The 72,089-nt window shown below is 35.0% G+C and overlaps 1 protein-coding gene across 1 annotated transcript; it reads left to right on the top strand.

Moving 5' to 3' along the window:
- Positions 1-5,199: 5,199 nt before the first annotated feature.
- LOC149546186 (uncharacterized) lies at positions 5,200-31,653 on the top strand. The gene is made up of 2 exons (XM_089791046.1): positions 5,200-6,434; positions 29,626-31,653. Exon 1 carries the CDS (start codon positions 5,859-5,861, stop codon positions 6,426-6,428), a length of 570 nt encoding a protein of 189 aa, XP_089647172.1. The 5' UTR covers positions 5,200-5,858; the 3' UTR covers positions 6,429-6,434; positions 29,626-31,653.
- Positions 31,654-72,089: the final 40,436 nt, after the last annotated feature.

Here is a 72,089-nt window from a genome sequence, read left to right on the forward strand (position 1 = left end):
TACCTGAAGAACCTCAGTAAAATTCTCAGGATATAGAGGCAAGGACTTTAGATACAAAAAATATAGGGACACCAAATGTAGATCTCTTTTTGAAGGAAACGACTCTAGAAAGAAGGGATAAGGGAAAAGGGTCTGCTAGGAAAACCTCCTCTTCGATCAAATACTTGTCTCTAATGAGCACTACACCAGCCTGGTGAAGAGGGAAGTTGTGGTCTAACAAAAGTGACAACTAAACCTGAATGAAGAGGAGAGTATGGATGCACTATTAGAAGCCATCAAGATGCATGAGCCACCTATGGGTGATGCATAATAATTGACCTTCATAATGAAGAATAGAGATCAAGACCTACTTGCTCACATAACCATTCCTCATCCACATATAGAGACTAAAGATTTGAATCCTAAGGACTATCATATTACAGAAGTCCTATTAGGAAAGCCCATAGTAGATACATCTAAAGTAATGATCACTACGGGCATTAGGGAGGTGTTCAGGCATTTTGATGAAAATGAGAATGAATTGATAAAGTTGTGCAAAGAGAATGAGCTACCGAGAGGATATTTTCATGGAATTGTAGGTCCATTGGGTCAAGATCACCTTGAGGTTACTCTTGTGCACTAGAAAGGAGAGATAAGGGGAGTGTCCAAGTTGATTCATTTTTGGGAGCATGTCAGCAATGACATGACAATTTTGAGTAGAAAGGTGTAGAGATAATATAGGCTAATTTGAACCTATTACCTGGGGAAAAGAACTTCAAGCACTCCAAACAATAAAGGGTCAAAGGTATCGTACACTCACAAAAGTGTATACAATAGATGAGATTGATAAACTTGAGGATTGGATTGAAAAGATAGTTGTCGAAAATAAGGTCATGGAAGAACTTCATGACAGAAGTTAAAAGGTAGCAAAGCTCAAGTTAGTGCAAGCAATGGTTGAACAATTTTGAAGAACTTCCAAGGATACTTCGTCTAATGAAGATATTAGGCAAGCATTCAAGACCGAAGAAGTATTGTTGAAACTTGATAGTAGACTTGACAATTTTGTGGAAACTTGAATGGATATCAGTAACTGTTAGCAAATAGTTAGGCATAAATATGAGGCATTAGATTTACTGGAAGCTTCCCAAGTGATAAATATTATAGAGAAATTCAAGAGAAAACATCTAGACATTGCTCTAGTATAAAGGGGAAGAAAACTCAGAAGCTAGAAATTTAGTTTTGATACTTGGGAAAATTTTGGATTTTTGAACTTGCCATTAAGCTGTGCTAGTCCAAAGGTGTGCTGCTCCAAAGGTGCCCTAGAAAATTTGAAGAAGTCAGAGGTGCACTGACAGTTAACTGCCAGTTCCAAATTTAGAGCTTTCCATGCACCGAAAACACATTTTGACAGTAGTTTAACTCCTAACATTCAGAGAAGGCCAAGCTTCCATTTTTAGAGCTTCCAATGACTCCCGGATCCTCTTACAACTTCCTTCTCCTTGTCTACTGCTTCTTTTCTTTGTTTTAAGACATGTAAAGGCTCGTGCACTAATTAATTGATATAAACAAGGGTAGAGTCCTATTTAGTACCATTTAGAGAGTTAGTTTGTACATAATTAGATTTGTTTTATTAGTTTTAAGAATATATTTGCATGAAGAGATATCTCACTCTCAACACAAATTGAGGAGATGAATTCTTATAAATTGAGGAATATAACATGTATCCTAGGCCATTATTTTGATGCAATAATATATGCTATAGGTGCTCTCATTGTGAGTGTAGTTAATCTTGTTGGAGTGTGTTATTTTTGTGGATTTGTGTTCATGATAATAATGGAGCCACTAGTTTTGTTGTGTTGATTTGATTGTGCGATGTTTTAGTTTTGGTGTTTGTTGCATGTTGACAAATTCTGCTAACATACAGAGTTGGAGAAGAGATCACCCTATTGTTCCTACATAGCTTCTCATCTCACATGAGCACATTTTTCATGGTCGTGCAATTTGATATCAGTTTTACTAAATTCCCATCGACAATTGCAACAGTGGATTTGAGGAAGCGCTACTCCTACTTTCATTGGTTTCTTACCCAATCTTTTCAATGATTTAACTCGTCAATGTGTTGTTACCGTGGTTTATGTCCATTAGAAATTTCCCTTTCATGCTATTTGCTTTCATCTTTTGTTATCTTATCTTCGTTATTTGCTTTACTAACACTTGGTTAAATTAGGAATTCATATAGTTGCATTGTTAGATTGCATTCATTTAAAAACAAAATATACCAAAAACATATCTCTTTTTGTGGTTAATTTTGAAACAACAAGCGAATTGATCATCTTATCCAAAATTGGTTTGAACCAACAAAGGCCTCCCTATGAACAAATATATATATCTTCAATTGAGCAGATTCCAATAGATCACAAGATCACTCAGAACCTTGGAGTTGATTCCAGATTAGCTTTTCAAGAGAGGAGTTTGAAAGGATTCTTTCCATTAAGCATCATGCAAAATGATAGCTCAACAATAACATTTCATTAAATGGGTCTAAAATGAATTAAAATGAGTCAGTGGTTTTTTGTCACCCATGCCTTGAGTGCTAGTACAAGCTAGGATGAGAGTAGAGAGGATGCTTGGTTGCGACCTTTCCTTGTTAGTATGCCTTGTATGTATGAAAGGATATTGATGCCACATAGATTCACTAGGGGGATGAAGTCTAGAGAGGCTGCCAGGGTAACCTTAGAGTTGCCTCATGTGATGACACATTCTCACTTACATAGTAGATTTCCTATGTGTCTTTGTTGCCTCTGGGTTAACATGTCATTTGTGTTTGGTACCTTTGAGATAGATTGCTATCAATTTTTCCTTGACCTAGATGTTGGTTTGACTTTTTAGATTGATATCTATATGAGACTTGAGATTATCTTCTTAGCACAGTGTGAGTGGGCCATTTAGGTTTCATGAGGTGAGGTGGTAGTGTTTCTTATACCATTGAGATCTGACAATTGGATGTCATTGTTGGATGTACTTGTGCAATTGTTCCTTTCATTCTGATCTTGTATTTCTATTGGATGGTTATATTAGGTTGTATTATACTTGATTAGCATAGATCTTATAAGATGATTCTAATTTATTCATAATGTATATTCTTTGAGCTTTTCATACCCTGTGACTTGTACAACAGATGATTATGCATTTCGGTTATGCCAAGTGGCACCTTATGTAATTGTATTTTATTTCATTGGATTAGTACTTGTGGTTATTCTATGATGTGGATTTTGTTATGTATCACATTTAGTATTAATGAAACTTATATATGTGATTCGACGTCATGGAACCCTTAAGAGATGTAATTTGTTTATGGTTTGTTTGGATGTATGTGAATTATTGCTTCCACTATATTATCTCTTGTTGTTATAATCTTTAAAAGATAAATGCTTGGCAAACTTAGTGAAATTTTGGGTTAATTTCTTTTGGGTTCCTTTGGGGGGCAATACACTGCACCTTAGTTTGCATAAAAAATGGACATTGTGGACCATAATGACAATAAGGGTGCTAATAATTTTGTTGACACCTCCCACCTCCCCCATGATTGCTACCCCACCCTTGCCTAGGTGATTGAGGATACCTCCACCTCCTCTCCCAGTAACCCCACCATCAGAGGTAAGAAAATTCTTGATGATCTCCCTAACCCCCATATGTGCACGAAATGCCCACTATGAAGGAAACTATTAAATGTGAGGACTATGTACTATTGGTTGAAGATGTGAAGGGCCTAAAAAAGGATGCTAAATAGATGAGTGGTCCATGGTCTTGGAGCTGGATGAGAGTTTCACCACCCTTGTTACCTTTTCAATTAAGGTGATGCACTTTGTTTCTACTACTCTTCAACTCCTCCAATAGTAAAAGGAAAAAGGAATGAATGATGAAGGCAACTCCAAGAGACTCTACAAGTTCTTGGTTGATGATTGGTTGTTGGTGTTGAACTGTCCCCAAGAGCTAAAGGGAAATGAGGGTTCACCCTCGAATTATATTATTTTTTGTTTTGTTAAGTTGATTAGTTGCCTGCATGGCTTCTAACAACTTTTATTATTTGATAACTGTAGTCCTTATTAGTATACTTTTTGGTTTTAATGTTCTTCCTTGTTTATTAGTTTAGTTAATCGGTTGACTATGTTTTGTAGGATGGGGTTTTTAATGTCAAAAGAAGGTATATGTTGATTTGTTGGTTTTCCCTCTTGTTGTTGTTTTTGCTGATAGAGGCTCTGCCTCTTATTGTTCTATTGGGTCAACCAACCTCTTTTGGCTTCTTTTAATATAAAAAAACACAAGGGCTTTAAAACAAAAGAGAAGGATTCTGGGTAAGACGACTATATACTTTTGGCTAAAGAAGAAATGGAAATTATGCTCTATTCACAACAACAAAATACTCAAAAGACAAGCTTTAGAGATCCTAAACTTGGAGTTGTAGATTCTTGGAGAATTTGTAGAACACAAAGGTTTTCAATTTGCCAATAAGAAAATGCTTATAATGGGCTTATAGCGGTGGGGTACCATGGAGGGGGCTTCCTTCAAAATAAAGTGGGTGGTGAATGAGAGTTTTTAGGAATGTTTAAAGATGAGTGGTCCCATGTATTGTAGCTTAAAAATTTCACCTTCTAAATTTGTGGAAGTTGGGAAGATTTAAAAAATTAAAAAAATGTAAAAAAAAATTTTTAGGGGGGAAAAATGACCACATCTTGCCATGTTGTAGATCTTTGGCCCCACCTCTTTTACACCCGCTCAAATTAAGAGGGTTAACAAGGAGGGGCTCCTATTTTGGAGGAAAAGATTCTATTTCCTAAAAAATAGATCCCCTCACTCCAATCTTACACAACAAAAATATTCTATACAACTTTAACCATTAAAATTCTAACTATAGTAATAAACTCACACAATTAAATATAAAAAAAGTGCATCTCATGAATGCAATATATCCTACCATAAGAAAAAAATGACATCTCATGACTTACCATAAGATAAACTAATAATAATAATTAATTGTACTTTAAATATAACCTTTATTCTAATTATACCATGTTTTTAAACTTAAAAGTTAAAAACATTAATTCATTTATCATAAAACAATTATCAGTAATTTTTTATATTTTTTTAATTATCAGTAATTTTTTATATCTTTTTACTTCACTATATTTTCCTATCTGGTAACTCATTAACTCATTTTTTTGGGTACATAGGCCTAGTTCAACGTTAACAAGGAGGGATCGTTGGAAGAACAAATTCTTAGCATTACAAATTTTCTTTGCACAAACACGTCCTTTTTGACCGAGAAAACTATGTGTTGTTGCAGCAGCTTCCATGTAGTGCCGCAAGCAATCTGTTGTTGCAGCAGCGTTCGCCCATTTCATTTTTATGACAATGTTTTCTCTACAGAAGCTCGTTCTCAGAGCCTCTTTTCACAGTTTGCCTCCTCCAAACTCAACATGTCCGAGGCCGAGATCGCTTGCGAGTCATTTGCACAACCTTCGAACTCTTTGCAACGAGGAGATCATTCATTTGTTAATGAACCACGGCTGTACTGAATCCCAAGCTGCCACATTAAGGTTTCAACACCACCTTATCTGTTGTACCGAAACAATATTGGAACCTAAGCTCAGACTAATGGAAGATTTCGGTTTTGTGGGTCAAGATCTGGCCAAGATCTTAACAAGAAATTCATACTTTATGAGCAGTAGCCTCAAGTACACCATTCTTCCAACGATGGAGTTTATGAAGAATGTATTTCAGGCCCAGGATGTGCTCGTGAAAGCTCTGTTAAAAGCACCAAGACTTCTGAGTTGTAGCTTGGAGAAAACGCTTAAGCCCTCGCTTGCTTTTTGGGAAGGATGGGGTTTTTCTGGGACGGAGCTCGTAAGCTTCTTACAGTTACGCCCAGATGTTCTCACACGAACGTCTCTAGCCCCGCAAAAGCGAATCTCATCAACAAGATTGGCGCCGGCAAAACGAGCAAACGCTACAAATATAGTGTAGCCATTGTGGCTATGAGTCGCGTGGAAACGTTAGAGGCCAAGGCAGAGAACCTCAGACTCTGCGGACTCAACCATGAAGAAACCTGGCAGCTACTGGGAGCTTCCCCTCTACTATTCTGTTTGTCTATGGAAAATGTTAGGGAAACAATGAATTTTCTGGTTAATAACATGCAGATCCCTGCAAATTATGTACTGAAGAACCCTATGATTGTAGCAGGCAGTTTGGCGAAGACTTTGAGGCCCAGGGTTTTGGTGTTGGAGAAAATCAAAACCACCAGTGACGCCAACTGGGCTCTGTCGACGGTATTGGGGATGACAGAGGCAAAGTTTATTAACAAGATTATAAAAGAGCATCCTGAATCTAAAACACTGTGGACAATTTATGAAAGTGCCGTCTCTAGTGCCTCCAAGCCCTCAAAGAGCTGAACTAAGGTATGCAATCTTAACCTTGAATCATTTTGAGTAAGCCGATTGCGATTGACGCAATCTTCAGTTTGATATAATTGGTGAACATTTAATACAAAGAAGTTTTGTTACTTCTGAAATTATCTGTTACATTTTATTACTATGTTCGAAACCGGAATTGTGTAAGTCATAAAAATGAACAGAGAAATGAATTCAAAATATAAATGAAGATGAAACACAATTACACAGAATTTTTTTATCGTGGTTACGTCCAGACTCAACTTACTATATTATTGAACAATCTCTGAATACACAATACATGACTGTAGAAGTCATTTATAAAAAGTACAAGGAGTACGAAGAGCTAAGAGGGACAGTCATGACTGTTGGGCTTCATATCCCAACGATCTTCCCGTAAAGTCCAACCGGTAGAGCATTCCCTGCCTCCCATTTCAAATTTTAGAAAACCCGGAAAATCCAACCGGTACAGCATTCCCTGCCTCCCATTTGAAGTTTTAGAAAACAAAGAGACCTTGAGATGGTCTCAAGATTGCCATACTTTGCTTCAGCACACTGCAAATTAGTCTTCTCCACATTTTACAAACTTGATAAAATATAGCAAACCTATTACAAGCCCATTCCAATTTTCTAAATGAAAATTATTAAAATCTTTTTGAGTTGGCAGCCTTTCAAACTCCTCATGAAATTCTCTAAATGGGGCAAAAGGGAAAGAAACATATCTTGCCTTGCCCAACTAAAATTATCTGTTCCAACTTCCATGGTGTCCACAACATCGTCCGCTCGAAAATTAATAAATGCAAAACTACATAACCTCTCCGTGCTACTGTCATTTATAATGACATCATTTGTTATATTTTCAAAATACTTGCTAAAATCATCTTCTAATATGACCAGCTCTGACTTTTTGACTTCCTCCAAGCAGTCATCGATGCCATCTCAACAATGGTCTTGCCCATTTCATCCTCACTTGGGCATCTATTCATTTGTCCATTCACCTGTTCCACTGCTGCAAGAGCCTCCATTGGCCACACCATTTTCCCATGCTTCCCAGCGGCAGTGATGTCCAGTGTCAAGGCATTACAAATTCTGAGCAGATTGTTGTCGAGAGTTTCAGATGTCTGGCTCTCATAGGCCTGGTTCAAAACCCCACTCACCACAATCACCATTTGCTCTGCCAAATCATATGACTGTTGGGCTGACGTTTTGGATTGGCTAGAGCATGAAGTATCATGGGCTGGAAATATTTGGAATTAAGTGGGAAAGGAGTTACTCGATGTTCAATTGTTGACCACCGTGTGCTGGTGTGTAGCAAAGCACGTGCCTGGGATGTGGGAAATATTCCCATCATGAGCTTCTTCAGAGGAATTGTCTAATGTGTGGGTTCACAGTATGGGATACAAATGATTCTCACCATGGTCTGCAGACTGTGGGACAATACCCTGCATCTTGTGCACTTCACCATCAACATAGGGGACAATATCAATTGAATTTGAATCGCCAAACTGCCATCTAAACAATGGTGGCTCTGTCATGTTAGTTTCCACGGGGGTAATAATTGTCGCTAGTAAGAAGATGCAGTGTTGCCTAGATCAGTGCATGTCGAGTCGACAAATTGAAATCGTGCGTCTCCAGTTAACATACTAGTAGAGTAGTCCCCAACGTAATTGTTTGATTTTTCCATCACTGAGGTCTGCAAGTCCCGTGGAGTTTCTGTCAGATGAGGATGAATCTCTATGGGAAATGTGTTGTGCAAGCAATCAGAAGAATGTGGGCAATCAAGCGCATTCAACATCTAAATGCTTGGTAAAATTTTGAGGATTGAAGAATGTCTCTTCCACAATGCCATGCTCTGGCCTCTCAATGGCCTGGCCTTTCCAATCCTCTTCTGGACACTTTTCCAACTTTTTATTTTCTCTTTGCCGAACACCTCAGCTCTATGCCAAATAGGCATGGCTCTCTTGAGGTTTGAATCATTATTCCATCGCTTTCGCTCTTTCTCATCTGTCTCTTTATCTTCTTGCACAGAGAAAACTGCAATTAATGCATTTGATTCTGCTTCTACTTCTGCAATCTGCAACAATAAATCATCAGAGTTCTTATTTTCTACCATGCCATAGGCTTCTGGATAATTCACAACCTTGAGCTCTTGGTTCTCTCTGGCCTCCTTGAGCTCTATAATCTCCGCACTCTGTAGATCTTCAGTTGCCTGGCACCTGGAATTTTCTTGTGATTCCTTTTCACCTAGAGGAAACTCTATCTCAGCAAGTCATACATTTTTGCAAGATAAAGGTCCTCTGATTTGCTCTTCCCTGTATTCTCTTTTTCCTGAAACATAATTTCTTTTGAAAACTCCCACTCTTTTTTAAAGGTATCTTTCTCAATATTCATTTGGTGACACAAAAGAACTTATAGCGCATCAAAAACAACTCATCTGTCAATATGAAATTTTCTTCCTTCAACCTCATAAATCTTTCTTCTTGGTACTCCTCTGTTTTATAAACATCAGCTTCATCAACTTCACCCTTGCTTTCTTCAACATCTTCATCTTCAGCCTCAACTTCATCCTCACTTGCTTCAGCGTCCTCCTCCTCAGCGGAATCCAATTTTTCAAGAAATTCTTCAATGAAAAAATCAGTATCACCATCATCTTCCTTCATCTTTGCTTAAGCCAAACTTGGCTTTGATATCAATTGTAAGTAATAAAAATGAACAAAGAAATGAAATAAAATTATAAAAATATAAATGAAGAAGTGTTAGGATTTAACCACGGACATAAATAACAATTACATGCAAATATAAACAATAGCAGAAAACAATAGATCACACAGAAGAGAACACAAGACACCAAGATTTAACGTCGTTCACCCAAAATCTTGGGCTACATCTAGCAAACAACAAGTCCAATATTATTACGATCCAATGATCACAACTTGATCACAATATGTAATCCCTTACAGCTCAATACCGCCGCAAGAAGCAATTTTCGCAGCACACCTTATGAAACAATCCCTAACCTTAAGCCCTTTTATAAAATTATTTTTGCTGCTTTAGGGTTAAAATTAGTTACAACATGTCGGCTATAAATTGACGAATAAATAATAGCCAATTGGCAAATATTAGCCCAATTTTTTTTCAGGCCGATGCCCTGAATCTTAAAGAATTTATAAAGTATGTATAGTACTTCCCTGATAAGTCACCACAAATAACAATCTCCCACTTGGGGATTGATCAGACTCCACACTAGACAACAATCTCCCACTTGGAGACTGATCCTATAGCAATACTGCTACCACATGGGGCTCCCACTGGATCAAATCACCTTGGACTATTGCTCTTTTATCCCTGTTCAGTCTAGAAGACCAGCCAAAGCTGAAGAGGAATTCAACTTCTCCCTTGTCACTACCTTTTTAAACATATCCGCTGGATTGTCATCTGTATGTATCTTGTCCAACTTTAACTGTCCATCATCTAAAACTGACTGAATGAAATGGTATCACAACTGTATGTGTTTTGTCTTTGAATGCAAAATGCAAAGCTGAATTCTTTGCAAGATGAATGACACTTTGGCTATCTGTAAACAAATAATTATCCCTTTGAGGGTGTCCCAATTCTTTCGAGAAGAACTGAAGCCATATCATCTCCTTGGCTACCTCTGTAGCAGCAACATACTCGGCCTTTGTAGTGGATAAAGCATTAACTTTTTGTAACCTAGAAACCCAACTCATGGCTGTCCCACCAATAGTAAATACATAACTTGTAGTACTCCGCCTGGTATCAATATCCCCTGCCAAATCTGAGTCAACATATCCTTCTAAATCAGTAGTAGAGCCCCCAAAGTGTAAGCACTTATTAGATGTTCTTCTCAAATATCTGAGAATCCATTTGACTGCATTCCAATGCTCAATTCTTGGATGACTCATACACTTGTTAATGACTCCTACATGTGCAATATCTGGCCTTCTACATACCATCATACATCAAGCTTCTTATAGCTGAAGCATAGGGTACCTTAGACATCTTATCCTCCTCTTCTTGTGTCTTTGGACACATCTCCTTATTTAACTTCAAATAACCAGGTAAAGTTGTGCTGACAGCTTTAGCATTCTCCATAGAGAAACGTTGCAACACTTTCTCAATATAATCAACTTGAGATAAAATCAATTTCCTATTCTTCTTATCTCGGCAAATCTTTATACCAAAGATTTGTTTCGCTGCCCCCAAATTCTTCATAGTAAATGCATGTGCTAACTGGCATTTCAACCCCTTAATGTGATCCATGTTAGACCCATCTACAAGCATATCAACATATAAACATAAAATAATATAGCTATCATCATCCAACCTCTTAAAATAAACACAATGATCTGAATGACATCTACTATATCCATGTGCATGTATAAAATTGTCAAATTTTAAATACCATTGCCAAGGTGCTTGCTTCAAGCCATATAAACTTTTCTTCAATCTGCACATAGAGTTCTCCTTACCTTTGACCTCAAATCCCTGTGGTTGTGGCATATAGCTCTTTATCCAAATCACCATGAAGAATGGTTGTTTTAACATCAAGCTGCTTCAAATGCAAACCTTCAGTAGCCACAATACTTAAAATAGTTCGAATAGAAGTCATTTTAACAACAGGAGAGAATATCTCATCAAAATCAATGTCTTTTTTTTGTGCAAATCCTTTTACAACTAACCTAACTTTAAATTTTTTTTACCTCCATCTTCTTCTTTCAACTTGTAAACCCATTTATTCTGTAAAGCCCTTTTACCTGCAAACAACTTGCATAAATCCCATGTCTTATTTTTTTGCAAAGAGTCCATTTTGTCTTTCATTGCAAACTCCTACTGAATCTTAGTAGCCACCTGCGCAGCTTCATCATAACATTCAGGTTCACCAGCATCAGTAAGTAAAATAGAATACAAAGAAGGAGAAAATCTTTCTGAAGGTCTAATTAGCCTTGTTGATTGTCTAACATTCATTGGTGTGTATGGTATTTGTTATTGCACATCATGAGGAATTGCTGGAACATCTTTTTTTGGAGTATCATCCAACACTACATAATCATCTTCTTTCTTCTCATGTTGCTGCAACAGATCTTTGTACAACACTTTCTCATTGAATATGACATCCCTACTTTTTATAATTTTACGATTTTCAAAATCCCAAAGCCTATAAGCAAATTCATCAATGCCATATCCAACAAATACACATTTCTTTGATTTAGCTTCTAGCTTGATTTTATTTTGAGAATCTATATGAGCAAATGCTTCAGAATCGAAGGTTTTGAGAAAAAAATACCTCACTTTCTTACCAGTGCATGCTTCTTTCGAAATACCACAACCCAAAGGAGTAGAGGGACCTCTATTAATCAAATATATAACAGTATGAACAACCTCTGCCCCCATGTTTAAGGGTAACTCAACATGCAACCTCACGCTCTTTGCGCGCTCCATTATAGTCCTGTTCATGCGATCAAACACTCCATTTTCCTGTGGAGTCTTTAGAACAGTTTTTTTTCTACGAATACCATCAATGGAGCAATAATCTTCAAATTCATGACTGCAATACTCACTACCATTATCAGATTTGAGACATTTTAATCTTTTACCAGTCTCATTTTCAACCAAGCATTCCCATTTCTTAAAAGTTTGAAATACATTAGATTTCTGTCAAAGGAAATAAACCCATACTTTTCTAGTTGCATTATCAATAAATGTAATATAATAATAAAAGCCACCAAAGAAAGATACCTGAGCCGGACTCCATACATCTGTATGCACAAGTTCTAATCTTTCTCTTTTCTTTTCCTTCCCAATCTTCACAAAACCCACTCTCTTCTGTTTTCAATACACACAAATTTCACAGAAATCCATATTAACACATTTTAGACCTGGTAAAACTTTCTTTGAATGAAGTACTTTCATACCTTTCTCACTCATGTGCCACAATGTTGTATCAAAATCTACAACAGCTATTTGTTCTCCCTGCTCAACAGCAGCAACTGTTTCTGAACATTCATTTTTCTCTGAAACAATTGAAGTAGAAGGAACAATATGACCTGTACAAAGATATAAGGTGCCTACTTTCACACCTCTTGCTACTACAAGGGAACCTTTTGAAACCTTTCAATTTTTATCATTAAAAGTAATTACACAACCCTCATCGCCGAGTTGCTTTGCTGAAATTAAATTCCTACTCAGCCTTGGAACACGTCTTACCTCATGTAGTAGCCAATGATTCCCATTCTGCAACTTAATCTTAACTTTTCTCCTTCCAACAATTTGACAGAGTTCATTATCTCTCAATTAAACAAGCCCAAAATCCCCTTGGGCATAATCAATGAAATAACCTCTATGAGGTGTCACATGAAACGAAACACCAGAATCTAAAACCCATGAATCATCAACACTTTCTAAAGATAGAAACAAAGCATCCTCTTTGGATTTGTTACATACCACATTTGCTTCCTTGTCTCCATGTTGTTTTTCCTTTTCATTTTTCTTCGAGTCCAACAATCTTTCTTCTTATGCCCTGGTTTTCCACAGTACTAGTAATCATTTGGTCTTCTTGATTGAGACCTCTTCCCTTTTGACTTGCCTCTTGATTTTCCATGATTTCTAGAATTACTTCATTTCTCAATCATTCTGCCCCGACTTTGTGCGTTCAAAGCATTTCCAGATGTAGATTCGCCTGAGGTTTTCCTACGAGTTTCCTCACTCAAAATAACATCGATCACATCATCATATTTTAGAGTATTAGATACAGAAATGGAATTACTCACAACCATTACCAAGCCATTCCAATTTTCAAGCAAAGAACACAAAATCAAGAGAGCCCTAATTTCTTCATCAAAATTAATACCCACAGAAGATAATTGACTAGTAATAGTATTAAATTCGTATTAATGATTTGCAACAGATCCACCTTCTGCCATCTTCATATTAAATAAACGCTTCATGACAAATATTTTGTTTGAAGCCTTTCATACAATTTCACTAGCTTTCCATCAACTCTTCTGTCTTCGTTTTTGTAATATTAAATGCCACCAATGGTGTTAGGCATAATCAAATGCTTCCAAGTGCCTTTCTATCTAGAAGATCCTAGTTGTCATTTGTCACAGAGCCCTGATTCTTGTTTTTTTCCTTCCAACGGCTTCCATAAATCCTTCTGATAAAGATAGTCTACTATTTGTATCTTCCATAATTGAAAGTTTTTCCTATTAAATTTGTCAACCCGCAGCTTACCCTCGTTTGCCAACGCTCCCACTCAACCGTAAGACTTTCCTGCAGAGGATAATTGGAAAAAGAAAAGAAAAGAAAAACAAAAAAAAACCTCGCTCTGATACCACTTGTTAGGATTTAACTATGGACATAAATAACAATTACATACAAATATAAACAATATCAGAAAATAATAGATCACATAGAAGGGAAACAAGACACCAAGATTTAATGTGGTTCTCCCAAAATCCTGGGCTATGTCCAACAAACAACAAATCCAATATTATTATGATCTAGTGATTACAACCTGATTACAAACTGTAATCCCTTACAGCTCAATACTATCACAAGAATCAATTTTTGCATCACACCTTATGAAATAATCCTTAACCTTAAGCCCTTTTATACAAGTATTTTTGCCGCTTTAGGGCTAAAATTAATTACAACATATTGGCCATAAATTGGTGAATAAATAATAGCCAATTGGCGAATAGTAGCCCAATTTTTTTTATGAAGTATGTATAGTACTTCCTTGATTGGTCACCACAAACTAACAAGATGAAACACAAGTATATAGAAAATTATCGTGGTTCACCACAACTGTGGCTATGTCCACACTCAAGCAAGGAATTACCATATTATTGAACAATTTCTGAATAGACAATACATGACTGCAGAAGTCATTTATAGAAAGTTAAAAGAATATGAAGAGCCAAGAGGGAGAAGGAACTGTAACCATTGGGCTTCATATCCCAACAAATTGTGCTAGTGCAAGGAGTGAGCAGTCATTCATAACTCCAGAAAACAAGTTTTCTAGCCCATAAATGTTTACATAAGTTGTAATTATTACTTTGATGTAGTAACATTTACAACAGCGAAGTCGGTTCTTCAAGAATACACGATGATGAAACCAGTAGACCAAAACACTAGGGTTTTGCATTTGCAGTGGAAATTCGTCAATGATGACATCAGAAAACATTATTAGTTGGAAGTCAGCTAATTAATGGTTTAAAGCCGAAGTTTGGTACTTAGCCTGATCAAGTAAGTTTCAAGCTTTGGCCCTATAAATTAAAAAATTCTATGTTTATAGAAATTAGAGTTTTATCGTTTTCAATTGTGTTTATGCAACTTCCCACGATTTAATTTCAAAGAACAGGTTGCTGTGTTACATTTGGCAGAAATTGCTCATGATTTAATGATTTCCTGAGGGCTTAAATTTTTTAAGAAACTGCTGCTAAATAAATGAATGCTGAAAATGATGACGACTTTCTTAAGTTTTAGTTTAAGGGTTTTCAATAATGATTTTGACTTTTTGAAACACAGCTGTCCAAGTTTGATTGAACTTCAGAAAATCAAAACTTCTAAAAAAAACCATAGAAACGTAGGAGAGTGCAGGTTTCTGTCAAAATTCAAGATTTGATTGAGTGAATGCGACAAATGCATGATCTCAGGTCTTTGAGAGTTGAAAGTTGATCTCAGATTTTAACTTTTTGCAAGTTTACCACAAATCCATCATCTCTCAAAATCATGTTTTTTTCCTTGTTACCCTAAATTTGGGGTAGGCTGATTCTGATGGGTTTCAGAGGTGAAATTTCTTTCACACTTTTTGGATGGCAGTAAAAATAATATATAAACAACAAAAGATTAATTTTTGAACATTAAGCATAGACGATAGTACAAGAGTTGCAATTTATCATTTGTGTAAATGGTATGAGTAAAAGAAGCTCAAATTCATGCGTAGTTGATGCAGGGACATCCACGTGGAGGTAGCCGCGTAGAGCTTTTTAATAATCATTCACTCCTACATTACAACTTTGACTATATTTAGCATGGTGTTGGTAAACAGATTTGTTCTTTTAAATTATAACTCTTGAGTGCCCAAACTTGGAACAATATCTGGTTACAAACAGTTGAAAAGTCACTTATGGATGAATTGGCTTTTCTCTGAATTGGTAGGTACAGCTCCCTAGAATAGATTTGTAATGAATTATGATTTTCTCCTAAACTAATTCGGGGTATGTTCTTAACCTGAGAACAGAAGAGGTAGAACCAAGCTAGACCTAAATAGAATCTAACTCAGGCAAGTAAAAATTTCTGAATATCTAAACAAGTTTATGAATCCACACATCTTATGAATTCACAAAGCTTAACTGAGTAATAACTAGTGCAGAGCTAAGTTAGAACTAGGTTAATATGAATCTGAACTGCAATTAACAAATGAAGATTGCTGAAGGGATCTCTCTTTGAATGAACAATGACACTACTTATCACATCCATTCGCTGTTTTGAAACAAGGGAATGAAACTTTGTTCTTTCCTTTCTTCAATTCAAACAAAAGAGAAAACATATGACTAAATCTAATAGAACTGGAACATAAAATAATTGATATAAAATACCATTCAATTGTCCCTGCAACATAAAGTATTTCACACCAAAAATTCGCTGACCTTTTGTTAATCTTTCAATCTCATACATATACAATTTTGAGATGACCGTTACAATGGAAGGTCAATCGGTTCATCTTCTCAAGATTGACAAATGGCAAGGCACCAATTTGTTACATTTCAATAATTACAAAGGAAAACAAAAGAAAAGGCAGAATGTGAATCACTTCGACTTCTTCCCCTTTTCTGCTTTTGCTTTGTAGGCCTTGGTGGCAACTATGATTGGGATGAGCTCTTCATGCCTAGGCATGTGGATATTGGTATACCTTAAGAGCCATTTGGAATGCTTTCCGGCTAACTCCTTTACAACATTTAGTTGATTTGGTAGTTCCTTTGTGGCCACGTGTATGCATCCGCTAAGTGCCTGGAGTTCAACAACCTTGTTTTGACTACAGGAAGATATATCAAACAAACTATCTAAAAATTTGGAAAAGTTCTCCTTCATGACGTTGATTCCAATAAGTGCTTTTCCTTGGCTACTAGTCTGGGAATCTGTATGTAATCCCTTCATAAGTTCAAATCCTTTGTCTTGTGTCTTCTTCACTTTATCCTCTGTTTCTTTAAGCCCTTTCTCTGTGGACTGGATCATCTCAGTCTTAAACTGCATGCTTTGAAGCCACTCGAACAAAGGTTTGTCTCCCTTTGGCAAGATTTTTGCCTCAACCACTTCCTTGGCCTTCATCTGGATGATCATTTTCAAGAGGGAGATGCAATCATCACACTTCACCCTTTCTCCAGCCAGAGTATTGCTATTTGATATAATGTTATCTATTTCTATTTCCAACCTTAAGATAACATTACCAATCTTTTCTACAATAGTGGCTCCTTTTGATTTGAGCTTCTCAATCCATTCTTTACCAATCTGACCAAAATGCCTATCTTCTTGGAGTTGGGAGATGAGGGCCTAAACTTCAGCAGCAGTAGGATTTTTGGTCACTGGTACCCCAGAGATGGCTGCCAATGGAGTGACTAGCTGTTTGATGAACTTATTCAATTCTTCTATTTCAGCTTTCATTTTGGTCTTGGACAACTTTAGACTTTCTAACTGCCCCTCAATCACCTCGTTGGTTGACTTCCACAAGCTAACTTTGGTGTCATGCCTAGCTTCTCCAAGATCCACAGAGTGTAGAGTAAAATCATCAGTAGTCATGTCCTCAATCTTCCCTCCTTTGTTGGGCTTGGCGATCTGCATTGTCAGGTGACTTGTTTTTGGATCTTGCCCAAGTATGGACAAGGTTTTTTGCTTCTTTACTCTTGTCAATGCAGAGCCAGAGCGGATTGCGAGAGATACAGTATCTTTAGCAGAAGTGCTCTCATCTTTCCTTTTCCTTTTCCTCTCCAGAGTATCCTCCAACCAGGAGTCAGTACCTATCACCTTGGAGGCCGTCTCGAGTGATTCTATACTAAACATCTTCCTTTTAGCTGGAGTGGTTGTCATAGCAGCCGAAGAGAAAGGATTTTTGGATCTCAGGAGATGAGCTTAGAAGAACTCTGACCTTTATCTACTTCTAGAGTTTTCTTTGCTGCTTCATCTGACTCAGTAGACTCACTACTGTTGCTCTTTCCATCCCCTAAGTCTACTATCTGTATTGAAGTACCATTTGGTTGCAGAAGTGTAGCACTTGCTGGCGGAACGGGACTATGATGAGGAGGGGGAACTGGAGTAGTATGGGGAGAAGGAATTGGAGAAACGTGAGGTGATGGAATTCGTGTGACATGGGGGGATGGAATTGAGGCGGCCGTGCTATCCTTCGGCTCCTCCATCTTTTCTTTAGCATCAGTCTGGGTTCCAATGACTGGGAGGGAACCATCATGACAGGTCTTGGCTATGGGGACATTCTTGTCCGGAGGTTGATCACCTCCACCTGAAGGTTGAGCTGGTCCTTGAGTGGCAGCTATTGTTATGCCTGGTGTAGCACTCAGAGATGAGGAAGGTGTTGCAGTTGCTGGAGAAGCTTGAGTGGTGGTACCTTTGCTTTGGCTCCTCTTGGTTGTCCATTCAACCCATTTCCCCGTTCTCTTGATGATCCTGGCCATCATGATATCAAAATTCTCCTCAACATCTACATAAGGCTCTGAACTGATATGAATCCCCCATAACTTAGTTAAATATGTATTACTATACATATTTTGGCCATCGTCTTCCAAGCCTTCTACATCAAAGTTGATACCATGTGTTTTAATCTGCTCCACTGTGAGCCTAGTGAAAGCACGATCTCTGCTTTCAAGCTCATCTCTACAGTCTGCCCAATAATCTTCGACAATGGTAACATGTTTGATCACGCTCCCAATCTGCAACACATCTCTTGCATACCCATTTGGGTCGAACATAGGTCTTACGACCTCATATGCCTCCAATTGATATTTAGTCTCGAATGCATTGAGCATATTTTTCGCATCAGAGCAAGACTCGCAATTGTAAGCTCCAACCTTCATAGGGAATTCATACCCTTTCTTCTTCAAGCTTGCGCTCAGCACGTTCACTTGGATCGCTTGCCTCACGATCATATCGCTCGGATACCTGGGCAGCTTCAAAAGAGATCCATCGAAAGCTGCAAGACGCAAATATGAGAAGGATGAGAACTGAATAAAATAGCTACCAAACTGACTAATGGCCGCCACTGCCTTCGGGCTGAACCTTCTCTCTGGGCATCCTTGGAGTTCCCTGCAAATTCTCATTGTAAAGGCGTCATTAACCTTGACATATTCTGCATAACTATTCTGCAATTGCAAACATGGATAGAACTCATAGCTTTTCACATCATCAGAAAAGTTCTCTATTCTGGGAAGGCATGGCCACAATTGTAGAGAAGCTTGTAATATCCTCCCCTATTTTTTTCCAAATAAAGAAACTTGCAAGCTACTTTATGATATCAATTAATTTGCTTAATAACTCAACATAGCATTTTTGTCAAACACTTGGCACACATACTACAATATATAGGAAAATCTGAAACTTCTTATTTGCTAATTAAATATTGATTTTTGTCATGTAAATGTGCTCATACAATTGTTTAACATGCTGCGACAAATATCAGTCTCGTATTCAACAACTACAATGCAAAAAGTATAAAAATTTGACAAAAGAAACCTGGAATTAGTTGCTGTAGTATTTTTGCAGATGTAGTTGGCAACCTACCAAACCCCCAAATCAGCAAGAATAAACAATAAACTTGTTGCAAATATTGTTCACGCACTGTAGCAAATTCACTATTCATGCACACTGTAGCAACCACTATCCACACGCACTGTAGCAAAACACTATTCATCCGCACTGTAACAAAACACTATTCAAGCGCACTGTAGCAAAACACTATTCATCCATATTGTAGCAAAACACTAAATGAAACCCAGTATGTTTGGAAACACCGTTAATCCTCTTGACTGTGTCTTTCAACAGCGAAGAGAATGCTAGCAAAGAAGGATTCCGTTCTCCAAACCCGATAATCAGATATCCAGCAACATAACAATAATCTTCATCCAATCATACTAAAAAGAAGCTCTTCCATTTCTTTTATAGTGTTCTCACAAGAGCTCAATCCTTCGTTTTCTCAATGTGGGATAAAACATAACTCCCTTTATGTAACTTATGTCTCCAATGTGTTATAAAATAAAGGGGACTCTTTTAATTTAAATATTTTTCACAAACTATAGTTTATGTATTAATAAAGTTAAATATTTAAATTTAACTTTATAAAATAGCTTTATCAATGCATAATAAATTTTATCAATGATAAACAAGTCTTCTTGTCGATTTTTAAACAATTACCATCGACATACCGCTGCCATTGGATGTTCGACCATGTCCAAGATGACTTACTATAAATAGTAAGTATGCCCAAAGTTGCTTCAAAACCTCTCAGAAAGACTTGCAACTGAAACTATCTAGGCCAAATGGCCTCTAAGTCCCTTTAATGTCCTGGTTAGCCTACGGGACCGTGGGGAAATAGCCTAACGACAACATCATGCTATGAATGCTAAAAAGGGGACATTACAAAGGTAGCATATAAATAAGAAAAGAAGACATATAAAAGGTGTTGTAAAACTTCGCGGTGCTAAGGGCTCTAGACAGATGCTCACTTACCTCATAAGCCCAATCAACATACTGTGTGTCTGAACAGATAATTTGTACCAGAAAGAAATACTGTTCAACAAAATTAAGTGCTTCTACCTCACCTTTCAATCTCTACAAGAGAACCAGAATGTCTACGATCTTAGGCTTGAGATCAATGTCGAATAGAGTTTTAGGAACCTTACTTTTGGCGCCTCGTGGCTTTTGAAACCAAGATCTCATAATTTCTTTTCTCCACACCATTTTCTTCAAAGAGAACTCAGACATTGCTCCTCCTACTGTTAACTCAGAAAACTCTTCCTGTTCTAGAACTTAGAGGCAATTTACTACAGTTTGCCTATCGATAGAGATTAGAACTGTATGATTAGGCAGCAAAATTTGTCTAGTATCTGGGTTGTAGTGATTTATGCATTCAACAATCAACTCATGAGCTTGAATTGCCACCAGAAACCCAGCTGCCTCCACTAGCCCACTTCCTTGGAGCGTCTCAGTTATAGGATGAATTGGCTCCGACCTCAACCTCCTTTTAAAATCTTGCATGCCATAGAAATAGAGTAAGGTATCTGTGAAAGTTTGCAATGTGGATTTGATCCCATTAAGTCCGTCAAACCCAACAAATCTGGTTGCCATTCTATCTGAGGTAGAAGTAAATCGAAACTTTGAACTCGAAGGAAGCGCAGAGGATAGAATTTGCAAGTTTAAGAGATTTGAAAACGTTGTGCAATTCAAAAGCATAACAGTTCAAAAAAAATCAGTAATTTGAAAAACTGTTATGTTTCCCTCTATATAGAAATCCTAATTCACTCGTTAACCTTCAAGATCTGCGCTACATGAATGAATTAAAGGATAAATCCGTTGGATTAGTAAATGCGTGAGTTTCTAATGAACATTTCCATGTCTTTTCATTGTTTCCGTTGGCTTAATGGTAACTTTCCTTTATTTCATACTTACCTTCTTGTTTTTCACCTAGTTCTGAAAAATTAAGAACAGAGTACTCTGTAAGGAAATATCCGCCCAGCCAGATTCTGCTCACTACACTTTTCCAACTGCGATTAGCTTGTTTCCATTATCATCTTAAGGTGTCTTACGCGCAATTTGTGTGCCCAATTTGCTTACAAAGTCAATTTTTTCATGAATGCGAAAAGCCACCTCTATGGGTTGAAAACCCGCCAAGGAGAAGGCGATTTCCGTTTTTCTGCCTATGCTTTTGTTTTCACTTTATCCTTCAAGTTAGTGTGCCTTTTAGTTTTGGAAAAGCTAAAAGGGACTGCGAAAGTCGAAGAGGGGCCCACTTACTTGTTTTTCTCATTTACAAATGCCTTTAGCAGAAAATTGACTTCATGGGTCGAAAGCTCGCCGTGGAGAAGTCATTTTAGAGTTTTCCGCTTAAGGTAATTTTGAGCACCATGATGAATCCCGAATGTTTTCCAAGGTGGAATATTGTGATGAAAATAAGGCTTATCCATAAAACAACTCATTCCCTTCTTGCTTTAGTCTGCAATCCACATTTGTTAACCTCTACGGAAAATCACCTTCATGGGTTGAAAACCCACCGAGGAGAAGGCGATGTTTGATTCTTCGCAAGCTTCATTTTTTTCATTTATAAATCATGATAAGCCATGAACATGTCCATCATTGAAAATAACTTTGTGAATTGCAAGAATCTCCATCGAATTAGGTTCTAGACTACCCACAAACTCACGACATTGAGGAAAAACCCACCCGGCCATGTGATGCAAGAGAAGGAAAAAATGGATAATCCGATGGAGAAAGAGAAACTTCATACCTAAGAAAGAAAGACTAGACCTAGACATACCTAGACCAAACTAAGACACAAAATTTTCCACTTTGCAAAATGGGTACATGATGAAAAGTGGTAGGGTAATACAGCATGGAAGTAAGTGATACTTGTTTTTTTTTTCGCATTCAAAGCATTTTCCCTAGGAGTTATTTTTGGAAATATGCAGGAGAGTAGGGGCAGGTTTTGAGGAAAATTTTGAAGGTTTTTTTTGAGAGAATTTGAAGGGTTTTTTTGTACGAAGGGTTCTTTCTTTATTTCAGGTCTGATATGTCTGTTTTGGGAAAGGGAGTGGTATTTTGTGGCAGGTCTGTAAAATCAAAATCAGACGAAAATGTTGTAAATCCAAGCCAATAGACTATCACCATTTTTTAATGCAAATTTGTTTTGTGTTTTAATAAGGAATTCTGAAGTTTGCCACATTAGTCTGCAACTCTGCTGTCCATTTCCTTTTATTTTGTTGTTATATATTTTAGATTTGTAAATATTTTGAGTGTTAATTGAGATAGGTAAGAATGGGGTTCTGCACTCCTTGCAAGAGTTATACTGGTGTTCGAGATTTGTATCAGAGAAAATATTAGCATTTGTATTTGTTGTGAGGTTTTCACACCATCGCCCCAAAATTTTGGGAACCCCCCTTTTTTTGATTGCCTTGACAAATTTTTGGATTGTCCAACAATTTTGAGTTTTGAAAATTTCACTTCTTGGCACCTACAGGACAAATGTAGGGAGGCTTAGCTTATTTTCACCCGGCTTCGCGTGATTTTCTAGAGTCACCAATTTCATCCTTAGGCCAAACAAATTCAAAGTTAATTCCAACTTAGTAGGATAAAATTGTGAATTTTGTAATTAGACATTTTCTTCTAAAAATTTGGATATAATTGTATAAATTTGGATAATTTTCAAAAGATGAAATTTTTGTTAAATTTGGTCTTTTGGAAAATCTTAATTATTTTTTGGTGAAGAAAATTAATTTTTGTGATGGTGAAGTCAAATTGCAAAATCGATTTTTAGGCTCTAGAGAAATAATTTTATTTGTGTTAAAATGCTAAAATTGGTTACCAAAATCGATTTGAATTAAAATTGCAAAAGTTGGCTTTAAATGGATTAAATTGCCTTGAAAACTTTTTTGCCATTTAATGAAATTAGTAATTTAATATTGAAAAATGGCTTTGGCTAGCCAAAATCTAATTTTAATGACATATTAATTACTAAATTTTTATTAAATGGAAATGTTCAACACCTCTAAGGCATTATTTATTTTCTTTTGCAAATTTGGTCCAATTGGCAATTTAAAAAGTCAATTTTCATTTTAGCAAAATTAATATTTAGCTAAGTATTTAATTGTGGGCCATAATTTTTGCTTTAATTATTGTTTTTCTTGCTCCTAGGGTCCAAGTCGGCTAGCTTGGAGAGAGTAAGAAAGTTGGGTATAAGAGGAGGCCTCTCTCCCATTTCCTCCTCACTTCTCACTTCTCCTTCTCAAGGTGTTGGCGATTAAGGAGTAGATCTGCACTCTTCTTGCTTGGCGAATTTTGTGGTAGGCGAAATTTGTGGGAGCCGAAATTTGTGGGAGGCGAATTTTGTGGAAGGCGAAATTTGTGGGAGTCGGAATTTGTGGGGGCCGAAATTTGTGGGGGCCGAATTTTGTGGGAGATAAAATTCTGATTTTTGCAAGAGGCTGCAATTTTTTCCCCAGGTTGGGTAATTTTATTTGGAGGTGAATTGCATGATAAATTTCTAATTTGCAAGGGATTTGAAGTTCTTAAGGTCAAGTCCTAATTCCGAAAAGTTGCTGTAAGATTATTGGTTAAGGTGAATTTTCATCATCTAGAGTTGCAAGGGGTCCTTAAGCTGACATCTTTCTTTTGTTCTAGTCTTAGGATTGCTTCCCTTGGTTCTACTTGCCTTCTGGTTCACCACTCTACCATCTCGTAATCGGGCGATGAGTATGGAGGATGTTAGTGCAAGTAAGAATCCCAAGTGGATGAACACTAAGAAACACAAAGAGGATATGATGCCCAAAACACTCTTCTTCTCGAAAATGAAAAGAATAACCGACACCAATATCGGTACAGTGGACATGATACAGATGAAGGACAGATTAAAAGAAGGACAATCCCCTTTGGCTATTGGTAAAGCCTAAAGGTAATTTCAAATCATTTAGAGTTGAAAGGGGTCCTTGAGCGGATTTCTCTCTTTTGTTCTAGTCTAAGGATTGCTTCCCTTGGTTCTACTTGCCTTTTGGTCCACCACTCGACCATCCCGTAATAGGGCAACGAGCATGGAGGATGTTAGTGCAAGTAAGAATCCCAAGCGGACAAGACTAAGAAAGACAAAGAGGATATGATGCCCAAAATGCCCTTCTTCTCGAAAATGAAGAGAATAACCAACACCAATATTGGTACAGTGGACATGATACGGATGAAGGACAAACTTAAGGAAGGACAATCCCCCTTGGCAAAGAGGATGTCAACGAGACAGATTTTGGATCGAGGTTGGATGAGTTGGAAAAGGTTGCTAACAAGAAGAAGCATTTGGGCACCCTTTCCTCTCTCAATGCTTTTATCAGATTTGCGAAGAAATATGAGAAGGATCACGAAAGGATAGTACAAGCAGCGAGCAGTGTTGCGAAGTTAGCGGAACTCAGGGTGAAGCACACACCTTGTCCTCCTATGGAAGAAGTTAATGAAAGGCTAGCTAAGTTCATTACCTTAGCTAAAAAAATGAAAGAAAAAGGGAAGATTTATATTAGAAGATCATTTGATGTAAAGCCCAAGTGGCAATTTCCCTTTCTTATAGAATAGGACAAGTGTCTATTTCTGATTGGCCACCATTTTGGTGCCTTCTCATTGGTTGCCACTTTTTGCACTTTTTTCATTGGTCCATTGATGAGGTGGTAGCTTTTCATTGGCCGATGGGGTGGCAACCCTAATTAGGGTTTTGAGGATCCAATTTGGATCGTTGATCTTATTTTGATCTCCACCGTCCGTTGTATTTTTGGCCCCTATAAAAGGGCATTTGCTCTCATTTGTAAAGGTTTGGAGAAATTGTTGCGAATATAATACCAAAATTGCTCTCTTTTTCATTGTTGCGATTTGCATGTTGATTAAGAACATTGGGTATTATTGCATGTTTTCTACTTCCACTTAGTTAGATTTCCTTTCAAGTTGTTGAAGCAAATTTTATTTGAAGTTGTTTAAGTGAGAGTAAAGTAGATGGATAGTTGTATGGTAGCATTGGTAAATGTTTGATAGGGATCAATACTAGATCACTAGCACCCTAGCGACTAGTTGGGAAGCCTTGTGTGGTAAACTAGTTTATTATTCCTTTGAATCATTGCACCTGTGGAAGTAAGGCCGTTGGTTAGCTCTCATTAGGTTCGATCCTTGTCCATTTGCTAACCTTCCATTCATAGGAGTAGGAGTAGAATAGTGAGTAGCTGGGTAGTCGAAGTTTAGAGAGAAGCAAGTTAGATAAGTAAGTTAAGTATTGGAGCACATCCGTTCACCTTCCACAACCATCGCTTTCCCATCAACATCATCACTGGTAGACACATCCTCCATCACCACCATCATCAACATTATTTGCCTCCGCACATTTCACAAACTGAGTCACCATCACCTTCATTCCACCAAAGCCTAAGTCATCCTTGAATGAATGGCGTAAGGCTGCCTACGTGATTACCAACAAATCACATCGATAAAATTGAGCGAGTATCCAACGGTGTAAGGAACATTGGAGTTATACTCATGTCTCATGAGCATTAACTTTTCAAGAGAGGAGTTGCATGTTTGATATCCCATATCAAATATTCAATTGCTAATATGTTATGTAAGTGATACAAAACTTGCATCAACAGTATCAGATTCAACAACTCTTACTATGTCTTTACTCTATCTTCAGCACTTCGAAAATTATTCCATTAACTAGGGCATTTCATATCAACACATCCAGAAATCAGGCACTTGTGAATGACCTACAAATCATGGATGCAAGATGCTACGATTCTCACTGTTAAGGCATCTATTAATATATATTTATCATAGTATATCAATATACTACCACTCTTTCATGTCATGTGGTTGGATTCTGCCAACCCTCCTCCAGTCTGTATGCAAGTATGTAATGTAGTCCTACCTGAGTCTAACAATGGAAACCTTTTTCATTTCCTGTTATGGAAGAGTTCTCTACATTGTTGAAACAAAACCTAATTGCAGTCACTTTTTTTTTCACTTCTTGTTTATGTCTTGCTATCATCAAGGAGTGTAAGATATATTTAATCCATCAATGCAGACCAAAAAAGTAAATAGCTATACTTGAAAAGGACATATTAATGCAAAACAAATAGAAACTTGCAAAATATTTTGAGAACACAAAAAAACCCAGCTTTGTAGTAGCTTACTGGCAGCTGTGAACATGCACTTCCATGCATAGTGTCAACAAAGCTTGGGATATTGGCTTCATATGAAAGCAATTAATCTGAATTTGGTTACTAAAGAAATCCCTATCCTAAAATAACTAGCAGTTGCGCAATGTTTTCATGCCAAGCAACCGATAGGTTGTGTTGTTTCTGAAGTGAGGTTGTGCTTTTTTGTAGTGTGGAATTGTGATCACACAGTCAGAAGCTGGGAAAGGAGATTTTGATTTGTAAATTTTCAAATAAGTTTGTTAGGCTTCAAACTGGCACAAATCTGTCAAATAGACTCTATCAATGCCTCACCACTTGCATCCCCCACCTACCCCCCCACTTCCCACAAGAGCTCGTTAATGCGGTGTTCAAAATGGGCGATCTAAAATCAAATCACTGGTACTGCTTATAAATCTCTCTCAACAGTAAGGTGTAAACAATACAAATTAAATTTTAGAATTCATGCTTGACATTCTCAACCTCTAGAACTGAGTAATAATACTTTTCAGATGGTCCTTTAATTTTCTCTTTGAAGGTTTTTGATCTACAATTCAAGGAAAATCATTAAATTAGTTACTCATATGATGTTGGAGAAAACATTAACTATAATTGGAAGGTGCAAACTGGGTAACACTGACACAGACTCGTTATTTATTTTAGAATTCAAATCTTCAAGTAGCATGATCTCAACTTCAAAGGCAGGAAACAGTGCATGTGCACATGATTTATCTTTGCAAGGATCTTGACCATTCATGGGGTTCCATGGATGAATGTATACTGAACCTACAAGGGATTTCCCAATTTTTATTATTTAGACTGATCTTGCATTCGTCATACAATCCAAAGGGCTACTCTAGACACATTATTATTGAGTATCAAATTCCAGTCTATAAGAAAATGGAGAAAGATAGCCTTCCTAAGAACCAGAAGCGATTCCTTAGTTGAGAACACCTATATGTTAATGTTTTGAACCAGAATAAGATGAATGCAATATACAGAAAATGAGAAAAGTCATATGAACAGATGATGACATTATTTACGCTGGAAAATCCTGCTACTCGAGGAAAAAACTCAGCCACACCCAAAAAGATTCTCTTTATTGACTTTTTTTTAAAAGAACTTATAATACTCTTGATCTTTTCACCCTCTTCAATACATGACAATATGCCTATATCTCCATATATAGAACATACGGATATTGCATGACAAATGATTGATTCAGACTTTCTGACTTCATCAGAATTATGACAGAGGCATACTAAAACATCAGAATAGAAACGACAATGTGCTCTGCAATATCCCAATACATAGAAGACAGGATAGTCACATCTAGTTCAATATTATGTGCTCAAGATAATTATAGAAAACAAAAAGTGTCGAACACTGTATCTATAGAACCATGAATACACAATGGAAGCAATAAAGTCCTTGTGCCATTGAGTTAAGAAGAGCAATCAAAGAATATAGAAAAGCTCCACTCAAAAGGAAAATGAAATGACCATTTGAAAAATGGTCATCATTACTCCGCTTGATGATATGAAACAACTGTCATAGAGAGACACTGCCACAGAATGATAAAGTGGCAAATAAAGGAAGTGCTGAGATGGACTGCATGACGCTAGGTCACCAATAAGATATCAAAAGTAATCCATGTATAGGCAATTACATGACATGACAAAACAGGCCACGAAGGAGTTGTATAAGATAGAACTCAATGAACATGAAGCCGTACGAACATGAGGACAGAAATGAAGAGCATGAACAATTGAAGAGGCATCTAAGTTCTGAAATAGCTCAGAGCAAATCATCACAGATATGAATAATTTATCTCGAAGCTGCTAGCATTTCAACACTATACACTGCTGATGCACTAATTGCTGGAAACTGATCATGGAAGAGATCATAATGTCCACTAAGATCGAGATTTTAATCCTCAATCCAAGTTCAGAGGGTTGTTTATACAAGTCATATTTTCGAACTACATCACGACTTCACTACAACGTTGAAATAACATGCTAAACAAATATATAGATGTATCGGCTTTAAGATGGTGAACATGCTAAATTTCAAGATGGAGTTGCTTTATCATTACAAATATTGGGAAATTAATGCCTCGAAAAATAGTGTTAGGGAACATGAAAGAGTAAGCGATGTAACCCGTGGACATTAATGAAATCTGTTAAATATCATTGCAGGTCAATGAGACTATAAAAACCCTATGTTTTCAATGACCTAATAAATGAGGAAAGACTTGTCCCACAATAACATAGCATAAGACATCTCGAAACAACAAAGCTTAAAACTGTGTGCTTGAATGTTGAACACTTACCAATAACATTACAGGAATCGCTTGTTACCCATTTTAAGAATATTTAGAAGATGGTCTAAGAAATCATGCAAAGAATGTGTGTGAGAGTGAGAATAATCTTAATGAATGATGTGAATCTGGCACCTTCACTTGATTAAACATGCTCGAGTATCAAATTCAGTTTATAATGGCTAGTGTTTTAATCACAACAAGAGCTCCAGTCTCTCTCTTTTCTTAAAAATAAAAGATAGATATGTGCCTAGAGCATAGTGTGTGAACATTTATGCGATGGTTTTAAAGCTCGAAGCAGAGTTATGACCAACTATATAACAAGTTTTAAGCATTAGCTCCTTCAACAGATTGTTGAATTGCATTTACTGTGATGGTTATTGCTGTTATCATCCCTGATGCTTCTGTTAGTGGTGGAAGTAATATTCAGATAGGGGCTTTGAAACCCAGTTTGCAAAGAAGTCTGATGCGTTAAATCTTCTGCAAAGTTGGAGAGTAACTGAATTGTTCCAAATGAAAAATCAAAATGTTTATACTCTTTAACATACTTAAAAAGGTTGACAATATAGAAAGAATTGAAAGTTGTTGTACACATCTGATCATTTTAAGATGGTAGATAATGCTATCAAAGAACCTAACCTTTATAGCATCAAGGAGAATTGTCACCTGAAAGTTCCTTGATTATTCTGGTGCATCCAATAAAGTATTTTTTTTAGCAGTGTATAATTTAATTGAAGACTGACTCGACAAAATAATGTGATAAAATCTGAATGGGGATAAATCTGACATTGGCTGAATTGAGAAAGCACTTGTCAACTTTGATGGTGCCAAAGAGGTTAATGAATTTCAGTATGGAATTCCATGCACTGTTTTTATTAATTTGGGAGTTCTCAAAAAATATTTTGATTTTTGTTTTCTCCTGTGGATGCAGATTGAGAATGAAATGAAGTCAAAGGATCTCGATGCAATTAACTGATGTTTCTTGTATTTTTTTACAAAACTGTACATTAAATAGTTCCAATATAAATCTTAACATGCCTCTTGAAACTTGGCTTGTGATTTCATGTTAAGGGCTTCCTCATTAATTTAGAACTGTTGGAGTTGATGAAAGCCAACTCCGAAGATGCCCAAGATCACCTGCATGCGAGAACCTGTCAAAGAGAAGCCAAGGAGAGGAAGAGCATGGAGCAAGGGAAAAACCCTAAACGGACATGAGAGACAATATGTGCAAACACAAGAAGAAAATGTATTTACAATATACACAATGCTTTATGTTATGTTATGACAATACAAAGAGGGAGCCCGCTTATAAAGAGCTCATGGAAGCTTGTAGAACAAGCTGGAAGGTGGTAGAAAATAAGGATGACAACTCAGCACACATCCACAAAAGGTGGAACATGCCAGAAGGGAACAGACTCCCGTGTTGTCAACAACTAACCACTACATGCATTAAATACAAAATATTAAATAAATGCATTTACCTAAGTAAGCTTAAGTAATAGAATAAATAATTAATAAATTAATTATTTACTCTAACACCCCCCCTTAAGTGCAACTTAGGGAAATGCCTTAAGCTCACAAAACTAAGATGAATGCAAAATGGGTCCCGGCAACGAGGCCATGTTAGGTACCCAAGTACAATGCAATAAAATGCAACCTCTGAAAGCAGGGAAAGAGAGAAAACCACGTGGGAAAAACCCTCCCCCAAAAAGAGGTAAGAACCTAAGTAAGCTTAAGTAATAGAATAAATAATTAATAAATTAATTATTTACTCTAACAAGAACTTCATACAACAAATGTATGCTAATACAATTGTTGTAAATATTATCTGATGATTTTGAAAGCTTCAAAATTGCAGTTAAAGTTAATGACAGAATTAATTGCGCTATCAAATAGTCTTTAGAATATACTTTAGGTAACCAGCATAAACAGAAGCATTAGCTGAAGTACATAATTTAGTTTCCTCCAATATTTGGAGCATTTTCGATACTATTTTTTCTGTTTAAAAAGCTTTTTATAAACATCCACCATTAAGTGCATCTCAGCTAAAGCTATATACAGACATGACTCTAAGATAAGACATAAAGTTTACAACATAGTCTTTCTCAAGAAATAAAACAAACAAATGCATCCATAATCTTATTATCTTATTATACCAATAATCAATACAACGTATGCAAACCAAATTATATGCTACCACTTGTACTTTTGGGAAAATTTACCATTTGAAGCTACTCTAGGAATCCCTCACCCTAGTCTATTCATATGATTACAATTGCACCAAATCATTATGTTTGCAAAAAATCACTATGATGGGTTATTGATGACATTGCCATCTTGTACAATTTTATTGAGAATATTTATAGAAAACTACAAATCATTATCACAGGTTTGTTTGATGATGATCCAAATCATAGCTCAGAATGCTTAAGTATTAGCCAAATCCAATTTTAGTGCTTGCAGTAATATCAGACTAAGCTGGATGATCTTGTGTACTACATAGATTGTTATGATCTTGTGTACTACCTAGATTGTTATTAGACTATGTCAAGGTCTACACAGTGGTCCACCACATATCCCACAACAAATCAAGTGGCTCTGGATGGTAAGTAGTCTTATTCCCATTTGTCCCTACATGATTTGAGAGTTTTTCTTTGCATGTTTTGGTGCAAACCTCCCGTGGGTGTGCAACACATTGCTCTGAGGTCCAGGTTTGTCAATTACATGGTGAAGCAGCTTGAAGACAGTTAATAGAAAGTGAAAAGTTACCTCCGGAGGACAACATTAGACCCAACATAATGGACAGTTTCCTTTGCAGCGATGTATATTTCTGTTTACATTTATTTATAGCAACATAGGAATAAGAGGTGTGGAGGTTAGACAGCGATACATCTCTTTTGAAAGAATGCTACTTACAGAATGTTCAGATTAATAAGTACCTTATTGTACTTTTACTTCTTGCTCATGTTTCATTTCTAAATGTTATTATATAGCCAGTAATTGTCCAGTATTTGCTTCTACACATCACATGTGAATTTTAGCATTGATCGTATTGATAAGTAGCACAGGTCAATGAGTTTGACTCAAAAACTACAAAGTTAAATTCTGATAGCAATATCACAGTTGATTGTATTGTTCACTAGATATTTCTTTGGATCTAGATCGTCCTTACTCCTCCTTAATATGATAGTTCATTCAATAACTGTCCTATGTATGTGGCTTTTTCTAAGCAATCTCTAGTGCGTTCAAGCTTTGAATTGAAAGTTATGTTACTCCTGCATAATTTTTTGAAGTGATTTTCTGTTTTCTCTTTATAATAACGCATTGCTTTTGCCTTATTGAGTTTGCAGTCAATCAAATATGTGAAGTCTAGTAATCCCATATAGTGCTCTAGCAAATAATCTTTTAAACATATTTAACACAAGAAACGAATGATAACTTCCTGTACACAAGAGATCCCTTTTGCTTTAGTAAGATAACCTTTATCTACCTTATAATATAAATATAAGGTGCCATATCCATTGTTAGGAGTCTCATTTGCTAAGGGTTACATCTTTATAATCACTAGGTACTATCTAAAATACTTACTGCAACTAGCTCATTGCTTCTATATTTGTTAAAGAAAAGAGGTTATATCAATGTCCTCCAAACAACCATAGCAGGTAATGGCAAGAAAAAACCCAGCAAGTTCTGATAATTTGCAATCTTTAAAGGACAGTAAAACTCATACTTACTCTAATATTTTGTTGCTAATGGTCTCTCACTCATTCCACATGGCTGAACTTCCAAATCTTAGAATTATATGGTCGATGGCCACAGATCAATCAATCTTTATGAATATGTTTTATGCATGTTTTTTATTTGCGAATATCTAGAGAACCTTAAATCATTGGTTGATGTGCAAGGATGGATAATGTTCTGATGTTGGCCATTGGTACAGCAGGATGTTATTATGTGATATAGAGAATCTTAAGACTGGCAATAAAAATATTTTATCTTATTGAAAAATTTAACTCAATTCTGTCACTTTTAATTGATGTATTCTCTTGGTTTCTTTGAAAGTCCTGGACAATTATATCCACCGTTATGATATTGCATAGACTTGTGATTGGCTTTAGACTTCACAATTGAATCACCAAAACAATGGTGATGGAAATCGATCCATCTCATATAAATAACTATAGAAGAATACAGACTAATTCATAAAAAATAGGATTTCTATGAGCTGTGTGAAAAGGACAATCACAATAAGCTGAATGTATGATGCTAGAGACAAGAATACCAATTGTAGCATTCATGGAAATCGCTAGACCGAGTGTTTAGAAACACCCTTTAGTTTTATTAGATTTACTAGTTAAAAATATTGACTACAAGTGGTTAAAAAAATTAAGTACCATTTAATCAAATATATTTAGCCTTTCACAGTTAAAATGGATTTTTGGTGTGTTAGACCATATATCAAGTGAATGTGAAAGGTTAATATTAAAATCTCAACTTGAATAAAATTTGATGGCTAGGAACATTTAAATTTCTGTATTGTGATAACGAATATAACATTTGGTAAATAAAGGGTTCTATTTTAGTTATTCAAGTCACCTCATAGTGATGAAAGCCAAAGCAGGCTGCAACCCAGCTGAGGTGTTTTACTTTATTTTGTAGTCTCAAATATTTTAACAATAGACACTAAATTTCCCAAGGATTTTCTGTCCAAATTGTATCTGCCACACTGCAAGTTACTTCAATTTTCTTTTTTGAAACTCAGAATCAGCACCTACTATATATTGTTCTCATTAGTGTATATGAATCAGTACCATTAAAAACCTTTTTTTTGGATCACCTAAAGATAGTGTCGTTTTGGTAAATAATTGAATTAAGTAAATGAATGATGAAAGAATCATTTATGGGAGTTACGAAGACAATGTTTCTATAAAGAAACTATCGTAAATTAGAAACTATCTAATATTTATACAAGTTACAATATTAACCATTAAATAAGAAATAATAAAGGTATTATTCTAATACACTTAATTAATGGTCATTCTATCAATTATACCAAGGTGTCTCCAAAAAATTATGAACTTGTTTGAGCTCAGAGATTGGTGAGAATATCTACTATTTGACTTACAATACTATTTGACTTACAATCAAAACATACATCAATTAAATTGACCCATCTTCAACTAGGTATTGATTGCAATGGAAATGGAGGTCGACATGCTTGGTCTCTCACTTGATTGTCATGGTAAACGGGAATAGGATTAGCTCAAGACATTTGCATTTATGAAAGCATTCTTTGAAGTCAAATTGCCTTGCAAGATGCCTAAACTATTCTTCAATACTAAACTTTTACTAAGGAAAGAGCCATTGCCTGCTACTTCTTGCTAGTTCAAGTGATTGCACTAAATCTAAATTTGTACACATACCAAGATTTTGATTATCTATAGTCTATTGAACTTTCCCAATCTGAGTCTGTAAATCCCTAAGTCTAGGATTGTGACTTCTATTGTAAAGAAGTCCAAAATCAAAAGTGCATTTTACATAACATTACACACCCTTCACTGCTACTTGATGATCATCCTTGGGAGCTATTATGAAGCGTAAAATATGGCTCATTGTAACATTGAGATAATGTCTAGTAGTAATACGATTGATGAAATCACTTACTGATTGTTTGAATGTTGTTTATTCACCATAGGTGAATTTGATTTGGCTATTTACTTGAACCCTTTCTATATAGGGGTGGATGTATGTTTACAATCTTGCATTCAAAACTTGTCCAACATACTGCAAACATAGACTAAGATATGAATATACTACCTTCAATATGCCAAACTTAAACATATAAACTATAGTACGAAAGTCCTATCTCTGTCAAGTTAAAAGGATTGACACAAACTACAAGGAAAATAGGATTACCACTAGTGTTTCTTACATACAAATTAGAATCAAATGAACTCTTCTATACCAAGCCTAAGGGCCTTGTTTTAGGCCCTCGAGTGCTCTCTCTAGCCTACAAGAAGCCGTCCTCACGCACTTGCACATACACACTAGATTACAAATATTTAATTAACTGGAAATTCAATTAGGTAAATGCCTTCAGAGAATTATGCAAGTTGAACGAAATTTCACAATTCAAAGCTTGAAATCATTAAAGATTGCTTTGAAAAATCCCACATAGAGGGCAATTATTGAACGAACCATCCTATGAAGAAGTTATAGTGAGTTGGATCCATAGATATATCTAGTGGGTAATAAGATAAATGTTAAAAATTACGTAATATGCTATCTATAACTAGTGTTTATGACATTTGTATTTGTGTCTATATGTATACACAAACATATCTCTACACACACATACATACTTATGTATACATATATACACGTATCTACACACACACAACATGTATACATATGTAGATGTATCTATATCTTTACAGATATAGGTATAGATACATATGTATACATATATATCTATGTGTGTGTGTGTGCGCATGCGCGTGCACGCATACACATCTCTGTCTATCTATCTATCTATCTATATATACATATATATACCCACACACGTGCACATATATGTATGTGTGTGCGCGCATACACACACACACACACATGTATGTATACATATATGAGTAAAAGCACAAACCCGTGTCACCCTTTTATAAAGAAAAATGCTAGCAAAATTATAACTATTGAACTTCAATGACACAATTTTTTTTTTTATTATTTAAAATTTGAAAATGAAGTAAACTAATGAAATATGTAGAAATGGATGAAGTTTAGAATTATTATTTTTAATGATTATTTGGAATAAGAATTCATATATTTTCCTAATTTTTAAGGATGATTTTTTAGTTGCTAAAAAATGCTAAAAATAGGGGGTCTAGTTCTCACCACAAAACGATATGGAAATAAGTCTTTTCCCCTTTGATCTCAGACTATGTTATAGATGACATATATAACTAGATTAATTAATTTTTATTTTGCATTTTGACCTATATTTTCTCTTTTATAACAATTTAAATTTTAACTCACATGAAATCGATAGTTTTCATGTCCCTTCACTTTTTTCAAAACAAATCTATTCTAACCAAAAGAAAAATTATACATTTGGGAAGAGGAATTTCTCCCCTAGAAAGTTATATTCTTTTAAATTTTTTTCATAAGATTTAGTAAATTTTCTTTTGTCAAAACCAGTTCATCTTTGGGAGTATTAAAATACGTACTTGTAATATATATTTATTACAATATACTATATCTAAGTAAAACAATAAAATCTATATGTGAATATTCTTAACTTTGAGCTCTATAAAATGGTGTTTATATGTTATTAAAAAAATTCATAAATTAGAGTAAGAGTTATTAAAATGCCAATTTTCTAAAATAATTTTATTTATTTAATAATTGGATACAACCTAGTATAAAACATGCATTTAATAGACATTTCCAATTGGAAAAGTGTGAGCATATATAACTTAGCTAGAATGAGTTTATCTAGATCATATGTTTGAACAAAATTTTGTTTTTAATCGAAATACTCAAATTTAGTTATTTTGATAAGTCAGCCTGAAAAGTAATTGATTATTGGGGGGGTTTGGGGTGGTGAATCAATAATCATTAAAATAACAACTTTCTAGATGTCCATCGATAAGATTCAATTTTAGCTATAATGTTGTTATCGGTTAGATATAAATTAAATCACAATAAATTGTAAAATCATCCACACAACAATATCACAAGTATTTATCCCATGGAAACTTGATTTGGGTGAAAACATTGTGTGAGATCAATGCTCACAAAATATTACACTCTTCTGGAATATGCTTTGTTTGGAGGTTGCCTGATTAGGGGTTACACAACACTGTTAAGTGTACTTGATATAGGATTTACCTCTACATCTGTTAGGGTCTTTACTCTACTAGGAGTAACCTTGTTAAAGGATTTCAACACTCTAATCGAAGAAGGCTACCTTGTTAAAGGATTTCAACACTCTAATCTAAGAATGCCACCTTGTTAGAGGTTTTACAATAGATCAATTTAGGTCACCTTTCTAAGGGATTTAGGCTGTTACAATGATAAAAAGTAATAGAGATAGAAATGATTTCTAGTTCACGTGACTTGCTATATCAGATCCAATAATGCTCTTTAATACATTGACATACCATTCGCTATTCTCCTTTGCTTGCAACACACTTGTTCCCTTCTATGTCCTGATAGCTTTGTTTCACTTCCAATTGCTTTTCTTCTCTTCTCTCTCCATTCCTTTTCTTTCTCTTTGCCTATTTTACTTCACAAACCCTAAACCTAGATTTGACGATCACAAATACATCTTTCCAAACATATAGAGGCTTCTCAAATAATCTTTTATTTCTTGACCTAATCCTTGACTCGATTTTCCTGCTTTAGTAATAAAAGGTAACTTCACTAATAAGCCTTATGTTATGATAATCTGATAAGATAACTTATCACATAAAACTACTTTCATTAATTATTCCAGTTGATAAGGTTCCTTTCTTATTTTCTCCTTGTTTCCTTGGTGCTCCAAACAATAGACTTGCTAAAGCTATGGTAACAACATGAAATAATGTGTCAAACTTTTGACATCAATGACAAATAATATAATTGATTAACAATAAAAGACACAACTTTCCTTTCTTAATCAACAACTTGTAAATCAATTATGCCAATAATCTCCCCCTTTGGTATTGATGACAAACCAAGAATAAGCAATGTAATCATGTGCCACAAAAATGATCTCCCCCATACAATATGATATCCTTTGTGGATTCTCTTCAACCAAATTTCTCCCCCTTTGACAACAATGTCAAAGACGTCAAACCTTTTTCTAAGCTTACTTCTCACTCTAATTATGATGTTCATGTAATCTCTCTTTCAACTACTACACCCGCGAGCAACCCATGTTGTCATCAGTCCATGCAAATTTTTTTTGTTAGGCTCTTAATGACTTGATGTGAACTGCATCTTCTTACTTGATTTCAGATAGGGGTAGAACCCCTAGCTTGCTCTACAAGTACTCAAAGCTCTCCCTTGGAAATGGATTTGTAAATATATCAGCAACTTGTTCCTTGGTTGGAATATATTCCAATATAACTTCTTTATTCTACACTTGCTGTCTTAGAAAAATGATACTTTATCACTATATGTTTGATTTTTGAGCGCATTACCGGATTCTTGGATATGTCGATAGAATTGGTGTTATCAAAATGTATAACAACTAGTTCTTCAACTATTTCTTGCATTCCTTCAAGAATCTGTTTCATCCATACAACTTGTTCACAATTGATTGTAGCTGCCACACACTAATCTTCTGCAATTGAGTACAATATGTAATTTTGCTTCTTGCTTGTCCATGAAACTAATCATTCTCCCAACAAAAATGCTCCACCACTTGTGGTATTTTTGCCACGAATATTGCCTCCCAGTCTGCATCTATATAGATTGTAAGATCAAAGTATTATTTCTTTTCCTACCATTAACCAAAATCTTGAGTGCCTATGAGATATCAAAATATCCTTTTTACTAAGGTCAAATGTAACTCCTTATGTTGTGATGAGAATCTTGCAACAATTCCTATCACTTGTCCTATATCATGTCTACTATGAACAACATATTGTAGCTTCCCAATCATAGATATGTATCATGTTTCGTTAACTTCCTTGGATTCATCTTCTTTGAATAGCTTAATACTAGTAACCATGACAGATTTAGACTCTTCCATTCCAGAAAAAATCAATATTTATTTTATGTATTTTGACCAAGTGATGTAAATAACATTTTCCATATGTTGTACTTGATGTCCAATGAAAAACTATATTTCTTCGATCATAGACATTTCAAATTCATTCCTCATCTCCTCCAAATATAATGTCATCCCCAAAATTTTTAGAAATTAATACCCTATTTTTACTTTCAGTTTTAAGATACAAGTTACAATTTTCACTTGTTCTGACAATTCTATTATGATCAAATAAAAATGTAGCCTTTTATACCACGCTCTCAGTGCTTATTTCAGTCCATATAAAACTTTGTGTAATGTACATACTAGATCTTTTCCTTGTTCCGTAGCAAAACCTTTTGGTTTCTCAATGTATACTTCCTCCTCCAAGACTCCATTCAAAAATAGTAATTTCACATCCATTTAATAAACTTTAAAGCCTTTATAAGCAGAAGGCAGAGTATTCTTACTCCTTCCAATCTAGAAATTGGTACAAAGGTCTCACCATAATCTAATACTTCTTCCAGTGCATATCCTTTCCAAACCATTCTTGCCTTGTTCCTAATCACTTCCCCACTTTCATTCAATTTCTTCCTAACTATCCACTTAGTTTGAATAACATTTTTGTCCTTAGGTCTAGGAACTAGTGACCATGCTTCGTTCTTCTTAATTTGATCAAGCTCTTCCTTCATAGCTTGTTTCCAATCTTCATCTTTCAAAGAATATTTCACCATTTTTGGTTCCATTTATGATATCAAACATGTAGAATTCCTTGTTCTTAAAAGGCTTTGAGTTAAAACTCCTTCATTTCTATCTCTAATTATGTCTGACAAGTTGTGATTGATCCTTATCCTCTTTGGTGTAATAGGTTCTATATTTTGATTCCGCTCTTCGGTTTGTTCTTGTTGAAGTGATGTCATAGTGTTGTCAGTTCCTAGAATTGCTTGTTTTGTTCCCGTCTTCTCAAGTCAAAATATATCAATTCATTATATTCCTCTAGTTTCCTTTTGTCTAGAGAATTCATCTATCTTCACATTTGTGCTTTCAATAATTTTGTTTGTCTTCAAGTTTAGACACTTGTATGCTTTTTATTTTAATTGGCTATCTCAAAAATATTCTTTCTTCACTTTTGGGTTCTAACTTTTCATTCCTTTCATCTTTCATGATGGTAATTCTGAAATAGCTTACAATAGGTGGTCTTTTATACTAGATTTCATATGGGGTCTCGTTTCCTCCTTTTATGAGTTGTACTCATTTAGGAGTGTAGATTGTTGTGCTAATAAATTCTCTCCAAAATTTGCATGATACATTGTTTTGACTTAGTGGTTTTCTTGTACATTCAACTATGGATCTATTTTTCCTTTTTGTAATATCATTTTGTTGAGGTGTTCTTGGTGCCGTCAACTATCTTTTGATTCCATTTTCTTCACAATATTGATTGGATTCATTAGACGTGAATTCTCCTCCTCTATCTAATTTGAGACATTTTAACATTCTTCCAATTTCTTTTTCCACTCTAGCCTTGTACTTTTTGAACACATCAAATGCTTCTATTTTTTCCTTCAAGAACATAAAAAAAATCATCCTTGAATAATTGTCATCAAACAATATAAATGATTTATCTCCATGATAGTTTTCAAGACCAATAGGACCACATAGATCTATGTGAACTAAATCCTATATATTTTGGGTTGAATGTTCTTTACTTGAAAAGCTTGAACAAGTTATTTTTCCAAATTGACACTCCTTGAAGCATTCCTAGGTTTGTTCACTATTGACATTCCCCTTACACTTTTCTTTTTTCTTACCTTTTCTAGATTATCAAAGTTTACATGATACAATCTCTTGTGCCATAACCAACTCTCTTATATTTCAATAATCAAACAATGGCCCAGTGAGGTATGTAGCTTGAAAAGATTGTCTTTACTCCATTCATAGGTAGCAAGTAACTTTCCACTCTTTTCAAATATTTTGCATTTTCCATTACTAAATTCAAATTGGAATCCTTTGTTGTTCAATTGAGAAACACTCAAAAGAGTGTACTATAAATCATTAGCCTAGTAAACTTCATCATACACAATATCATTAGTTAGATTGGTTGCACCTTTTCCTCTGATTATGCAGGGTGATCCATTTCCAAAATTTATCGATCCTCCTTCACATTGCTTCATGTTTATAAATTTGTCGTTTTCTCTTGTCATGTAATGAGTGCAACTACTATCAATGATCTAGTCATTATTTTTTTTCCACACACGAGATTAATGTTTTTTATTCTCCGATAACTTAGATTAATATTTTTTGTTCTCCAATAACTTCCTTGTCAATGGTCAGTTCTTCTTTTACTGCAATAAAAACTATTTCTTCATTGTCTCCATCTACATCATCTTCATTAACTTCATCCTCATCTATAGAACATGCTTTATTTCCCTTTTTTCCAGTGTTTGTTCTTTCTATATTGGTTTAGCTTTTCTATGCTTTGCTCTTTCTTCATTTTGTTAGGACATCTTTGTGAAAAATGACCAATTTGTCTACAATTCCAACATACAATAAGACTCTTTCCTTTGTATATGCCTTTGCCTTTGGGAAATATTTTCGCAATAAGGGTTTCCAACTTTTCTAGCTCCTTTTCTTCTACTACTATGCCTTCTTCTCCATCATCAACATATCTCCTTTGACATGACCCTTCGGTTGCTGAATCTTAATGTGTAACTTCACTAGTTGGTTGACAATTATCATAGTTGCTAAGTTCAAATATTGTTAGCCATTTGATAATTGAATCAATGGTAATCTTACTTTTATCAATAGTTCTCAGTTCTTGTATATTAGAAACTATAATTTCATACCAGTTAGGTAAAATTTTCAACATCTTACTTACAACTTCCCTTTCTTCAATAGTTCCTCCAGCTCCTACGATTGCAACAATGAATTCTTTGATTTTTGTTCCATATTGTGTGATAGCCTTGTTCTTGCTCATTCTCATGGCATCAAGCTTTTTTTTCACCCCTTCTACCCTTGCTTCCAAAACATGCACATCTCCACCATGTACTTGTAACAATTTATCCCACGTCTATTTGGCTATTGTTAGATTTTGAATGTCAACATAACCACATCTATTTGGCTATTGTTAAATTCTGAATGTCAACATACTTTGAGTTTTTCAAAGCACTATGAAATTTCTTAGGTGTATATGATACTATGAATGTGAAACTTGAAAGAGTTAAGGCATAAAAAGTCACATTTGTAAAGGATGCTGAAGGGATAGACCTATTGTTGAAAGCCTATGACATAATTGTTGGAGATGGAAAAGGACAAAAGATGCTGAGAAAGGAGATAGAGCCTCAAGGTGAGGAGCTTGCAAAAAGTTCAAGTGAAGGTGGCCTAAACATATATCATAGGAAGAGGTATGCAAGAAAACCAATGGAACTACTAATTATAGAGGGATAGGAAGTAGAAGATCTAATTAGAAAAACCCCTTCTTCACAGTCTCCAAGGCCATCTACTCCTCCTTTACCATCTAGTAGGCACCATGACTTTGTGCCTGAAGAAAAGACAACCTCAAGATATGTAATGCCCACTCAAGATGTGGAGAAATTTTGGGAAGTGGATATCCCTAAGAAGGATGACAAAGAAGAAGATGACATCTATATAACAAAAGAATTGTTAAATGAAGGACTTCTTCAAGTGCCTAAGGCACCTGTTTCCAATATTACCACACAAGAAATAAAGGGAAATTTCCCTAGACATGTAAGAATAGAGGCTTGTAGGGAATTTGTGGAACATGTTGAATTCATCAAATCAATGGCCTTCAAGAAATTTCTTTGGCAATATTATAGGCTAGAATGTTATTAGAAAATAGAAGAATTTTTTTTACAAAGGCTTGGAGCTAATGTTGAGGAGATCATACAAGAAATTGAGGGGGAGATGATAACTAAATTCGAAGCTATCACCCCAGAAGGAGGAGGAAAAGTTTTGAAGGAAGCTGGGTCCTACTACTATGAAATTTCAACATAGAAGATGTTGTAGCATTTGACTTAATCATGCAAGAGATGAGGTCAAACAAACCAAATATCAAGCAATCTGATAAACTTGGTAGAGGAATTTACTATGATGAGGATTTTGTTGCTCTAGCTACTTAGTCATTCTTTGCCTCTACTTCTGGAAAGGAAATTATTGATGAGAATATTAGTATTAGAGGTAACATAGTCTTGCAGAGAGTAGACGATGCATTGAATCAACATGTGACCTAAAAGAACATTTTTCCTATGCGCATGATGTGGCAAAGGGAAAAGAGAAGAAATATGAAGAACTGCATGAGAAGCATAGGAATATTTTTGTTGCCTATGAAAATCAATCAAAGATAACCACTAGTCTGCAAGCTCAAGTAAGTTTGTTAGAAGAAAAAGTAGGTTAACTAGAAGCGATTATGCCTCCAAGGGTAGAAAGGGAAAGCTTTTCAAGACAATTGAGTATAGTTCCAGTTACACAAGCAAGTGCCATAGTGTCACTTCAACAAATTCCACCTAAGGGAGATAAGGATGTTAATTGTCTGATTAAGGAGGTGGTTGATTTTTTGTTAAAGATTGAAAATGATAAAACCAAATTTGATTTTAATAAGAGGATTATAGTACAAACTAAACACATGCATTTGCATGAGAAAATAAATTCTAGAATGTTCAAATTGCACTAGGTATGTTCATATCTATATTTATCCATTATCAAGATGGAAGATGATTGAAAGTTGGTCAAACTAACTTATCAAAGGTGGGCGGGCAAGATTAAAGAGGTGAAACAAAATGAACTATGTGTAAGGGTGGACCCAAATGCTCCTCTAGAAGCTATGCCCACTGTTAAAACTATCAAATCACTTATGAATTTTTGGTTTTGCCTAATTATATTGAAACCAAGATGATGGAGCTAAACGATAGTTTAGAAGGGTTTCAAGACACACTAGTGCCACCTATTCTGAAAGAGGATAAAAGTGTAAAAGAGTTTGTTGACTAGTGAACCAAGGCCATCACTAAGGTAAATGAGATGGTAGAACCAATAGCACAAGATATGAATATGTCAAATTTAGTAGTGAATATCAAAGTTTGTGAACTCTTCGGTATTTTATGAGAATTTTGAGAAAGAGGTTACACATGCCACAATAAAATATAATCGATATAGACAGGTGGCAGATTAGATCCTTGAGCACAAATGATCAATTGGTGATGAGTATGAGGAGTGGGTAAAAGGATACATCCTTGTTGATGACTCTAATAATGAGGGACCACCTGAACAACAATGATTTTCAAAGTTATTCACTTTTGATAGTGACATGCACTTAAGAAGAGAATGAAAAGAGTCACGTGAATCAAGAGATGTCACATTAGGTTGGTGAAGGGCTAACTTCATGTACTTTCCATAATAAGTCACATGTTTTGTTGTAACTAGAATTCTTTTTTCAAATGATTAAGTGACATGTTTTTTTCCCTCCAAGTTTGGAGCTTGTTGTAACTCATCACTGTAAATGAGTTCGCAAGACTTAAAGAACAGTTTGAGTTTTGAACAATAAAAATGACTATTTTGATTTGGTTCAGTATTGTGTATTGTTGTATTTTTTGATTTCCTCATGATTGGAGAAAATGGAGTTGCAATAGTTTGAATCCATTTTGAGTTGTTTTATTTCATAGATGTGGTACTCTAATTGTATTATTTCAAGAAAATTAATACAAATGAAGAAGTTATTGGAGTTGCCCAATTTGGATCTTTTATCTTCTCATATTGTTCTTTAATTTTTTGTGATTCAATAGCAAGTAGATTGGATTCCAGTTACAATTCCTTTAGAACTATGTCCCATCTCATGTTTTGTTGTTAATCAAATTGACTAAGTAAATGCTTAAAATGTTACAAGATAATTAAAGGTTTTCATGAGAAGATTTTGATAAGTATGAGATCTTAATCATGTATTGACCTTTTTACAAAGTGAAGGAGTAGATCTAAGGCTAGATTGTTAGATCTATAACTAAATGCCCAATGGATAAAAGTGGTCATGGTGTGATGCTAAGAAGACATCTAGGCTTTCATAGAATTAATTTTTTTATTCAAAAACCTTTTAATTTATGTTATAGTGTGGATATGAAAGTTGTTGCCTATACTTGACTTAAAAAATCATCAAATATGGAAGAGTAGTTGTCTTGCATTTCTTTTGGTTTAATTTAAGTTAGAAGAATTAAGAGAAAACATATGCTTAATTGAGATAAATATTTGTATGTTGTTATAGAAGAAGTAACTATAAAATGGTAGGGGGGCACCATCAGTAGCAGAGTAGTTGACCTACTAGAATATATTCGGAGATTAGTCCTAGGTATACCTACTTGAACTTTGCAAAGTTCAAAGGGAAGAAGACCACATTGTCTTGTCAGTTGGTCCTATTGGTTTGATTGGATATACTTGTCATGGTTTGTAGCTAAATCCTAGGTATATTGCACATCCCAAAAGGTGATAAAAAACCCTATCAACTGATAAAATACTAGTCCTGTTGTGATTTTGAAAAGACATCTAGGGTTGCACAAAATTAAAGGTTTTATTCAAAAACCTTTTATTTCATGTTATACTGTGGATATGAAAGTTGTTGCCCATACTTGACTTAAAAAATCATTTACTATGGAAGAGTATTTGTCTTGCATTTCTTTTGGTTTAATTTAACTTAGAAGAATTAAGGGAAAACCATCTACTTAGTTGAGATTAATATTTTAATGGTGTTATAGAAGAAATGCATATTAGTCCTAGGTATACCCGCCTGCACTTTGCAAAGTTCAAAGGGAAGAAGACAATATTGTCTTGTCAATTGGTCCTATTGGTTTGATTGGATATACTTGTCATGGTTTGTAGCTAAATCCTAGGTATATTCCACAACCGAAAAGGTGATTAAAAACCATGTCAAATTAGGAGCCAAAAAAATGGAAAATCTGCTGGGGACACACTACGTAGGTGCTATATAGAAATTTTCATGGTATATGTGTCAAGCCAGTATCCTTTCATCATGTGACAATGTTGTTGTTGTTGTTTTTTTTTTTTTCTTTCTGCAGTAAATTGCGTTTCATTAGGTTAGTGTTCTTTGGTACACTTAGGTGTATGTGTGGAATATTTTATGTATAAGTGCACCAACAAGGAAAATCATGTTCTCCACAAGTGAGGGTTTTCTTTTCATGGGGCTATTTTTTCCTTTTTGTAGATTCTTAAGGTTTTTCATTAGAAATGTTTTATTTCCCTTAGTGGGTTGTGACTCAATCAAGGTTTCCCAACCAATGTTTGGGTTACATTTTAATAAAATGGCTAACAAGAGAAAAAACACACAAGGGCCTACACAAGAGAACATCTTGAGATACCACTACAAACAGAGTTACCACAAGGAGGTAGAAATAACTAACATAAGAAAAAATTTGAGACTAGTCATGCCTAGAAACCTAGGGATAACATTGAAAGTAATCTCCAATATTAACCTATAGAAGAGAGGGAGTCCTCCTTGAGCTTTGGATATGAGAATATTAGGCTCCTAGGTGGACTATTTACTACTCATTTTTAGGAGGAAGGAATCTACCAAGACAAAATAGTTTCATCTATTGGAGATGTCATTCTCAGGGAAAAGTGGTTCCAAAGAAATGGATAAGCACGGGAGGTCAAAGAACACTCAATCTAGAGAATCTCATCCACAACATATTCCTTTTATTGAGAGAAATCTTATAGATCTAGATGATACCACATAATTAGAAGCTACAAATATCAACCTCAATGATCTCTTTACTAAGTTGGATGCTATCAGATGAAAATTTGTAGAAGAAGATGCCAAACGTATATGTTTGGAGAAATAAAAAGAAAAGAAAACCATAAATACCCTCATAGAAAGGGAGAGTTTACTGAGAAGGATGGCTTCCTTGAAAGAGAAAAATAAGAAATTAGAAGAGAAATCTACATCTCTGCATACATTTCTTTTTGTTGATATTGGATCATTAAGGTCTAAGTGTTAAGAATATGAAGGTGCTCTATAATAGAAAGAGGGACCTATAATGAGCCAAATTCGCACTTACAAACATGCAAATGATAGTAGGGTTGAAAAAAGTAGAGTAGAAACTAAAATCAAAGTTGCAGACAAAGGCAAGCAAAAGGTGGTGTGTATATAGATCAATTAGCTTACAACATCTTCAAAGAGTGCACTAGCCATGTACAAGATTAATCTAGAACTGGAGAAAGCTAGAAAAGAGCTAGAAGATTTGGCCAAAGAATTGTAGAAGGTCAAAAATGAGGTCAAGGCTGTGATGAGGCACAACACAAGAAAAAATGAACACAATAGGAAAAGGAGAATCTTATTATAAAAAATGATATGCTATTATATTTAGTATAGAGAAAATAGACTGAACTATATGCCCTATGGGATTACAATGTTATCAGATTATGGAGAAAACCCCTTCTTACAATACCTTCTCCTAAACTCCACAAAAACTCCTTTACAATGTAAAAAATGGCCTTAAGTAAGATGCATTAGGTTAATGGTTAGGAATACATTTTAAAATATTCTATTTGGCATGCACTACCAAAGAAGAAGGTTCTAGAAGACATGTCAGAAGTCAGTGCAAAATTAGAAGAATCTAAAAATGGTAGTTGAACTTTTGGGAGGCATAATTTTTGATTCAAGACTCCAATTGATGAAATGTTTACATTTTCAAAAAGCTCACAAAGTTCTTTATAGATCTATGAATGATCTTAGCTCATCCCTCATTTTTTGAGCCTGTATGAGGCCATTTTGTGCCTCGAATATGACTTTGAAGCATTCCTAGGGGGTCTACAGGCAACTTAAAACTGCAATAACTTTCAAACCATAAAGCCTTTTGACATGATTCTTTTTTTGGAATATTTTAAATTAAAAATACAATCATCCATCCAACTTACACTTCTAAATCATCATAGTTATGGCTTAATCAAAAAATAATCTATTTTCTACACTAGCACATATCATGAAGTGCTAAAAAACACTAATTTAGAAAACCAATAGTGGAACTATGAGAGTTGGAATATCTATTTGGCCCAAATGTGTATCCAAAAATACAAACACATTAAATAGAAACTAACACTAAGCATATTTTTGGGTGATACAAGATTGCTCTTACACTACTAGATGCTCTTGCATCTTAAAGTCTCCTAAAAGGGACTGATATGTACTAAATGCATTTCATTGGCTCCTACCAGAGTACATCCTCTAATAAGGAATTTTTATATTAGTACATTATTTTATGGGTACCATTGCCACTAGGGTTTTCCCTTTGATCAAGGGTTTTCCTAGTTAAGATATCTGGTTTTATTGTGTATGAGCATGTTCTTATGGTTGTTGATTATATTTCTCACATGGTTACAAGTTAGTAAAGATGACAAATGTTCTAATAATTGGATAAATAATTCACCCCCTCACCCAATTTCAATTATCTTGGTAGAATTTTCTTTCTAACAAGTTTTTTATCTGATTTGTGTGTCATATCTAGATGATTAACAAAGAGGATTTGAGAAGTTGGTCATAACAAAAGTACCTAGAAGAAAGGTTGAGTTATGAGAAGAAACCATAATGGACACTTGATTAGTTAGAATTTGACAAAATAAAGTGGTTGTTTAATCATGTTACAAGTGGAGAAGATAGTTATGTCGAAGGCTTAAAGAAGTGATCAAAGATTGACCAAATGCATAGGCTTGACCGAGCAATAGAGCAGAAGATTAAGGGACTTGAAGTTTGTGCCGAGTGATGCTAGTATTCACCGAGCTAGAGTTGGTGCTGAACAAAGATAGTATTGACCGAGTGTTAGTATATGTGTCGAATAAAAAATTGGTAGCAACCAAGTAATCCGGTGATGATCAAGTGCTAGAACATAATGTTGGCCAAGGGACAACATTTTGACAGTCCATGAGAAATTATAATTGTTAGCTGACAAAGTTGATTTATTAGAATATGTAAAGTGTGTTGAAGTTAAGGATGGATGACTTGGAACATTAAATCAAGGGAAATTTTGTTTCTGCGTTTCTGTGCAAGGATTCAAGAAGAAGTTTGGAGAAGTTTCTACAACATAAAAGAGACAAAATGTTGGAAGGATTCATTGAATCTAACCTAACCCTAAGATCTATAGTGGTGTTTAAGTGGCAAAATATTAGAATTACCTATTTGAGGAGGAACAAGGGTTAACCTAACGAGGTTGCAATAATTGTTGATGCTATTGATTAGTGAACTTAAGTAGAAGGCTAATAAGAGTTGAGAAGAGGAGAAGAGTGATTTCTTAAAGGGTTGCCAAGTGAATCAAAGACTAAGATGATAATGAAGGCCAGTTAGTGGCTCAACATTTGAGTTGAACTAAGATCTATATTTACAAATTGAGTTGTATTTGCAAGATCAAAACTTGTTGTCAATTTCGAACCATTGTATTATTTTGAAATCCTTTAATCAAGGTGGAATTTTAATGGAATATTCTAAAGTCCTCTAACAAGGACACTCCCAACAAAGTGATTAAATCTTTTAACAAGGTCACATTTAGCAGTTTTTTTTTGTAAATTTTAACATGGTTTGCTCCTAGTACAACTTACTTCACAAGAGTGAAAGATTGGTGACATGTTGGTGGTGATTTTTTCCAAATTGGGTTTCCACATTAAATCCTAGTGTGAAACTTGTGTAAATATTATTTGTGATCATTTACTATTAATGTTTACATTCTGCAAGTTTGTTATATTTATGATAGTATACTGCTAGTTTATGTTATTGAAAGTTTATTATAGAGACTGAGGTAATGGATGTTAAGATCTGAAGTTGTTTAATTGTTTTTTTGTTCAAGTGGTATGTCTAGACTTTGGATAACTGATTCACCCCCCTTAGTTATTCTAAACATTCAATTAATTTTCATGGATTGACTAGTTTTTACAGAAATTTTATCAATGATTGTAGCAAAATCTATGGACCCTTGTATGAAACAATGATAGGAGATAGAAAATAATTTAAGTGGACCATTGCAGTAGATAAGAGCTTTCATATGTTGAAATAGAAAGTTATGGATCTCAGCCTATTTTGGAACTTCTAGATTTTAATAAGGTGTTTCAAATAGATTGTGATGCTAGCGGTACTGTAATAGGAGTTGTTTTGAGCCAAGAAGGTAGACCTATTTCTTATTTTAGTGAGAAATTGAATGATATCAAAATGAAGTATTTTGTTTATACTTAGGAGTTTTACGTTATAGTTTAGGAATTGTAGAAGTGGAGACACTAGATTCTTCCCATGGAGTTTTTTTAATATACTAATCATCAAGCTTTGTAATATTTGAATAGTCAAGGAAGATTGAACCAAAAGAATTTAAAATGGGTTGAGATTCTATAGAGTTATATATAACATAGGAGTGAAAAGTCTAACAGAGATGTAGATGCTCTTAGTAGAAGAGAACTTTAGCTAATAGAAATAAATATTGCTCGGTGGTTGGGTTCAAGTAACTCAAGAATTTGTATATGGAGGATCTTGATTTTGGTAAAGCTTGGATCTTGTACATAACCTATTACACTTGACAAGACAAAGTGGTTGGGTTTTATAATCCAAGGTGGTATGATGTTTAAGGGAAGTAATTTGTGCATTCCCAAAAGTTCAATGAGAGAGAATCTCATCGAGGAGAAGCATAGTGGAGGATTGGATGGACACTTTGGTAGGGATAAAAATATTGCTTTGTTTTTTGAGAATTATTATTGGCCACAATTGTGGCAAGATGTGAAGAAGTTTGTGTAGAGTTGTAGAGTATGTCAGATGGAAAAAAGAGTGAAGTGAATACATGGTTACATCATCCATTACTTGACCTAGACAGCCATGGGAAGATGTTAGCATGGATTTCATTCTTGATTTACCAAGAAAACAATAAGGGAATGATTTGATATTTGTGGCGGTTAACATATTTTCAAAGATAACACATTTCATTGCTTACAAGAAGACTAGTGATATTTTTCATGTGGGGAGTTATTTTATAGAGAAGTGGTGAGACTACATGGTCTTCCAAAGAGTATAATTTTTTATCGAGATACTTAGTTTGTTGGGTATTTTTGGTGTAAATTCTGGAAGAAATTTAAGATAGATTTGAAGATTAGTTCATTATATCATCCAAAGACTGATGGACAAATAGAAGTTGTGAATTAGAGTTTGGGAAATTTACTAAGATGTTTGGTTGGGATAAACCATAAACATGATTTGCATAAAATAATTTTGTCAATAGGAGTACAGGTATATCACTATTCTAGATTGTGTATAGGAGCAGTCTTAGAAATGGTTCTGAATTGAAGGAGTTGGATAAAAGGAGAAATAAGTAGTGTTGAAGGAAAAGATTTTGTAGAAAATTTGAAGAACATCCATGAGGAGGTGAGGGAGAAGATTACATAGATGAATACATAGTATAAGGCTAAGAAAGATGTGCAAAGGAGGTATAAGGCATTTTATATTGGAGATGAAATCATGGTTCATTTGAGGAAGGAGAGATTTCCATTGGGTACATATAATAATCTAAAAATGAAGAAGTTTGGACCATGCAAGATAGTGAGAAAGGCATGATTCTGGAAATGCTTGTGAAGTAGAGTTTCCTGTTGAACTAAAATTTTCACTAGTGTTTAACATTTCACATTTGATAGAATATTTTGAGGGAAGTGATGATGAAGTTATAGAAGCATTGTGTGTTATTCCAGCATCTACTTCATTTACAAAGGATACTGGGGAGATATTGGATAGTCATATGTGAAGAAGCACAAGAAATAAAATTATGAAGAGCATTTAGACAAATGAAAAGGGAGGCCAATGTAGGATTCATCATGGATAGCATGGTAGGGGGTTTACCACCTTGATTATCCTCTAACTACCTAAAACATGACAATGTCACTTATCAAATTACCTTGGGTGTCTGATGCAAGAGCATCTTGGGTGTAAGCGAAAATCTTGCATCACCCAAAAATATTTCTATTTCCAATTTTCCAATTTTATGATTTCAACAAGGACTATTCCTATGTAGAGTTTCTATTTGAGGGAGCTCGTTGATATTATGTGCTTAGATTATTCTAATCCCATATATAGAGGTTCATCTTAGACATATCAAATTTTTAGATGAGTTTCATTATCATATCATATGTATTGCTATAGTTATTGTAAAGTTTCATTATGAATATTGGCTATCCAAATTTTAGGTCCATCAATAGAGGCCTAAATAGATTTGAAATGAGGTGAAACCTCGATTGATGGATGCTTGTGCAATCAATCACTGTAGATCGTTGGTCTGGGATTATGGAATGGGGTTATAACAGACCATCAAGTCAATAATTTTCTAGTTATGGTCTCCAAAATTGGACCCATCCAAAAAATGTAATTTGTAAATTGTCTTGAGTTGGTCCTATGCAATAAAGTGTAATGAAATAATATAATATGAGGTTGATCAGGCTAGAGGGTTAGGCCTAGTGTCTAGAACCTTCTTGGGTGGTAAAACACTCCTATATAAGGAAGGCACATAGGTTGTCTAGGGAAGTTTTGGGTGATAGTCGTAGCCCTATCTTTCAAACTATTGTAAGGAAGAAACCCATGTGTGTTTGTATATTGAATTCTATAAATTTGTATTTGCAGCAATAATAATAAGCCATATTTTATTCTTTTAATTTTTTGGTGTTTCCCTATTTCTATTGTGTACATTGTAGTATTAAAGGGAGCATTTTTCATCATAACTTGTGTTCATCTTTGATCCAAGTAATGTGATAAGGATCGAGGTGTTCCAACCTCTGCAATTGCAACTTAGTAACCAACTCCTCAGGTGCCAAGTCATAAAAACTATCATTGTCAATCATACTTTACAATATTTCTCGCCAATTTTACATCTATTTTTGAAAATAATTTTCCTTAAAATAGGCCATCTATCAATTCCTTATTACACAAGGTTCTTTTGATCATTAGTTTTTCTCCCTTTTTAGGTTCATTTGGTGAATCAACAACTTCTTCTTGAATAAGGCATTTTTTCTACTAACTCATATCTTCTTTCCAAATTAGGTAGATTGAAAATCTCCATGTCCTTCTCTACATTTAAAACAAGTGCTAGTGAAATTACCTCTAGTATAGTTATGTCTTCCCTTTTTGGTACTTTCCTCTTTCCAATCTAATTTTCCTTTATCATGGAATGTATTATCATATCTACTGCTATCACTACAAGACCTTCCTCTACTTTTTTGAAATCTTTATCATCTTCCTCTTTGTCTTTGATCATTCTTTTTTGCCAACTTTTCCTTGACTCTTAAGGTATACTGATATGCTTCCTCCACACTCTCCATCTTCACAAAATTGATTTCTTCTTGAATTGAATTCCTTAATCTATTTAGGTACCTAGCAACCCTTTTAACCTCATCATCAACATGCCCAAATTTGATGTCCAACTAGTAGAATTATTCAATACAATCCTTCATAGTCATGTCTTTCTACTTCAAATTTTGCATTTTCCTCAACATATTAACTTGGTAATCAGTAGAAAGTGACTTCCTTCTCATCTTGCTAACCATTTTTTCCCAAGTCTTGATCTTTTCTTTTCTTCTTCTTTCTCTATAAATTTGTAAGTGTTCCCACCCAAAGAGAAGCATGTTCTCTCAATTTATTGGCTTCTATCCTCACTTTTCTATCATTAAGGATGCACTCCTAGTCAAAGAAATTTTCTATCTCAAAGATCCAATCCAATCAAGAATTAGTGTCAAGATTTCCACCATAAATAGAAGGATCAAAAGAAGGTCTAGAATTTTCTCTTGTCAAAGCTCTCAAAATCTTTCTTCATCTTGTTCTACTTCAGGTTCAGAATTAGGAGTAACTTCTTCTTCTTGATCACTAACATCGTCAAGTGCACTCCTCTTATCTAGGTTGTCTCAATAGCTTCAAGTTTTGTTGTAATTTGTCTCAACATGTCCATGATAGCATTATCTACACTTCCTCTACCTTAGACCATTTTGATAGTAGTTCCTACAAGAACTGTAACCCTCTACAAGTTATAGGCCAGAAACCAAATCTACCACCCTACAACTAATATAATTAGGGTTCTCCATGATCCCAAATCTTCACAAGGATGAAACCTTTCAATCTAATACCATGTAGTGCAAGGATCATAGATGAATGGGCCAAGAACTGCACTCCTCTAACATCCTACTTAGAGTTACACATGGAAGCACAAACAAGAATGGAAGAATAACACATAATCTTTATTAGATTGCAAATATGTGATGAAGGGTGCTCCCCTTAATACCATAAAATCATAGTAGAAACAAAGAAACAAAAAAAAATGTGAGAAAAAAAATGGACTTCTTATTTGTGCTGCAAATGCTATATTACATAATTCACAAGTACAATATTCTAGCCCACATGGGCACCTTCAATACAATAATTTGCAAGACAAGTTATGAACTATCACCCAAAGTTGTCTTAGACAATGTTCAGGCCTTTCTTAAATAGGTAGTTTTATGCCATCTAGGAAGGTTTTAGATGCTCAAACTTAATACCTAGGGCCAATAGACTCTAGCAAAAAATATAGAGTCAGCCAAATACATCTTTGACAATTATTTTAGAAATTTTGGGTAGCCCAACTTTGGAAGGCCATAACTCACGAATTGTTGCTTTGATTGGCTATTAAAACCACTTTTTGGAAATGCCAACTCCTGATCTATAGGCTTGGTGTAGCGATAGCATCTTTCCGTCTAGTTTTTGGATCTCATCCATGCACTCTAAGGCCTCCAATAGTGAGCCTGAAGATTTTTCTACAAATGTTTCCACTGAAAATTTGCAATAACTTCCTCAATACTTACACTGGAGCAATGAGATTTTATGGTAGGCTTATATCTCTAAAATGAACCTTCCTATAGAAAATGAGAACATTCCAAGCTCATATGACAAACTTACTAAAAATAGCAAGTTCCCATAAATATTAACCACCCTATCTACTAGTCCTTATTAAAATAGAAAATACTGAAAATAAAATATTTTTGGGTGATGCAAGATTGCCCTTACACTTAGGATGCTCCTGCATCAGACACCTCGAGTAATTTAAGAAGTGACCCTGTCACATCTCAGGTGTTTATAGGAAAACCAAGATGGTTAACCTCCTTCTTTGCTAGCCATGATGAATCCTCAATTGGCCTCCCTTTCCATTTGACCAAATATTCCTCATAAGTTTTGTTTCTAGTACTGTTGCCAACACAACTATCCAGTATCTCCTCAATCTCCTTTTTAGCCAAACTAGCTGCTAGAATGCTCCACTGTGCTTATGCAACTTCATCTCCATCACCTCCTTCATAATACTCTATCAAATCTAAAATATTAAATATTGGTGAAATATTCAATTCAAGAGACAACTCCACTTTACACGCATTTCCAGAATCATGCCTTTTCACTATCTTGCACCATCCAAACTTCTTGATCTTCAGCTTATTATACGTATCCATTGGAAAATGCTCCTTTCTCAAATGAACCATGACTTCATCTCCAATTTGAAATTCCTTATATCTCCTTTTCACATCTGCCTTAGCCTTATACTGTGTATTCATCTTGATGATGTGCTTCCTCACCTCCTTATGGATGTTCTTCAAATGTTCAACAAAATCTTCTGCTTTAGCATTACTTTTCCCTCCTTTATCCAACTGCCCCAATTCAGAAGCATTTCTAGGACTACTCCCATATACAATCTGGAATGGTGATTTACCAATACTCGTATTGATAAAATTATTATATGCAAATTTCACTTGTGGTAAAATCATATCCCATCCTTTTGGTTTATCTCCAACCAAGCATCTTAGCAAGTTTCCCAAACTACAATTTATAGCTTTTGTCTATCCATCTGTCTATGGATGATGTGATGAACTGAACTTCAAATCTATCTTCAACTTCTTCCAAAATGTATGCTAGAAATACCCAACAAATTTGGTATCTCGATCTAAAACCATACTCTTTGGCAGACCATGTAGTCTTACCACTTCTTTGAAAAACAACTTTGCTACATGAACAACATCACTAGTCTTCTTGCAAGGAATAAAATGTGCCATCTTCAAAAACCTATCAACCACCACAAAAGTAGAATCATGTCCGCATTGTGCCCTTGGTAATACAAGAACAAAATCCATGCTGACATCCTCCAATGACTTCTCAGGTATATGTACTGGCTGATACAACTCTGTATTTTTCTTCACTCCTTTTTTCATTTGACATACTTGACAACTTTGTACAAACTTCGTCACATCTTTCTGTAATTGTGGCCAATAATAATTTTCAACAACCAAAGCTATAGTTTTATTTCTGCCAAAATGTCCAACCAATCGTCCACTATGCTTCTCCTTGATGAGATTCTCTATCATTGAACTTTGGGGAATGCACAATTAACTTCCTTTGAACAACATATTATCTTGGATCATGAAATCAAATGACTTTGTCCTATCAAGTGTAACAGTTTCTGTACAAGACTTCCACACTTCACCAAAATTAGGAATATTTGGATACAAAGTACTAAGTTCCTTGAACCCAACCACCTCTATTTGCATTTCTATTAGCAAAAGTTTTCTTCTACTAAGAGCATCTACAACTTTGTTATACTTCCCACTCCCATGTTTCAAAACTAATGTATAACTTTGCAAAAACTCAACCCACTTTAAATGCCTTTGGTTCAATTTTCCTTGACTATTCAAATATTGCAAAGCTTGATGATCAGTATACAAAACAAACTCCTTAGGAAGAAGATAGTGCCTCCACTTCTTGAATGCTTGAACTATAACATGAAATTCCCGATCATTAAAATATTTTTTTTTTTTTTGCATTATTCAACTTCTCACTAAAATAAGCAATAGGTCTACCTTCTTGGCTCAACACAACTCCTATTGCAGTACCACTAGCATCATAGTCTACTTGAACCACCTTGTTAAAATCAGGAAGTGCTAAAACAAGCTGCTTAGTAACTTTCTGTTCCAATAGATTAAAACTCTTATTTTCTCCTATAGTCTACCTAAACTCTTTCCTATCTCCTCTCATTGTTTCAGTCAAGGTTCCACAAATATTGCTAAAAATTCTTATGAACTTTCTATAAAATGTAGCCAGTCCATGAAAAGATCTTACCTTTGTCACACTCCTTGGAGTAGGCCATTGAAGGATAGCCTTCACTTTCTTTGGGTTCATTTTCAGACCTTCTCCCAAGACTACAAATCCTTGGTACACCAACTCCTTTACAAAACTACACTTATTCAATTTTATCAACAACTTTTCTTCCCTCAACTTTTCAAACACCTTGCGAATATGAATCAAATGATCCTCCAATGCCTTACTAAAGATCAATATATCATCTAGGTAAACAATGTCAAAATTTCCTAAAAACTCTTTTAGTACCTCATTCATGAGCCTCATGAAAGTGCTTGGTACATTGGTTAGCCCAAAAGGCATGACTAACCACTCATACAGTCCTTCCCTTGTCTTGAAAGTAGTCTTCCACTCATCACCTTCTTTGATATGAATCTAATGGTACCCACTCTTTAGATCTATCTTTGTACAATACTTAGCTCCACTCAAATAGTCCATAATATCATCCATCCTTGGCAATGAAAATCTATGCTTTATTGTAATCTTGTTGATAGCATGAGAATCTATGCACATCCTCCATTCTCCATTCTTCTTTGGTGCTAATATTGTTGGTACAACACATGGACTTAGACTCTCTTGAATCAATCCCTTTTGCATCAACTCATGAACTTGCCTATTCAACTCTTCACTTTTTGCTGGTGTCATTGCGTGCACTACCTTGTTTGGCAAACTGGCTCCTAGAACCAAATCCATCTGGTGACTAATTTGCATCATTGGGAGCAATCCATCAAGAACATTATCTAATACAATATTACAAAACTCTTCCAACATATCTGCAACTTCTGTAGGTACCTCCTCTACTTCTTCTTTACTATCTTTAGGAATTATAGCAAAAAACATATGCTGATGCTTCATATCTTTAAGAAACTCTTTTCCATCAACAAAAAATATTCTGGTAGCACTACATACCTTTTCTTCTTTATCCTTCAATCTCTTCAACTTATGTTTCACTCCATCCTTAGTTAGAGTGTAGGTATTTTCTTGCCCATCATGTACAACATGCCTATTAAACTGCCACAACCTACCCAACAAAATAGGACATATGTCTATAGGTATGATATCACATAATACCTCATCCTGGTAGCTTCCAATCTTGAACTTCACTAAGCATTTCTCATTGACCATGACCTTGTGGTCATCTTACACCCAAGCAATATGGTATGGATGTAGGTGTTTCTGCCTCTTCAGCTTCAACTTGGTGACCATCATTTTTGACACCAAATTGTCAGTACTTCCACCATCAATGATCACATCACAACACTTATCTTCACATCTACACCTTGTGTAGAACTCTTCAGTAAACTAGAACTTGTGCAACTATCGCCTAGCCTTTTGTTCTTCGATCTATTCTTCCTTGGTGCTTGGTACATTCAAATGCTCTATGCCTTCTTCTCCACAGTGAAATTTTTTTCCATAGAAGCCTCCTCTTCTAGATCCTTTTCCTCTACCTCTTCCTCTCTAGTCTCTATTGTTCTAATCATGGAAATGATTGAAATCATTTCCCCTCTGGTTTTGACTACTACTTCTAGCCTCATCCTTGTTCTTTTGATCATCATTACAATCACCATATGATCGTCCACTATTCTTCCATCGTGATCTCTTCCACTATTCTACTCCTGTGCATCCTTGGCAAGTAATGCCTGTGATGGTGAACCTGTAAGTGAATCCATCTGAGTGAGCTTGGATTGTTCATGAGTTAACCTATCACAAAAAATCTCAAAAGAGGGCATCCGATGTCTGTTACCCAAGGCATCCATAGTGGAGTAGAAAGTAGAAGAAAAGATCTGATACTATCCTTGCAACTTTGAAAGTATCAAAAAAATACACTCATCATCTATTTTGTTTCTACCACATCCCTACAAAACTGTGCGCAAAGATTTGAACTTCATCAAGAAGTCCTCAATGGTGGGAAAGCTATCAAGTGTCAAAGAAGTCAACTCTGCATCAAGTTGAAGTGCCCAGAACCCATTCACTTGGCCAAACAAAGTCTAAAATTTGAGCCAATAAGCCCATGGAGTAGTCAAACCATCCAAGTGAAATAACATACTATCTGAAATGTTGAGTGCAATCAATTGCATGGCTTCATCCATTTTGTTCCTATGCTGTAGAACCTCAAAAAGGCACGTAAAACTAGCTGGTTCACATCGAGGCAGGACCATAAGCCTCTTGACATGAGAAGCCTGGTCATCTGTGTCTTCCAAGTGTGATAGTTGTGTGGCATGAGTCGGATCACAGAAGGATCCAACATTGAGAGAAAGAAAAGATGAAAGTAGAAGGGTCTGATTCTGAAGAAAATTACAGAATAGAAAATGCTCGCCCCCAGAATGAATAAAAAATATCCCCAAAAACCAAAGCAACAACTATGGAAAAACACAAAAACTGAGAAAAGAACCTGGAATTCGGATGCAGAGAAGAGGAAAATAGAAGCCTCTACTTCAATGCCAAATTTGGAAGCTCAAACCAACTCAGAATCAAACAAAACAAGCACCATTGTCTCCATCTCTGAGTTGGCTTTCTGGTGCTTCTTTCAGATTGCAAAAATACGGTCGTATGCTCAAGTTATGAGCAAAAAACTGACTATAGGTCTAGAAAAAGAGCTCTCTAGAAAATTACAAACACAGGCTTAAATTTGACGCCTGTTTGGCCGTCACCAAGTTGTTGTCGAAATTTTTTTTGATGGTCGAAAAAGTGACATCAGCGGTCGGTAAGTGACATCACAAGCCAGGAAATGACATCATCAATTGTCGAAAAACCTGCCGTGAAGTGATGTTAGCTGACGGGATGATGACATCAGCTGATGGATGATGACGTAAACTGCCAAAATTTGATGTCAGGCTGATGTCATTGCCAGAGCGGCGAATTGGCAAGAACCACTGATTGCAGTGGCATCCAAGAGGAGAACCCGGTGGCGTCGCTGGCAGAGGCGGAGGATGGGTGGTGCACGGGCCGCAGTGGCAGGGGTGTGTTTAGCGAGCGACATTGCCCTCTAGAGCTGAGCGCGAGTGGAGCTCTGGCAGTGCTGTGGTGGCGCCTTTTTTTTTGAATTTTTTTTGGCAATAAATGCAATATATCATCTGTACGGCCTCCCAGGGGGGGTAAAAAATTTTCCTAGACACCTTGAGGCCAAAAACAATAAAATTTTAATGTATTTTGACTGCAAACAGCCTTTCAGATCCAATGGCGATGTCCGTTTGAGCCCAAAGTGCCTCGAAAATTCACCCTTCACCCTTTTGAAGAAAAAAACTTCAAAAAAGCTATGGTTTTTGGCTGCGAATCATGGCTTCAAGAATCTTCAGACGAGGAAGCAGCAGACCTGCTTTGATACCATGTTGAAGTTGAGAAATCCAACTTCACAGATCCTCAAGAATAATTGTGACGTGAATATCAGGATTTAACCGTGTGATTTTGAGTCAAACTCGATGACCCATGTTTCATGAGTAGTGATTCAACATGAATCCATCTCTCATGAGAATAAATGGAACACTTAGCTCTCATTGGATCTAGGTGATGCTCACAGGGGTGAAGCACCGGGACTTCCCGGGAGGTCACCCATCCCAGTACTACTCCAGCCTGAGCGCGCTTAACTACGGAGTTTCCTCCACAGTTAAACCCTAACAAAATAAATAGAGTTGGCCAAATACATCTTTGACAACTATTTTAGAAATTTTGGGTAACCCAACTTCAGAAGGCCATAACTCATGAATCGTTGCTCTAATTGGCTATTATAACCACTTTTTAGAAATGCTAGCTCTTGATCTACATGCTTGAAACTGCAACAACGCCCTTCCTTTGAGTTTTCAGACCTCATCTGGGCACTCTAAGGCCTCCAATGGTGACCCTAAAGATTTTTTTGCAAATATTTCCCCCGAAAATCCACAATAACTTCCTCAATACTTGAGCTAGAGCAGTGAGATTTTTATGGTAGGCTTATATCTCTAAAATGAACCTTCCTGTAGAAAATGAGAACATTTTGAGCTCATATGACAACCTTACTAAAAATAGCAAGTTCCCATAAATAGTAACCACCTTGTCTACTAGTCCTTATTAAAATAGAAAAGACTGAAAAAAATATATTTTTGGGTGATGCAAGATTGCCTTTACACCCAAGATGCTCCTGCATCAATATGCTAAGATAATTCCCTTATAATGTGTCAGGCATAAGACCTGCCTAGTTATATCCATAAACATCATAATTATAATTAGAATGCTTAGAAGTTTCGTCTTATAGGGCCAAACATGTGTTATTGTTTGTCTACTTACTTGATCTCTCTTAATATAATCCTAGATCTCAAATATATAGCCATCAAAGACCACAAGTTAGCTTGATAGATACATTTATTAGGAAATATTGGTCTTGTCCAAAAGGAAAATCAAAGGCCACATAATTAAGAAAAATAACATTCGTGGGCACTAAGATAGGTCCATATAAATCCAAGAAGAGATCCCCAAGGCTACAAAATGCTTTGAAAACATAAAACCTTGTAGAAGTGAAACACTGCTTATTACTTGAGCTGCCATGAAAGAACATGCCTCAAGAAAAGGTAGAGTATATCTCCCACAAACAATGAAATTAAATTCCACAAACATAGGATAAGGATCCATGATAGGTCCACATTTAAAATCCAACTATGCAGAAAGAGAGGACTCAAACAACAAGGGCCATTCCACAAACAACATACATGAACAATAAATAGGAGATAATTTTGGTTGATGGAAGAGTACCAAAGAAATAATGATGCTCCTACAACAAGGAGGCAACTATACAAATCAAGCAAAGAAAGATGCCTTCTTATGAGAGGAAAATTAAAGCACTAAAAAAAAGTTGATTAGTTAATTACTAAAATGTTGACCAAAATATCATGATTATCATAAAGGATGAAGAGGGAACTAAATAAAAGAAAGAAAATGGTACATATAGCTCAAATTATGAAGCTTAGAAACAAAGCACACTCATTGATTAATTGATTGAAATATGTGTATAGGGTTTACGAATTTCAACAAGTAGGGTAAATATCATAACCTGTAGAAGTTGGAGGAAAAGATGAAATAACTGACTATCTATAAAATATAGAGAATTTTAAGGTCATTGACATAAATAAACATTTGTCTCAACTTATTAAAACCATAAATTATTCCAAAAAATGTTTTTCAATGACTTAGCTAATGGATATTTTAGTATTTACTCACCCTAATTGACTTCAATGATAACATTAGTGAGCAGATTTATAAAAATATTTGAGTATTTTTGGAGAACAATAAAAAATAAGTGTTTTCTTCATTTTTGGAACAATTATTTGGAATAATTTCTTTGCAATGCAAAGGGGATACTTCACTTTGAATTCTAAGCTATTTGTCATAAGGCCCAAAATTTACTGTCTTTTATTTTATATTTTATTTATTTGCAACTATATCATGTATATTTAAATTATTATGAAAATAATAAAAAAATAAATTTAAATTTAAAAAAATGCATCTACATGTATATTTGAATTTTTATGAAAATAATAATAAAAAAATTAAAAGAAAAAAAATTCCATTAAAAAACAAAGTATATGTATAATTTTTTTTTTTACAATTTTGTGTTATATAACATATAAGATTTGCCAATTATCCAACTATATTTTTATAAGCTCTAAAATTTTGTTATATTAGTGGTCAACTCTGTGAATAAGATTTTAGATTTTTCATGCTTCCAATTCTCTGCAAATTATAAATATTATCATATGTGGAATATGTTATGCATTTGACTTTTAAGTAGTTTTGAGATGATTCCTCTATCAAAATCTTAGGCATATTAAATAGTTTAACTTTTATTTTTTAATTAGTTTAATTAGTACTTACACCAATGAGGCACAATGTTTACATTGAGAGCAACATATGTTGTATGTTATTTGAGAAGTACAATTGTATTGAGATTTTATAAAACCTTTAATCTTTTGACATTTTGAAAAATGGTAGTTTGTACTTAAAATTTAAAAGAATTGGGTATTCATATCCAAGCTAAATTCAATAACATATAACGAAATACTTCATATACTTATAATGAGTTGATGCATTTGAAAATCTCCTATTATGTCCTTATCACAATTTGCACTTAACTCTGCATAATATACAACATGGGTATCATTTAGAAATATAATATAATACATTGCATACAATAATGAAAGTAAACTAAAATTATTAATCAAAGCATCATACTAGGATTAATAGTGAAGGGTAAAAAACATTTGCATCTAGAAAGCCTAACTTCATGTAATTAAGTTAAACTAAAGTGACTTACTTTGCCACTAAAATATTTAGTTAAGTGCTCAGATTGAATAAAATGTTTTAGATAAGATTGATATGAACATTATTATTTTCATTAAACTAAATTGATGTGGTTTTTGTGAATTGAACAATGTGACATATTCAATGAAATGACCACTAAACTCTCCCATGGAGGCCATGAACAAAACACTATAATTAGAAACATCTTCTAGTTAAAGAAATCTCATTCATTATAAGAGATGTCACATCATAGCATACACCAAATTTTTCATATGGTTAAAGTGGTTAACGTGAGGACACATTTCAACTCTTTGGAGAAATACAAGGGCTAGGATTGGAGTTCAAATTTGCTACATATGTGGGCATCTTTACAACATTTTCCAACTTGGGATATATCCACAACATGGGAGGTGGGTTCATGTATGCATCATCATAACTAGAGTTGCATAATATATTTTGTGGCTAATGCCCTTGCCAACAAGTGTTTTGAATGTGGGAGAATGAAGGATGCATACATTGTGTTTGATATATTACCTAATCCAAATGCGATTTCATGCTTTGCAATGATTGTTGGACATGCCAACCACAAACCTAGCAAATAGACTCTCACTCTTTATTCAAATATGTAATTCAAAACAAAGTCTGAGTCAATTTACTAATGGAAATATTATCAAAGCTTATGTGGATGTTATCATGATCATGATGAAATCAAGAATCCTAGTAATTTCATGAAGACATCACTTTCCAGTCATTAAACATTCCAACCAGTCTATTGTAAACTTTAAATGTCATACCTTAATGGATATAGGAAATTCAAAGAAAGAGTTGAATACAATATTCTAGTCCTACATTCAGCTAAAAGAAGTCTAGAGGACATGCATACAAATTGTGGAATCATAAACATGTATGACTTGTATGATAGAATGCCTCAAAGAGTGTCGTTTTATGGAAAAAATTTGCTTGGTTAGCATCCTTGTTGTTACAAAACCCTTGTTCCATGGCTCCCTTGTCTCTATAACCCTCTCAAATATTTTTAAAGGAATTCTACCCAAATTTTCCCTTTGTTCATTTGCTAGATTTATTGCAATCCTTTCTAGAGTGCATTTTGAAATACTCAATAACATATAAGGAAAAGCCTATGTATCTATTGGTAAATAGATCTGTCTTCACACAATAAATCATTAAAATAACCCTTATTTTTCCAAAAATGAAGACACAAAAAGATACCAACAGTTGGGTCGCTTTGCCATTGAATTGTGCAAGTGCCCTTTGAATTTTGCAGGGTACAACTCCCCAATTGGATATACAATAAATAAGATTTAAGAAATGCTTTTAACCTAAAAGAGAAGGCTACCCGCACTATTCTTGGATAGGAGGAAAATTACTATAATATAAATAGAAAGAAAAGACTTCCACATGCAGCAATGGAGACACATAGTTCTTCCACCCACACATGCACTTAGAATGATTGAGAAAAGATTAAATAAATAGGAACAAATTCTGCAATAAATGGATTCAGTAATAAAATATGATCCCACAACTCAGGCTTAATCCACATATAAATCAAGGAAAAGATAAATTTGAAGTACACCATCTTTGAAACAATAGAATTTCCAACATTTGTAGAAAACTAAATTAACATAGACATCTTTGATCTCCATAAAAATTGCCCCTGCCTATACATTCTAGATTCCCCTTATGTGCAAGACATCATCTACTGGATAGTGGAACCCTTCCTCCATCTTTTGTTGGCATACTTATTTCTTTCCCAATGATGGTTATCGGTTATAATAACTAATTCTTGAAACTACTTGAATGTCTAGTCTTTTCACATTCTCAAGAAGTTTCTCATTCTTCCTTCCTCGGTTTACCTTTATGAAATAAACTTTATTGCAAGTTTATATTTATCAATAACTTTTGAAAGTTATTTCCACAAGACCCCTTTAATCTCATAATGTCAAATCAGTTGATAGATGCTCAATTAGTGCTCATTCCACATCTCATTCTTATTCCATTTGTTATGCACAACCCAAATTGAGTCTCTCAGTTTCAAGGAACTTAGATTTCTCGAGCTCAACTCCATAGAGAAATTTTGGCTTAAGAAAAGTCTTCATGGATCAGGTTCGCCTGAAGATGCAAATCCATGATTTGGTGGCAACCATCATCCACCCCTCACTTGTTCTGATTCCACCCAGGTCATCATGCTAAGAGTTAATCCTTCTATTGCCACATCTCTTTCTAAGCCCGAGCTAGGTATATGCCTATCCACCACTACCAAGCCACAATCACTTGATTGGATTCATTGGGAACCCAATGTTTTAATCGTGACTTTGTTCTTTGGTGCTAAAGCATTTATATGTTACTTGCTAGTGTCATGGTCTTAACCAGTCAAGGCATCATTTTTGCACACATGTTCTATTCATGATTTATAATCGGCAAATTATTGAGACTGCATGAGGAAGCGTATTTCTAAATTTAGATTCAAATATCTTTTCATTATTAGAGTGCATGTAGGGTGAGGATTCAATCCATTATTTTAAAAATGATTTGAAAGAGACACACGATATCTAATTGGTCTATGGCCACCAATTTATTTGATAGGCATTTTGGCTAATAGTTGACACACCATCTCTACATAATCATCTTCGAAACCTGTGGCTCTACATAGTCACCTTCAAAGACTATCATTTTGTAAAATTAGTTTGTATATATCCATAAATACTTCATTTTCCTTCCATGATGAAGATATCCAACACCTGATAGTAGGAGGAAGTGATAACGTACCGTTAATCACCTTATTGAACGTTTTCCATTATGGATGGATGCCACCTAGAATTGGGATTACAAATTTTCACCTCTGGTATTGCAAATACAATTGTGTCCTTACAGGAATGATGAATGATATTTGCATTTGAACCACAAATCACCCCAGGCTTTTATATGTGCACACAATTAGGTTGGAAAATCTCATCCTTTCATCTCTTTCACGGGCTCTGAGTAGTTTCTACAAATGCCCATCATTTTAGACGTCGACTCTGGCTTCTTAATTTCATGAACCTTGCGTAGACCCAATGAAAAATATGGGCTAGGTGTCAAGACCAAAGCCACACCAAGATGTATTTTGATTCATATTTTGCACACAACTTCATTTATTTAGCACAATGATCATTATAAAGAAGATAAATTCTTCATGGGATTTGGATGCCTTTAATACTCATGCCCACTTTGGGCTTGATTTGACTGTATGCACAATATATTCTATGGAATCTTTGCATTTGTCAAATAATTCATTAAATGTTGTCACCTAGTGCCTTCTTTAACCTTCTTGGTATTTCATTTCACTCAGCAACTATCACATATGGGTGACTTAATCATCTTTCTCATCTCATTCTCTTCGAGAGCTTCAACTCTTGATATACTACTATCTATCAGAGAGGCTCAAAATACTTACCATTTTTTATGATCGACCCCTAAGGTCGACCCATATCAAGCATCATTTCCATTCATCATCAATTTTTCCATGTGACCCATGGCATAAAGGCGAGACCATATTGCAATTTTGATTTTGGTTATATACCAATCATGTCATAGCCATCATCAATTGGAACAAGTCATTTATGTTGGAATATTAAAGGCAAAAGGCCATTTGCCCCTGGAGCCAAATGTCCACCTACCATCCCTGACGACCTGCACAACAACCATAAACATGAATGTGGTAGGTGAGTTTTTGAAATCATGTTGAGAGGGAAAATGGAATATGACAAAAGGAATGTTTTCTACATTCATTCATTCAAAGTTCAGCAGATCAGAAGTTTAGCAGAGTAGAGCAGAGAAGGAAGAAGAAGAAAGTGATTAGCAGATCCAATCTCTTTAGTTGCACGTGATTCCTCTGTTCATTATTGTTGGTTTTGTCCTATTGAAGCAGTGATTGCTCCAGGCACCATTGTATGTAGCCATTAGAACTGCAAGTTTAAAGTTCATTGAAGTTTGAAGTTTTACCAGTTCAGGGTTATTTTAGGGTTTTCTTGTTGAAGCCAAATGCTCCCAGATTTTGTAACATTTATAATGAAAGTTGAATAGAAAGCAAGCAGACATACTTGAATCCATTGTTCTTCTCCTATTCATTGTATTTGTGAAGTTTGTTTAGAAGCTTCAAGCTTTGGCTCTTTGGTTTTAATGGTGGAAATATTCATGTTGAAATTTCACTAAGTTAAAATTTTTTAGTTTGAGCCGAGCTCACTTGGCATCCATTGCTGCCGAGCATTTCCCTTTGTGTGTCGAGCTTACTCGGCTTCTTCTTGTGCCAAGCTAACTCGACACCTACTACCTGTCACTTGGCAATAGTTAGTGTTGAACAAACTGTCACTTGACACCTTCACATGCTGAGCTCATTGCCACTCGACACCTTCATGTGCTAAGCAAAACTAGCACTCGACAATTGTTAGTGCGGAGCAAAATTTTAATGTTGTAATTTATTTCTCACAATTTAGGGCCCGTTTGGTTGATGGAATAGAAATAGAGAAATTGGAATATGATTTTAAATTTTTGTTTGGTTCGTCACTTGGAATAGGGAATAGGAATATGTATTTCCCATTTTGCCTCTAAAATGAGCTTATACCCATTCCAAAAAATAGTTGTTATTGGAATAGCCATTTCTATTCCCAATATTACATGCGTATTCTCCATTCCTATGCCTATGCCCAAATGGGCCCTTAATGAAAAACTTTTCCCCACATCTATCGAGTTCTTGTTATGAACTTAAAATGTCCATCCCTATTGCCTTTACTGATTTGGAATTCTGAATCTCATTTGGTGTCTTTGCAGTGTGGGCTCTTTCTAATGGTGGGGCAACCTTATTTTTTCACCAATGGCTAGGTTCAAAATCTTTTCTCATCAATGTCAACTTTTGCATTTATGACAACAAGGGCACATAGTATATTTCTATTTCTTTTCTTGGGTTTTATCCCTTAGCCCCTTCCATGGCATTATGTCAAGTAGATTACACACATGCTCTGCTTGTTCACCGATGCAAATACTCTTTTCAATTTCTTGCTATCAATTTTGAAGAAATATCATCATCCTCTATTGGAATAATGCATATTCCTTTGTATTATTGACTTCAACTAGATAACTTATGGTATTTTAACTTAAGCTTCTCATCCTATTCACAACTAGGTTCGTGAGTTAGTTGCAAGGTCAAATGCAACTTTTGAATCAAGGAAAGAGGGCATATTGTTAAACTTTCAATTTGGGAACTTTGAAAACTTGAGCAATCCATGCATGTCGAATCACCATACATGAACCCAACAAGCTGTGTTTTAGAACTTGAACTGATGAACTTACACCTCAAAATTTGCATTTTGAACTATGTGTCTAAATTTGAAAATTGAATTTGCATCTTAGATTTGAACTGTACTCCTAGGCTTACAAACTTTTAATCATTGTATACAAGGACCTAATAACGGTCTTGCACATTCTAGAAGCAATCATCTAATCATGTGTGTTGTGCCATATCGAACCAATAAACCTGTTGAAATACAAATTAAACCTTCAAAGCTATTGAACCACTTGAATCATTGAACTTGTTCAACAGGTATAAAATGGTTTAGAACCACTTCGTACCGTTTGAACTCATTTCCTTGAATTGAACTAGAGCAGACATGTCCTTTGATTCACTGTTATGACAATTAATCTAAACATTGCTTTCACAAAATAAGACTACACAAACTACTTCTCAATACTGAATTAGGGAAGACTGAGAGAACCAAGGAAACGGCCATTAGGAGGATGAGATTTTCAAGTTCAAAATTGGAGTTCAAAACACCAACTAACAGTATCATCATAGAGCATTAGTAAACATATAAAAGTTGTGAAGGAATAAACAGTAATGGGAAAATTCTATGCTAATCTCATAGAGTTATCAGAAACTAAAATTAGAAGAATTATTATGTTGTCATTGATGTCAAACCTCACTAGTAAGACATTAGCTAACATTGTAGAGTGTCATAGCAGTTGATCAATGAAGAGGATTTGAAAGATAAGATAACAAGGTGAACTAGTGAAGTTGTTAAGTAAAGAGGAGTAAGTATGATGAAATTACAATGAGCACTTGATCAGTTAGTCTTTGACAAGATAATGTGTTATTTTATTATTGTGTATAGTGAATAAGAAAAATGAGTTGAAGTGTAGAAGAGAAGTTGAGTAAAACACTAAGCTTGACCAAGTGACAATTTTACTAGGTCAATAAAGAAGTTGAAGCAAGAGATTAAGGAACTTACAAGATAGTCAAGAAAACAATATTAGTCGAGTGTTGGTAATGGTCAAGCAAGATGAAGAGAACATTGAAGTAGTGATCGAGTGCAGTGAAGACCAAGTGAACCAGTATAAGCTAAGTGAAGACAAAATCAATAGAGACCAAGCTACATAATTTTAACCAAGCTAAAGAACATAGTGATGATCGAGTGTCGCCATTTTAATAGTTTGTGAAATAATCGAGTTTTGAGGCTGACATCGTTAAATTTTTGAATTGGTCAAAATGCATAAATGATAAGGATTGACAATTTGGCATATTTAATGAATGAATTGAGTTTTTAAGTGATGAAAGACACATGTTTAAAGAGAACTTTCCAAAAGTTTTAAGAAAGAGGAAGAAGAACAAAATGATGAACAGATTCAATAAATTTGATCAAACCTTAATATATACAGTGATGTTTCAGCGATAAAATATCAAGGCTACCTATTTAAGGAGGCATAAAAGATGTTTAATTATGTTTGATTGTCAAATTTGTGAAGAGCCTATAAAGAATAGAGCAGCAGAGAAAAAATAAGGAGTTGGTGAAGAGTGGTTTCTTGAAGAGTTTCCAATCATATTAGATATGGAGTATATGATGAACTCCAATCAATGAACCAGGAATGAGTAAGATGAAGATCTGAATTTACAAAGTGAGTTGTATTTTATCAAATCAAACCTAGTTATTTCTTTCTAACCATTGTATTGGTAAAATATTTTAATCAAGGTTGACGTGACAGTCATATTGTAAATCCTTTAATCAACATGATATTCCTATGGAATGATCTAAAGAACTCCAATAAGGCCACTCCTAACATGGTGATTATTAATAAGGTGACAACTAATACTATGTTTTGTAGCCTTTAATAGAGATGGTTCTTAATCAAGCTCACTTTAGAAGAGTCAAAAGTGGTAGTATGCTACTTGGTGGGTCTCCACGTTAAATCCTAGTGTCATATTTGTGTGAATGTTGTTTTTATGATGCATGGCATTTACTATTATATATTTCTATTATTTGGCATATACTAAACGTAGTGCTAAGTGTTGAATGAATAAGTTTAATTACTATTGAATTTCTTTATTGGCCAAATGGATTTATGAGTTTGAATAAGTTGTTTGAAGTTAAATTGGTACATTTGGACTTGAGGATAACTAATGCACACCCCTATCAATTATTCTAATCATTTTAATTATATTTACATACATGTGTTGATGGAAAGACAAAGATGAAGAATAAAAAGTATACGAAACAAACGGTATATTCAATATCCTCAAAAAAATAGAAGACTCTCTTAAAGAAATAAATTTAGGGAAGTTAGTATGAAGGCATGTGATCATATGGATAGCATTTGCCTTCCTTTCTTGAAAAGAATATACATCTAGTTAGTATTATATCTATTACTATGATTCCACTCCCTTTAACTATTTCTTTCCTATATTTTTTTCAACGAATATCTTAACACTTTTAAGATTTTAATTACTTGATTCAAAATAAAGAACAATATAATTCAAGTATATAAATATATATGTTTAAATGAATTTTGCATGTATAAATAGGACAAATGTGATCTCACATACCATATTATTTATTGGGTTTTCTAAAAATGAGAGTTGTATGTAATTCTCATTCAAGTTTGCTAGAAAATTATTTCTCTTGTAAAAACCTAGCAAACTCAAACCTCTTTTTCCATTTCCAAAACTCAATATTTTTTTCCGGTTCAAACTATCCCAAAAAATCCTACACCAAAATTAATCATCACCAAATCTAGAAATTATTTCTTCTAATTTTTCATTAAAATGTTTTGCATATTAATCTCTTTTGTTTAATCATAATGGATCCATATATTGTATATTTTAGACAATGGTAAGTAGGTTTTGCATTGAGAAAATTAAATCTTAAACACTAGAAATCTAAATTGAAAAATTATATTAAAAAAGTAGATTGTCGATACAAGAACTATCGATTCATTAGATTGAAAATAATCCCAATTTGAGTATTACAACTATTCAATTCAAATAAAATCAAATTGGTGGGCATTAAAAAAAAATTGTATACAAAAAAACTAAATAATTTCAAATATCAACAACTTAGAAGGAAAACTACAAAATTTCATCAAGTAACTTTATAGATGACCTTATAAAAAATTACTGCCAAAATCCCCAACCTTGCTTTGTGATGTAGGAGCAGCCAAAGGTATAAGGGCAATCTTATGTCACCCCCCAAAAAAAAAATACTTAGACTTAGTTTCTGTTTCATGTGTTTTCATTTCTGGATACCCATTTGGGTCAAATAAAGGTTCCAACTCTCACAGTTCCACTATCAGTGTTCTAGGATAGAGTATTTGAACACCGTGGGATATGTGTAAATATCGAAAAATAAGAGTATGTAATTGAGCCATCATTTTGGTGAACTAGAAGGTGTAAATTGGCTAGATGAATGTAATTGTAATTTAGAGCATTCCAAAAAAAGAATCAAGTCAAAAGGCCCCACAGTTTGAAAGTTATTGTAGTTTTTTGATTTTTGGAGACCTCCTAAGAATGCTTCAAAGTTAGGTTAGGTGCATTAAATGACCTCAAAAAGGGCCAAAAAATGTGGGACGAACAAAGCTCGTCCATAGGGCTATAGAGCACTTTGAGAGCTTTCCAGAAATGTAAACGGTTTGTCAATTGGAGCTATGGTCAAAAGTTATGCCTCCGAAAAGTTCGGTTACTATTTTTGGATTCTTCTAGATTTGTACCAACTTCTAATGCAGCTTCTGGGGCCTTCTACTTGGTCGGTGGATGCCTACTAGCACTTTCTAGAATGTATTCCTAGTCCTTAACCCTCTGGGGTCTATTTAAGGACATTACTGGCATTGTAAAAGGCAGTTCAGAGTGGAATTTGAGAGGAGGTACCCAAAAGGAGAAATTATCTCCAGTCTTGTGCTATTGTAAGCCTTAGGGCATGTTTTG

Source organism: Cupressus sempervirens, chromosome 7, assembly GCF_028749045.1.
Source record: "Cupressus sempervirens isolate cs-2001-9-10 chromosome 7, ASM2874904v1, whole genome shotgun sequence".
Taxonomy (NCBI): Eukaryota; Viridiplantae; Streptophyta; class Pinopsida; order Cupressales; family Cupressaceae; genus Cupressus; species Cupressus sempervirens.

What these genes read in the sequence shown, in the direction of transcription:
- LOC149546186 (XM_089791046.1), top strand. Translation starts at nt 5,859, where the DNA reads ATGGGGTTTTTCTGGGACGGAGCTCGTAAGCTTCTTACAGTTACGCCC.